This window comes from Uloborus diversus, chromosome 10 (genome assembly GCF_026930045.1).
Source record: "Uloborus diversus isolate 005 chromosome 10, Udiv.v.3.1, whole genome shotgun sequence".
Taxonomy (NCBI): Eukaryota; Metazoa; Arthropoda; class Arachnida; order Araneae; family Uloboridae; genus Uloborus; species Uloborus diversus.
In genome coordinates, this window is record NC_072740.1 from 82,624,904 (window position 1) to 82,696,992 (window position 72,089).

General features: G+C 31.8%; 1 protein-coding gene across 1 annotated transcript; it reads right to left on the bottom strand.

Moving 5' to 3' along the window:
* Positions 1-26,094: 26,094 nt before the first annotated feature.
* LOC129231075 (heparan sulfate glucosamine 3-O-sulfotransferase 1-like) lies at positions 26,095-59,211 on the bottom strand. The gene is made up of 3 exons (XM_054865321.1): positions 58,968-59,211; positions 36,083-36,285; positions 26,095-26,769 (listed from the first exon to the last, which is right to left on the bottom strand). Exons 1-3 carry the CDS (start codon positions 59,209-59,211, stop codon positions 26,095-26,097), a joined length of 1,122 nt encoding a protein of 373 aa, XP_054721296.1.
* Positions 59,212-72,089: the final 12,878 nt, after the last annotated feature.

A 72,089-nucleotide genomic window follows, 5' to 3' on the forward strand; every position in this document is an offset into this window, starting at 1 on the left:
TAGCTTCCATCATTTTGCCATGAATCAGGATCAAATAGGAAAACACCTTTTAGTGTTTGTAACTTATCAAACAGTTTATTGACTTGTAATTGATTCTATAAAGAGGAAGATCTTTACTAAAAAAGTATTCCAAATCATCTACTATTATCTGAATTTTTTTATACAGTCATCAAACACGTCTTCTTATTCAGCAAGCATTTTTTTGAAGTAGTCTTTTAACTATCTTCAAAGTTAATTCCTTCATCCAATACGGACAAAGCTACTAGTACATCCCGTAGGTACCATAAGTGATTTATGAATTTTTCAATCACTGCTTCTGCTGCATGTTTGTCATCATTTTGTACGCTGCAGGTTTTTTAGACACTAGACTTTATATTAATTTAAAAGGCCTAGAATGGGTTGCTGCGAAAAACTATATCTTCATACAACATTTAACTGTGAAATACCATTTACGGGCATTCTCTTCATGTAAGGTCAATTTAAATTGTTTCCTAAATATATAAATATTCAAACAATAAATTCCTTTTGTCAACCATCTGGCTTACAGATAAGCTCCAGGTTGCCGAAAACATATCCCTGTAGGCAGTGGCGTAGCTAGACCCGACTTTCGGGGGGGGGGGGGGTTACTTCTTATATATATATATATATATATATATATATATATATATATATATATATATATATATATATATATATATATATATATATATATACATATATATATATATACATATATATATATACATATATATATATATATACATATATACATATATATATATATATACATATATATATATATACATATATATATACATATATATATACATATATATATATATATACATATATTTATATATAATCGCTTGGAATTTTTCCCTTTTCTTCTTTTTTTTTTCTTTCTCTTCTCTCTTCTTTTTCTCTTTTTTTTTTGAGACTAACTTTTCGGGGGGGGGGGCGTTTGTCCCCAAAACCCCACCCTTAGCTACGCCTCTGCCTGTAGGAGGGAGGACTTCACCAAGAAATATTATTACACGTTATGAGAATTCCCTGTAATATTTCTTAATTCCGCTTTCTACGAACAATAATATGTCATCAAATTCTTCTTTTAGAATTTAAGTGGTATATGTACTTTTTGAATTTTGAAGCGCTTAAATAATGGAATATCGAGTCTAGAACTAAGAAAGGCAAGAATTTCTTTAAAGACACTCTGCAGTACGATTTCAAGTGCATGATAATGCAATACAAATGCAATATATCACCGTTGAACTTTTGCTCTAAAAAATTACATGCACAATTTATACGGCCGGTATTGCAAGCCACTGTATAAAACACTGCAGCTCGAACAGTTAGCAATAAAGAGCAATCATCTAAGATATCATATACAACTGAAGAAATATCTCAGAAAATCTGAGTAGCTGTTTAACATTGGAACCTGAAGCTATTATGGTAAGCCTATCGGCCTTTTTTTTTTCCAGTTACATCTGGATGTAGCTTTGTGTATCCCAGGGAATAACTAAAAAATCTAAATTTAAATTCATGAAATCTGATTTTACCTTTCGAAGATTTTCTCTTGCTGTCTTAAGGGATGTACGATTGGTCATAAGATTATTTGGATTTAAATTTACTGCATCTACATAGGCTGTTAATAAATGAGCAGCATCTTTGTCCCTAATATGGCAGTTGTCTAACATTGATGAAATGCGAGCAGATCTCAATAGTTGTCAAGCTTTTTTGCGTTGTGGTAGACCAGATATAGAAAAAAGGTTCAACAGGTTAGGATAGATACCCATTTCGGTTTCTAAATCTGGTGAATTGCAAGAGAAATTTGATGATAATAAAGGACTATGTACTGAAATAGAAGACAGTTTAAAGTATAGATTTTTACATTATTCCGATCTGGATTTTTTAAAATTTTATGTTTTAGATATGGAAAATAGAGTTTATTTTTATGGTAGGGTAATCGAGGATTTTTCAAAATTTAAATTATAAGAATGCATGAAAATTTAAGTGTATAACTAAAGAACAGCGAAATAAAATATAATTGTCATTACTTATATTTATAGCATGGAAACCTAGTGACTCTATTTGCCACACCTATTACACACACAGAAAATTTTCTAAATCAACACCCTCAAAGCCTGGAGGAGGCAATTTGTTGTTGTCAAAAATCATTCATTAATGGCCTAGGCCATTCATTAATGGCGTTTAGAATCCCTTGTATCCATCTTGGTGGAAAGAAATGTTCCCCTGCCGCTTGATTTGAAACGAGCGCGAATAGCGATATGCCTGTCCCAAGGCCATTGGTGTACATGTACCCTATGTAATACGTAAAATTTTACAGAATGAAAGTGAGAGAATGGTTGATTTGGAAGTAGCAACATCTATTGAGGTTCAAAATTACTTTAAAAATGAAATCTAGGAATATTTTTACATAAAAATGAGAAAATCCGCAATTTTTTCTTCGAAATTCAAAAAAGGGGGCCCTAGGGGCACGTGTTAATATTCATGGATTGACTTAAAATTTTGCATGGATCATTTATTTGTATAATGGAACAAATTGAGGGGGCGTCATGTAAAATATCTACAACTTCAAAAATAAGAACCACCCTAATATATATACATATACATATACATACATATATATATATATATATACATGTATATATATATATATATATATATATATATATATATATATATATATATATATATATATATATATATATATATATATATATATATATATATATATATATATATATATATATATATATATATACATATATATATACATACAAGAGGTCAGTATCAAAATTATGTTGTTATTAGCTAGAAGTTAATAAGTAAAATTTTTGAAAATTCTATTTTAAAACACAGGAGCAATCTGTCTTAAAATACAAAAACATTATAAACTGACCAAAGGATTATTAAAATGTGTATGAAAATAAAATAAAATTGTCGATATTTTGATTCAACAATGTATTGAAAGATAAAAGACTAAATGTGATATTAAAGTAAGAAAACAGGGTGTTAGGGTGTGCCTTAGTGATTCACGATAGAAGTAAAACTTTTGTATTGCAGGAAACCATTTTAATTCTACTTCAATCCCTTTTGAATATAATAGATTTTGTTTATCATTCATTTATTTACCTAAAATTATACACATACATGTATGTGCCACTGTGCATAATCTTTGTTCTTAAGAAGAGAAATTATTATTTTCTTATACATACTAATATTTACAACAAACTTGTATATTTTAATGAAGAAAATAGATAATAAACAACGAGAACACTAAACAATACTCGAAATGAGATGGTTTATCACACGTGCTTCAACGGATGCTCTGTTGATAACCAATAGCTGCACTCATGCAACCATGGACAACGAGAAAGAAAGAAAGCGAGAAGAAAGCACGTGTGTGTTTCCGTCACTCAAAACAAATACGTCACTTCCATCAGACAAAAATTTGCCGCAGAATTTCAAAGCGGTTGTATAAATAGTTTCACTAACCAAAAAAAATAAAAAAAAATCAACCAGTCGTGCGTATCTCTCGGATACAAATATTGTGTGCAGACTGCCACTGAGGCAAAAACATTTCCAATGATGACTATAAGTAGGACTATGTGAAGAAAAAAAATAGCTAAAGGCAGATATTCGTAGCATTAACTTGCGTAAAACTACAAAATCAAATTACCTCATAGTGTATCTCTCAGATACACGCACCCGCTAGAAGGTTAATGACTCTTCGAGTATACCACGCATACTTACTGGTGTTTTTGCTTTCGGAAAATTTCTATGTTCATCTTGCAATGTCTCACATTTGACGCATTTCGCGATCTTGAACACTTGTATGCTGCGCTATTAAATAACAAAGTTCCTTTACGTTTGATACCTGTCTTATATCGTGATGACTTCATAATGCTTCACCAGCTGATTTTCCCCACTCTTCATGAAAGCTTTTATTTTATTTACTTATTTTTCTCATTCTGTCAGTCGATTAGGCTGCTAGCTCGTATAGCAGCCATGCCAATTATGATTTGCAGTTCAGCTTTCAGTATTGTCAATCAGCCAGCAACTTTTAAAACCTGTTTGGAACTTAAACTGAAGGCATTTTCATTTTCGTGCTACTTTGTAGTGATATTTTAATGCTGTTTCGAACCAGATCTCACATTTTTATCTCGCTTATGTTTACAACAGTTTTTACCGCTTCTAGAGCTTCTTACTTCATTTTTTTAAAATATAAATTATAACAATCTGTACAGTGTATCTACATGGCTCAACTTATTAGTGTGCTTCTGATAAGTTGAGCCATGAACTTGACAATGTTAACCCCTGTTGAGGGTAATAGGGAAGGGTAATTGGTGAAGAGGGTTAGTTTTGTCGTAGTTTTGCAAAAACACGCCGCCAAATCCGCTCGAATAACAGATCCCTTTTTTCACTGAACTCATTAAAATGAAGTAAATATTGCCAAGGTCATAGCACAACTTATAAGAACCACACTATATGAATTCACCAAAGTCACCTTGTAAACATTCACCAATTAGGAAAATACACAAGGTGATTTGAAATAATTTGTATTTTTTAGTATTTGTACGATACTCCTACTTTACTCTGCTTTTTAGAGCGCATTTGAAAGTTATATCAATGGTGGTTTATTATAAGAGTAAATCAAGTTTTACCGTATTTGGTATTTTCAACTTTCCTACGGACAAAAAATAGTCTTCTCGCGCATGAAGAATATTTTAAAAAAATTATCTTTTCGCGCAGAAACACCGACGCCATCTGCAGCTGCAATATTCAAATACATTTTTAAAATAAATTTCGTTTAGTTTTCAAATTTCTCTTCTTTACTGGTAGTTCATTATCAGTCAAACCATCTGTAGTAATTAACCTCAAAATTCAGAAATAAGGAACAATACTTTTGACTTAATTCAAATTAGTTTTTCAGTTATAGTCCTGGATCTGACAGCACTTCTGTAGGGAAGTTTGAGGTAGGGAGATGTTTTTGTTTTTAATCAAAAATATTTAGTATGTGTCCTAGAAAGTATTTTGGACTTGAGCGGGCATCCGCCACCTGGTGCATTTTCCTGCTATGACGTCATCAAAGATGGCGGCTGCGCGCTCTCATAAATGCTCATATTCGCATGAAACTTGCATACTTTTATACTATTTTGTGTGGTGCTATTTTTTTTTGTGTATAACTATTGTGTATAGCTATTAGAAATGTCTCTTAAAAATAATTGAAGTCATTTTTTAATTTATTTTTATTTTTATTTTGTGTTCAACCATCAACAGCTGATGGGTACTGTTAAAAAAATGGTAGTCAAGCAGTTGTTTGTGTGAAAAATATTTATTTACCGTTTTCACTTAGAGGGACTAACTAATCAACCAGAACATTTGTTATTCATCCCCTTTTCGGTGACGCCCACAATAGTAATAGAGCGAGTTGCTGTTCTTCCAAGTATACTGTTATATGATGCGTAGTAAATGACACAGAGAGAGGATTTTGAGAAAGTTAAAAATGTAAGCATGTGAGGGTATACTAAGCAAAAAGAGTTTGTAGAAAAATGGGAGAAAACACAATATATATCGTCTGATAAATTGCATTTCGAGGGCTAACAGATTGTTATTTATGTCGAAGGTCTAAACATCGCCACAATTTTTTTTAAGAAGCAAACTCACTTATTAGATGCAAAGGTTTCATCAGGGTTTTAATTTATACTATAAAACGGTGACACATTTTATATGCTTTCTCATCCATTACACAATCTACTAACAAAGTATTAAGCTTATTTAAGACCGATGAAGACATGTATCGCTCACTGCTCAAAACACAACACCAGTAAAAATCTCAAGTATCATTTCATATCCATCATTTCATCGCAATAAAGCACAATACTAGGAAAACTACTAAAAAGGAGGCGAACAGTTAATCTCACTGCATCATACAAATAGCTCAAGCTAGTTCATATGATATGCAAGAATTCTTTCAGTATGAACTATATTTGCGGACTATTCATCGTTTAATGATAAAACCACAAATAAACTGCATTGTGAAAGGGTTAGAAGCATCTTATGTTAGCACCAGAGATGACAATGACACCTTGTTCATATCTGACGAAAAAATCTGTTATATAGTGGACGTCCTGAACTCTTTTCGAAAGGTTATGGAAAATGAAAAGAAAATCTTTGGCTAAGCAGTTTCTGCTTTTTCGTAAGGTGTTGGGAGCATCACAGAAAAAATGTTATCGCAGTTTTCTTCTTAAAATATCTGAGATAGTGTAGAGACAGAGATGTCGCTAAGATCTCTTAAGATGTTCCAATACATGTCCAACTCAGCAGTTTTTTAGGGATCATCAAGAAACAGACTTATTTTACTGGTGTTCATTGCCAATACAAGTACTATGTAAATAAACAACCACATCATAGATACCAAGATCTATGTTATACCAACCACATCTTTAAGGCCTTTTATGGTGATGAAGAAGGTGAAGTATTGTACACCTGTACATTAGTGCTTAGTAGAAAGCAAATAAACCACCCGGAATAAAATTGTTTGACAGTTAAGGAAGCAAACTTAAAAAAGATGATACATTCAAAACATTTATCCCTGTATGAGTATCCTAAGATCGTTCTTGTTAATTCTGATATGGAGAGAATGGTGTTAGTTTATTTTTACTGGACTTCTCTTCAATGATTTGGTATTACTGCGTATTTGAATTGGTTACTTCCAGGTGACTTTTGACTGATCATGATATTCACGAAAAAAAAGTAGTAAAAAGTTATGTTCAATGCTTCTAGCCATTCATGCACTATCTTGATCAGATAACATGGGTTTTTTGGCACAGTAAAAAAGGCTACTCTTCATTATGCATCTGTAAAATATTTGGAAAATTTTGGTATAATGTCTGACTGGAATTACATAGGTCAAGAAAAGTTATTAGTGCAAGTATGCAAAGAAATTTATTCTGTAGATCTTTAGATTATTTTAGATTATGGCTGCATCGTCATGCAAAGAACATCGACATTGAGAATTTGCCGCGTACTAGTAGAAATGCTAAGGATCATTTCTTGAAATCTTATTTTGACACATACCTTCAACGACGTGTTACCGGCAAGTGGTCTGTTGGCTTAAACTCATATAAGTTTCGTTTTTCGGTAGTAAAAAAATGATTTGGTGCCAGAAGAGACCTTACAGACATTTCCATCTGATTTAATTGGGACATATAATTGCATAAAATGGCCGACTCTCCCGAACTTGGACAGAAAATTGAGTAACTTGTTGCTGTTTCTGCAAGCGTAGTAGTAAAGGGTTACAATCAAATCGTAACAATATTTTAAAATATACCTTTCAGATTTTATTAGATATTATATTTCTACTTACCATACACTTTTTATTTTAAATTTGAACCGACGCATTTGGAACATATTTTTAGTCTTCTTTTATTATTTGTAAAGAAATAAATCTTGTATAAATATATATATTAATTTATTTTATAGCAATAGTTAAAACACATTGCCATTCACTTTAAAAACCCTAATTTCAAAATACTGAGCAATTTTCATTCAAATCGGTCAAGTATTAACATAGATATGAGCAATTATGAGAGCGCGCGGCAGCAGTCTTTGATGACGTCATTGTAGGAAAATGCACCAGGTTGCGGATGTCCGCTCAAGTCCAAAATACTTTCTAGGGCACATACTAAACATTTTTGATAAAAAAATCAGCCTAGACGAACTCTCTACAGAAGTGCTGAATATTTATGAGAGCGAGCGGCCGCCATCTTTGATGACGTCTTAGCAAGAGAATGGGCCAGGTGGCCGATGTCCACCCAAGTCCAAAATACTTTGTAGGACACCTACTAAACATTTTTGAAAAAAAAAAATAATTCTCCGTACTCAAACTTTCCAACAGAAGTGCTGTCAGATCCTGGACTATTATATTATTGTTTTCCAACAATTGTTTCATGAATTAATAATACTGTAAGAGTATAGATGTCTTCGTTGGAGTGTAGATTCAATATCGGTTTCTAACGTAATCTATTGGTAAAATTGTTTTGTTGTCACGCTGCTCAATAATCTATTATAACAGGTTTTAAACCTAATTCACAATCTAGTATCAGATTGATATCAAATCCGTTAAAAGCCTTTAAAGAAAGTTTTTAAAATTAATACACAGGTATCACTTTCTTGTCAGTATATGCCATTGTATTTCAGTAATTAGCATTTAAAAGTAATTGATGGTGAGTCAATTTTGCACAACGTGATTTCTGATGAATGGACTATTAGAGGAAAAAACGAATTGCTCTGTGAAGTTAATACAAGTACTATTATAATTCTGCGGAACTACTATTATCTAAAGATTTGGATTTTTTTTAAAAATTACTTTTGGTAATGTTTTGGAAAAGCTTTCAAGAAGTTATTTTTAATATATTTTTTTTATTACTATTTAATATTTATCAAACTATATTAAGGTAGGTCAGCCAAAGATGGACAGTGTTCCTAAGGTAGACCACCTCCAAAAATTACAATTAATGTTGGTTTGTTTTTTTATCACAAAATGGAGATGCTGCATTGTGAAACATGTATCTGCAGTACAAATGGAAGAATTTAAAGATTACCTGATCGGTCGCCAATGTTTGCATTCAATTTTGAGGAAGAGCAGTTCCAATTTTCAGATAAGAATCGATTTTATTTTAAGAAGTTGAAATTCTTAGAATGTTGAGTAAAGATACTTTCTTTGTGTGAAAGGTTATTTCTTTCTCTATAGCTACGTTTATTTTAAGCTGATAAATTTTAACAGATTAATAATTTTACATCATGTAAATTGTGACCATATTCATGGTACCAAGGTGGCCACCTAAATAAAATATGTCAGCTATTGTAGTAAGGTAATTTTAGATGCTCCACTGTATTATAACTATTTTTTAACATTACACATTATTCTGCTATCTCGTTTTGAAAATCTTCTAAAACAGGTGAAGTCATAACAGCGCAGAATCGGAAAAAGTAGTAACAGATTTTTTTTGACTAGTAATTAAATTTTTTCTCGTAATTGAACATTCGATTACTTTTCTAGAGGTAAAAATAGTTTTTTTGAGATTCCACCCCCCCCCCCCCGCCCAACTTAGGGATTTCAACGCATGGGTCACCTTTGAAACACTATGCTCCAAAGGTGGCACATAAACTACAATTTTGAAATTGTATCATAAAATAGTTAATCATGCAAAACATTGCAGTTGATATGTGCTACACATAAGTGTAAAGCTCAACATAAAATTATCTAGCCAAATAACAAAACCAGGAACCTTAAAAAAAAAAAAAGAGAGAGAGAGAGAGAGAGAGACCATCAAAGCTTAAATATGGTCATCTTTGGCTCACTAACCTTATGTAGTGTTTAAAATTGGCCTTTCTTCGTTACATACTTCAACCAAAGTAAAAGAGCCGATTGATAACTTAGAGTGAACTGAATTTTTTAGACAAGTTATTGTTTTAAATTAATGACTCAATTACTCTTCTTATTCTCATGCTTTTGCATTCTAGAGAGTAAATTTTTATTCCGAATAAATAAAAATGAAGAGGTTTTAGAAACAAATATGTTGAAATAGAATTCTGGATATCAGTAAACTTATCAAATTGTCGTTACATAGAAATTGTCCAAATGTTCTAGCGATCTGAATAAAGGGAAATCAGATGGTGCATTTTCGAGCGAGTATGTTCCAGATATTGTTAACAAAGAAGCTCATGCAGCTATAGGCGAATCCTGGAAAAAATAATGATTTGTAGTGTGCTGCCTCACCCACCATACTTGCATGACATTACCTTATTTGAGTTGTTTTTATACCGATTATTATGTAACAAAAACCTGAAAATTGAGCAAAGAACCGAAAATTTTCTCCGAAATCTGTTGATTTTTATCGATCCAGTGTCGACAGTATGCATATTAGGGTAAAAATATATCATTATTAAAAAAAAAAAAAACTGTTAAATGTTTCTTTGTTTGAAAAAACTTCATACTTTATGGTCCACCGAATATTTCTTATTAGTATAGCGGATACGTCTGCAAAAAGTATCTATACTTGTTATAAGGGTTAATGTGTGAAGAAAATGCCAAATAGCTGTAAATGACATATTTGATACTTATTTACAAACATTAGTGATAAGTTCTTCAAAAAATAGTTAGGACTCTTTTACTTTTCTGTGCATTTCCGTAATTAATCAGGTCCAAAAATCAAGATCCTCACCTGTTCTTGCTTGAATTTATATATTTTTTAAAAGGTGTTTTGTATAAACATGCCAACTGCAAGCTACTGTGGATTACTTTTTTATTTTAAGGTTGAATCCAGAAAGATTTAAAGGAATTTTCAAAACGCCCACAAAATTGTTTTATGTATCGATAAAATAAATTATTGAAAGTACCAGAGAAAAAGTTTATACTTAACTGAATAGCATCATATTTTCTTATGGAATAAACTTCGGTATACAAAAATTATCCTTTCATAACTTGACGTGTTTTCAAATTTATTTATCTAGAAATGTTTCTAATCAATACACAAATTTCGAATATATTGCTTTTTAATAACAAGTATATAACTAATGGATATAGAGATTTACAAAATGCAATGATGCAAAAAGAACTTGAGTTCTATGGAAAAATCTCTCTATAGAAAAAAATTCAGGTTCACCGAGCGTATGTATCATAAGTTTGTTGTCTCACAAACAAATACAGCAGTAGTTAGAGAAATTACTCGAAATAGTAATTAATAAGCATTTATAACACTTACTGGGATATGCTATAGATGGCTTTAGGATTTTTTTTTTATCATAAATCAAGTCTTGGAAATTTCCGTACTTTCTTAACAGTACATAAATACTTTACATTTTACAATCATGGCAGTCATATATAAAAATACTTTACCACAACCATTATACAACAGAAATAAATAAATAATGAACAACAAGAACAATTTATACTCAATAAATTTCAAGATCACCAGATACAATGATATGTTTGCAATCGAGATATGTATGCTTGATATGTTTAACACTAAACTTCATAATTTCTGAAGAACCTCTCAGTCATCGCTACAGCAAAATGGAATTCGTAAACATCATGCAAAAAAAGGACGCTTACAACATGTTCCTCGTGAACGAATCTACTCTATGACACAATTGACACTTGACGTTTAAAAGACGAACTAGAAAGAATAGTTCGTTTCTGATATGTATATAATATCACCGGCCAAAGAAAAGATGTAAGAAAAGATGTGAATTTCATATGTATCAACAATAAAAAGTAGCGTAATAGTCAACTTTTAACTCACTAAAATTATGTTTCTAAGACCCATAGATCATGGTGTCACACTCATTTCTCAATCTACTAGCCAACGACAGTTTTCTAAAATCTGATACCCCGACGCACATCGTGATGAAAATTTCACTTATATTATTATAACCATGAATATCCTCAAGGTGCATTTACGGTTTATTTAGATTAGTACAATGAATATTGATGCTCTCAGTTCATAAACATTTTATAAAAGTCTGCCTTTAAGCTTCAATAAAAAGGATAAATATTCGTTTAATTTTTTTTTCATCCCATGAATATAGATTGAAGTGAATTTTAAAGGTAATAAATGCTCTTACACTAAGAGCAGTGAATGTTTAACATCAGTTACTATCGACATTTTTATGAACTCATGAACGTTTTATGGAAATGTATTTTCATGGTATAATGAAAATTGTGTACGGTAGACTCAAGTTATCAACTGATGATCACATTTTAAAATCTTCGTCGTAGTATAAGAATAATGAAATTTATTAATTAAAAAACCCCTTGAGCCTTTTCACAAGCTTAAACTTGTCAGAAACTACATTATTTAGGGAGCTCACTTATATTGCTAGCCTATTACGTATAGTTTACGTTTTCTAGACCATTTACTTCAGGATATGTTAAAGATGTAACAATATGATCCTTTTTGTAGTTCATAAAAGTTTTACAAACGCCTTTAAACAACTTAACTAGATAGTAAAGTTTTAATGATTCTGTTTTATTGTGATTTTCGTTGAGTTGAATTGTCCTTTAAAACCAGAAAATCATTATGTAAAATATTCTCCATCAAAGATGAAATTTTTCTGTAAAAATGATAGTTACAGAATGTTTTCTTTCTCGTTACAAGAATTAGGCATTGAAACTGAAACTGACAGAAAAGAGACTTACTAATTGTTTTTTAACATTTACTATACCGTATATGAATTTTGATGCAAATTTACTTCGGCGTTGTGTAATGTCTCACAGACTTTGTAGATTGTGCTGTAAATATATGAAAATGCAAACAATGTTTTATATTTTTGATTCATGTTTCATTAACTAAAATAAGCAAGTAATACTCTACTAAAAGACTTATTAGATGCCCTTAGCTTTACCGAAGTTAGTATGTATCCGGCTGAAATTACGTTATCTGTTGATATAGCATTCTAGACCGACGGGGAAAAAAACTCATAGACAAACATATGCAGCCTATACATTGTTATACATAAATATGATGATTAACAATTTTTATAACTTCGTAAAAAATGTATAGGGGAAGGTCGTTTAGTATCGGACAGAGGGTAGTATCGGACAAGGGCTGCTTCTTAATTCCGCCGCCAGGGGCAGCGCGTACTGGGTCAACATAGTATGCCGTATTGGGGAAGAAAGCCACAGACGCCATATTGGTCAAATCAACCGTTCGTTCTGGGGTGCAAAGCTAGTTGTTTGTTTGTTGAGAGAATTGCAGTGCACGAACATAACTTCTGGGGCATATATTTACACATAGAGTATGTTATATTGTTTCATTGTAATACCTTTAGACTGATAGTATATTAATCTAAGTATTATGAGCTATAAAAGTGTCTAGCTTAAGTAATAACCTAGTGGTGGTTAAACAACTGTAGCTTTGCAACCCGGTTGTATCGGACAAAGATACTGGCACTAAAATAAAATACTGACAGTGTTTTTTTTTTTGTCTAACAGGTTGAAATGGAAACATCACGACATAAATGGGATGAGAAATATATATAAAAGAAGCCATTGAAAAAGTTGGACTTAATAAAATGACAATAGAAAAGCTAGTGAAAGATATTTAGTCCCAAAAAGTTTGGGTGATAGGATCAAAGCTTTTCATTTTTTGACTGGTATACTATTCTAAGTAACCAACTACTTTGTTCCTTTCATTTTTTTTGCACATTAAAATGTTATTTCTGAACTATTTGTTTTTATTTCAACATTTTAATGTTTTGCCCGATACAATCCTCCAAAATTTAAAATTGGCCAAAAATAGAGTTTGACAAAATTTTGTTTAAAAAATACGACTCCATGTTTTTTTAACCAAAGTTTACAATTTATGTTAGGTAACTTAGTACAGCATAATTTAGTGTAAAAACTAATTCTTTACAAATAAAACAAAAAGTGTTATGATTGAAATGGCTTAGGTGTCCGATACTACCCGACCTTCCACTAATCAATGAAATTTGAATGGAAGAATAGTGAGCATGCCGTACATTTTATTGCAATCTCTACCTGAGGTACACTGTTACAATTTCCTTATTAAAATTAATTCAAAATGTAGTTTTAATGTGACAGGTATTTTTTCGATTCATTTTGTTACTTATTTAAATCATACCGCGAATCAAAGTTTGTTAAACAGTGTAAAAAATTAGAATTATTTTATCGGTCTCATTAGTTTTTTGTCCCCCTAAGTTACTTGATATGAATGCTTCGTAATTAGGAACCCAAAACTATAGTGATGGAAGATGAACTTCATTAACAATAAATAGTTTGCTCTTTAAATTAGTTAAGAAATAAATTAGGATACAAAGTAATTAGTAAATTTTATAATTAAAACTCATGCAGGATAGGACCTTCGATGTAGGGTATTGCGGAATACCTCAGCTCACGGAACACCATTAAAACTAAATGCAAATATTAGGGCACCTGGAAAATTAATTAGTATTACAACTCAATCATGAGCTTAATATCTGCACGTGTTTTAAGCTACTTACTGTAGAATATTTAAAATTGTGTATGATCTTAACAAGTATGACCCATATCTGAAGGATAGAATACACCAAACGATGCATTTTTTAAGCTTCGTGAATGTTGTCTCATTATTGATCAAAGGTGTAAGCAATAATGAAATTTGCCGTTAGGTAAATTTTTTTTCTTCAGCAAGCGAAACCTTAGTAAAAGGTTTCGCATGCCATTTTGCTTTTTTTGCACGTTTTTTGCTTTCGCATCTTAACCTCTTAACGTACTTCCCCGTGTCTGATACGGGTGAACCTTACAGGGAAATTTGCACTTGCCCGTGTCTGAGACGGGTGATCTTGTTTCGCACGTAATTTTGTTTCTAATGTGCATCTGAGTTTTGTTCTAGTAAAAAAAGCAAGGACCTGTTATTATTGAGATTATTTATCTTAAATGGCCCAAATATGCAGCATTTTTCTTATGCAAACCGCGTTTTCTTGTCTAAAGTAATTCTTTGGTGTGGAAATGCTTATATAATATCCATTTTTATTTCCAAACTGAATTTTCAGCCATTCTTATGTTTGTAAGTGTAGAAATTTGATTTAATTTGTTTTAATATTCTTAATTCAAAGTAAGCAATCAATAAAATCATTTACGCTTTGTATAATAAATTTTCTATAACTTTCCTGCCCCCTTCTGTTCCTTAGTTACCACCCTTAAAACTGAAGTAACAAAAAACAACTTACTTTATACCTATATATTCATTCTCTGTCAAAAAAAAAAAAAAAAAAAGCGCGTCATATTTTGCCAATTTTTCAGGAAAAAACATTAAAGGAGGGAGGGGGGAGGTGAAAGAATCTCAAAAGAATTACATTTTCAATTATAGCCAAAACTGTTAATAATAAAAAACTTTAGCATTAAAAAGATACAGTATCACGAAAGAGCTTATTGACTGCATTAATAACTCAAAAATATATCAACAATGTGGGAATATTTTGACAAACAATTATAAGTACACAACGTTCCAACGAATATCCAGTTTCTAGAAGCTGTCAATTAAGTATTTAAATATATTTCGTCAATTAGTGACATTTTGAGCAGTCGCTATTGGTGGGGGTTCTGGCGTCAGTATATGTAAACAATCTTATTAGTTTCTTGGCAGTAAATACACAGTAACTTTTAAGCGAATTTCATATCTTTCAATTTCAAAATAAGTTTTCTTAATCTTCACCCTTCTTTTTACAGAAAAGCATCTACATCTGATTTGTGCTTTTTTGTCATGATGTATAAAAGACCTATTTAAACAGCAGAGGAAGAAATATTTTACACATAAACTGCTACAATAAACTTGAATCCTAACTTTATATCATAGGATATAGTCATCAAAAATATACTCATTTACAACAAAATAAATCGGGTTTCACATCTATTCTCACATCAAGTTTTGACCATTAAACATTTCAAATTTCACCACTTCTTTTGAAAGAGTTAAGCTTTAAAAGTCAACTTTAATGATAATTCATATAGGACTTTCAAGTATCATAGAAAAGTCTAAGTATATGATATGTTTATTGCTTCAGCATTGATAATGCTGCCTTGAACGAGATAATTTGTTCGAGTAGATTGAATTTTAATTACATAAAGCACAGGATTTAGAGCTTGTCTCATCATCTCCTTTTCTTCAACACTAAGTACACAAAAAATATCAAGGATAAACTGCAAGTTAAATAATATACTTTTACAAATCACTGAAATATATAAGCTCACATTGAATAAAACTCTTACAAAATCTGTGTTTTGTTGCGTTAATTGATAACAAATCTTACCGCAACCAAGCTATCTAAAATTTACTTATATTTCTACAAAATCGTTGCAACCTAAACCATTCCTTCCACACTAAAACGCTTAAGCTCAGATTGAGAAAAAGTTTTTAAAAATTTTCTTATGTAGTTGTATTTATGAAAAGTATATGTAGTTTTTTATTACATAAGTCTAGTATTTTATTACATAAGGAAAAGAACAGTTTAAACATTTTTTTTTTAAGTTTCTGCACCTAAAATGCTAATTATGAATATTGCGAATACGTAAGCTCTTCCTAAAAGAAAAAAAAAAGTATGATTGCCTTTTAAAAATGCAATCATGCAATTGCGCTGTATTCGAAAACGTAGTCGCGCAAAAAATGTCCTCCAATGTCAAATTATTAGAATTTTGGGCTCAATACATGCGTTTATTAAAGCTTATAAGCGCTAAAATATTTCTTTCAATTAATTATCATTGCTTGTTATATGAGCAAGATATTTTTAATACCTCAGAGAAATATTTTTTCGAAGGAATTTCAATAAATCTCAAATTATTATGAGCATGGTATGAATAATTTGGAAAAACTTATTACACCAGTAAAACTTATAAAAATTGGCAATTCGATTCTGCTCTTTTTAAAAATTTTGATTGCATTGCTGAAAAGCACATATTTTAACAATAAGGGGAAAATATTGCGAAAAAATATTCATGGTTTTATAAAGATTTATTTTTTAATGCTGAAATTAATGCTATAATGTCATTTATATATATCATATTAGTATTTATGCATCAAAATTAAAATTTATTAAGAAATTAAAAACGGATATTAATAGTTCCTTTTCATATTTTTAATAGAAGAACAAATCACTAAGAATGGTTTAAAACCAAATAAAATAAAAGTTTAAATTATGCATAAGATGTTATGCTATTAGCGTATTAAATAACAGTTAACATTAAGTTAAAAAATATAAAAAAACTTTTTTTTCAAAAGATTTACACATTTGAAAAAAAAAATTAAAAAATACTGATTTAAAATGTTGCTCGTGGATATCAAATTGAAATACATATGTATCGGAAAGCTTTAAAACATCGGTCGCGAGATTCCTTTCTGACGCGAGAATTTAAGTTAAAAAAAAAAAAAACAAACAACGAAACTGCAAAAGGCTTTTAAATTCAGAAGCATTAATGTATAATACTAAAGATGCTGGATGAATTGAGCATTAAAAAATGAAAATATAAGCACAGATTGACTGTCATATTTTCAAACATGTTGAAAGAAATTACAAACTAAAAAATGTTTTTTTCATTATTTACGTGTGCGATGGCAAGCAGTACTTTATTTCACTGAAAAAAAGCTCCTAAATTTGTTGGCAGAGATTTTTTAGCAAGAACTTTTTATTGCAATTTCAAGGAAAGAATTCGAAATGAAAACTCGGTTATTATTCATATAAATCCTCTATTCATACAAAAATTTCATATGAAAATCATTTAAAACGCTCAGTTCAGTCACTATTGGTATGAATTAGAGTCCTCGTAAATCAGATACAAATCATTGCACTTAAAAATGTATTTTGAAGTCTAAGCTATAATTACAGTGGAATAATTATCGTTAAAGGCACATAAAGTATAGAGTAATTAATAACACTGGTCTTTTCTTAGCACCTATTAAAATATGATCAAAATTAGTATTAAATACAAAATTGTAAAAAAAGCACCAAACATTTATATTTTGCTCATTTGTAAGTGATGACGTAGACATTAATTTTCACAACAATGAAAATACTGTACATATCATATTTTTTTACATATTACTTTGCTTAAAGGAAATATTTTTCCGTTTTTATATAAAAACCTGATTTTATTTCCCTTCACGCCAGTTATCCAACTTAGACATCACACTATAACTATATTTGATATGTATAGCTGTACTTTTGATATGTTTGTTTTCAATGCCTTTGATATGTTTCTTTTCAATGCCTTTGATATGTTTCTTTTCAATGTCTTTGATATGCATATTTTACCTGGATTGTTCAGCAGTATTAATTGCATTTAATAACGACATGAACATTTATGATGCGTGTCAATGTCTAAAGTTGTTGCATAAATATTATTTTGTCTTTAAAAAGGTTAGTTGTAAATACTATTTTTATTTACAGTGCATTTAAAAAAAATATGCAATGTTTTCATTCCTTATTCGAAAGTAAAATGTAATACAAAACTGATTATCCAGAATGCTTTTAAATCACTGGGTTCAGTTAGTAATTATCAATTTTTACTGAAATTGTTCTTTTTTGAGAAAAGTAAATCACCTTTCGAACCTTCAAAAGTTTCTTTTTATTGGATGAAAATAAGTAATAAGAGGAAAATTTCATCAATCGAAAACTAACTAACAGGCGGCATTTTAATATCAAAAGATTGTAGGCACTTGAACATGAACAAAATTCATATTGAAGGTCTAGTCACTGTACAACGACTACGTATAAAACAATTTTTATAGGCGTTACAGGGGGTTAGAAATCTGGCAGATATAATAGCAACAAATCTCATTATTAAACCACAAAGTTTTGCGTTTGAATCAGCAAAAAACTCAAAATTGATTTTTAGAATATAAGTTTTGTATCTACATTAACACAAAGAACGTAAATTTTGTACCTTAATAAAAAATAAAAAAAAGAAAAGAAACGGAAATATGAATTAGGTTCTTGGGAAAAAAAATATATTGCACCTCTTTTTGTAGAACGCTTAGATTAAAAGTTCACAACATAAATATTGTTCTTCAATCAATTAAAAAGCGTAAACTAGCGATTAACATAAATATCTTGCCTAAAACAGCAGTCGTACATTAGCATTTTAGAATGAGAACAATTTGCCTCACAGCGTTAATTATAAATTTAAACTATAGGTATTACACTTAACTCAAACACGAATTAAAAATAGGCTACTTCAACCGACAAAAAAGCTTAAACTAGCATTTAGAACATATACATTACGTATCAATCAAACACGGAGAAGTCAGAGTTTTAGGATTAAAATATTAGGCCTTTTAATTAGGGCCAAAGTTGAAACCTGGGTTTCAGAATGCATACAAAAGATGAATCCGCAAGTTAAACTTTTATTAATGAATTTCACCCTTTAAAAACTATTTAATAAAGGTAAAATCAAATAAATTTGTAACATTTCAATTATGTTTCAAGCATTCAGGCAATCAGTTTCATAACTTTTTGCACATTTGTTATACATGTACCTCTGCAGTTGACAGAATCGATATTAATGTTTTCTATAAATATTTGAGACAAAAGTAATTTGTTTTGTAGTTTTCTTATTCACAGGAACTGTAGACGTCAACTATATGAATATCTAGTTGTGTTACATCATCAATATATTTCTAACAAAATTCAGAGAAAGACCGGGGCAGAACGAAAGATTGTCATATTACATAAGTGCTTCGGATATTTTTAGTTCAGTGATTACAAGTTTCAACGTTGTTAGTTTTAAAAATAAGATACTTAAAATAAACACCTTGCAGTTATTCACTTTCACTTACAGAAAATCTATTAACAGCAGCATTGTTACAGTGTTTAAAAATTGGAAGAAAAGGAGACGACTCGCAGCGTGATCCAATGTTAAAAATGTTTGCGTTGCCCTTTGAAAAGCAGTGCATTATTTTACTGAGAGTGAAAATATGAACTATCTGCAAATTTAATTTTCTACAAAAATATCGGATCAATTTGTTTGTTTCAGTTACCATTTGCTTTACAGATTTTTTATTCTTGAAAGAACTGGTTTGAGAGTGATGCTGGTTTTGAGCTAAACACCTTATCGGTAGTTACTGCTACACTGTCAAAAACTGCTTTTTTGGCTGTTGTATTAGCTTCATTGGCAATTTGTTTTACATTTTACTTATTCTTGAATCAACTGATTTGAGAGTGATGCTTGTTTTGAGCTTAGTATCTTATCGGAAGTTTTTCCTACGCAAATACACCAATTTAGTAATATTGTCTTAAGTTTCAAACAGATTGAGTTAAAATAATGGTTTTTATGTTATTGTATTAGCTTCAGTTATCATTTGTTTTGCATATTATTTATCCTTGAAGCAACTGATTTGAGAGTGATGCTAGTTTTGAGCTTAGTATATTATCAGAAGTTTTTTTCTGCGCAAGTACATCAATTTAGCTATATTGTCTTATCAGTTTTACATAGATTGAGTAAAATTATGATATTTCGGTTATTGTATTAGCTTCAGTTGTCATTTGTTTTGCATATTATTTGCTTTTGAAGCAACTGATTTAAGAGTGGTGCTAGTTTTGAGCTTAGTATCTTATCTGGAGTTATTGCTACACAAATACATCAATTTAGCGGCATTGTCTTAGCAGCACCAAGTAGAAAAAAAAAATACGGTTTTCAGGTTATTGTATTAGCTTCCGTTATCATTTTTTTTGCAGCTTATTTTTGAAGCAACAAATTTGAGAGTGATGGTAGTTTCGAGTTAATTATCTCCTCGGGAGTCACTGCTACACAAATGAATGAATTTAGCGACATTGTCATAACAGTTTCACCTAGACTGAATCAAAAACTATGCATTTTAAGTTTTGGAATCAGCTGTAATGTTGGCCGACAGAGCTAAAAAAAAAAAAAAAAAAAAAAGCCTCTAGAGTAAGCTTATAGCCAACTTAATGCTAAAAACCGAGCGACTTTAGGGCGTGTTTCTATCTTTTTTAATATTTCAAACGCGATCTAACCGAAATACTCCTGATATATTTGCTTTTAAAAGTAAAATAGAGTAATTTTTAATGCTAATTTTTATGACAAAAAATTGTATTTTTATTTGGATGGCATTAAGCAGAGAAAATTGTTTTTTTAAAAAAAATAATGAGAATACTTCTAAAAATATTTACTGCTATTGAAAGGTATGTAACGTTAAATTAAAAAAAATAATAATAAAAAAATTAACGAGTTTTCAACGATCACTTTTAATTAAAATTTTAAAAAAAATAGTGAAATGAAAATAGAGTTACGAATATAATTTTATTTTAAATTTAGTGTTGAATTATCAATGTAAAATTCAAAAATCGGCTTCTAATATCGAAAGCAGTTTATCTTTTTCTTAAATGAGATATGAATTATTATGATCTGTATTTTTTTTCTTTGTTTTTGTTCTATTTCAACGAAAAATCATTTAAGAATTCCAAGTCAAGAGATTTAAAAATAATATCTAAACCACCTAAATCTTAAATTTTGGCTCTAATTTTAAATTTAAGTGGAAAACAAATTTTTTGGTTGACTTGTTTACAGCAGAGAAATGTCTAAAGCATGGAAATCAGATAATTTCATGAGTTAAATGAAAATGATTAATTTTCATATCTAAAAATATTATTTATATACCTTGCTCTGATGTCAAAAATGTGCGTAATTAAAAAGTGCGAACAAATGTGTTTTGTAACACACAGCATCAATAAGCACCATGTTTAGGTCTTAATAGTATTTTACGCATGTACTGCAAAGTCAACAGAAATATGACAACACACACATACGAATTAAGCATTTGTTATTCATTGGACCACGCTGATATGAAAACGTTCATAAAAACTCGGGTTTCTTGATGACAGTTAACCGTATCAACAAATATATAACACGATCTTGATTCTGAAAGACATGCAACCGGTGGTCAAACTGAGATTCATAAAAGCTTTTTGCAAGATGATATGTTCAGATCTGTACGTGAATGCAGTAAAAGACTTGAAAAAAAAAAAAAAAAAAACATATTTTCTAAAAATTCAGTTAATTGTTTTGTATAGTACTTTATGTAAGAATTTAATCACGATGCAGGAGTGAATTATAACGCAAAATATAACAGAATAACAAAACTACGGAGTGATATTGAACTAAATTCATTTAACCCCTTTATTGTGGGAGGTATTGTTTTAATAGTTTGAATGTATCTTATGTTTAACGTTAACTATATTATTTAAAAGTTAGAGAATACTTATTTCGTAAAATAAAGATAAACAATACATTTTAAGTGTTTAAACAAGGGTGTCGACCTAGGGGGGGGGGGCATAGCGCAGATTGCGCCATTGAAATTTCAGGGGGGGTATTTTGAGGGATATTTTTCACTTTTTTTTAGGGAGGGGGCTCTTTCTTTTGGGGGTTCTTCGTGATATTCAGGGTGGATGCGCCATTGCTCTTAGGGTTGGGACCCCTGGTTTAAAAATTGTTTTAAAAAGCAAATAAGAAAAAAAAAGAATCAATCACATTCATGTTTTATTGAAAAATTATAATAGCACATTAACTGAAATAGCATGGAAATTTTAAATCAATATGAAGTTTTTTTTTTAACTCCTAATCTAATGCAAATTTTTCTCAGGCTTGAATTTGGTTTGAATACATAATAGCCTGAATTGGGCTCCGTTTACACAAGAAAGGGGTTAAACAGCTCTCAGTAGCTGCCAAATTGTAATATGATTCGTTACTACTAATTTATACTTGTCCTAAATTTTCGGAACCTCGTTATTTGCCGACATATTTGTGGTTCAAGTTTATTAATAATTTGAATGAATAATTTCACTTGATATAGCAAACTAAGCTCTCAAAATGTGAAAGTATACTAAATTATAAATAGTTTAAATCATTTTTCAAAACAAATTAATACATCAATGAATGAATAAAGTGTCCATGGGACATTTTGATATGTTTTCATTCGTTTCATTAGAAAATAGATAAATATTTTACAAATTCTGAAAATAGTTGATTTGTTAATTGAATTTCAGTAAATTTATCTCGACTAATAGCACTTATTTTTGTTAATCAACTTCAAGGCACTATATGGCAGAAATTGTGCAAAAACATTATTTTCGCTATTATCAGATAAATACATAAAACTAGAAAAAAAATTGCGTAGAAATAAATCCTAGAATTGTAACTAGTGATATTTCCTTTAGTTATGGACATTAATTTAACTTCTATTATTTAACTAAAAATCAAAACACAAATTTGGGGGTTGATTTTGTGTGCAAGAGGTATTTTTAGATATTAAATCAGCTATTATATTAATTTTCCTGAAATTATTTCGTCGATTTTCCATATTTACAGAACAAATAAAAAAGAAAAATAAATTGGTTGAAAGAGTAAATATAGTCATTAAATGCACGACACATCATTCTATGTTAAAAAGATTCTCTAGAAAGTCTTCACAGCAAAGAGAAGCATAGTTGGTTCAATTTTAGGTATTAAAGTTAAGTCAAAAGGATATCGTACAGGTAAAAACATACCGCAATCACTGAAAATCTTTTTTTGGAAAACATAACAATTAATAAAACTTACAATCGCAATTGCTTCAAAAAGTACCAAATGGGTAATGCCAAACGGGTTTTAGCTTCAAAATCAAGTCATAGATTACTTCAAAATTGCTCTTTGGTTTCTTTTAACCCTTCGGACGGTACATCCGTTTCTTAGTTGAATCTAGTTTATAATTTCAATTTTTCAACAACTGGTAACACTGCGGGTCATTAGGAAGGTGTAATTTTTAGCAATTGACCTCCACATGAAAATGATCTCTCTATTGTGTTTTACTTGCTTTAAACTAGTGAAAACAAAACTACTTATAAATCAATTAACAAGTGTGCGAAAAAGACAAAAAAATCAAGTTACTAGTCTTATAGGTAAATGTTTTTCAAAATGGAAAAAAATGTTCCGTTTAAAGGGTTGAAATGATGCGTCAATTAACGACGTTGGTGCCTTCCTGGACAAGCGGCCAAAAGTTCTAGCCCCTGCAGCTGCCTGCAAGGAGTAAAGGAGGGCGCATGCTCGATTCTCATCTTTGTAACTGGGTGTAATTTCATTTTGACGTACTATCTTTGGCGTGTAGTACTCGCTGTGAAATATGATAAAATGTCGGTAATAATGATAATAAACAACGATATGAAACTATATATTTTATATTTTATACCCTAGATGAGCATGTCATTTATTGCCAAAAAAAAAAAAAAACAGTCTAGAAACTTCAGATCTTTTACCGATAATATTCGTGATAATTATCTTTTCATGCGTCGCTTGAAATTTCATCTAAATATTTTCGTGTAATTTGCATCGCGGGATTTTTTTTTTTTTTTATAGAAATCGATTGCTTTTAAATATTATTTTGCATCATCAACTCAGACTAGTTTCCAACGAATGGCATGAAAAGCTATGAGTTGATAGCTTCTGGGAAACTGCTTTTATCATTTATTAAGTTTTTTGTTTTAATTTCTATAAACTATATTTTAGGATCGGGATAACTGTTCAGTTAGCGCGTATGGTAGTTATCTCCAACTTTAAGTATAAAACTCATTAAAATAGCCGAGTTAGCACTGACTAATTATTGCGATAATAGAACGAAAAAATATAACGTATACAACAAAATATAATGACCATTCAGGAATAAAATACGTTTGAATATCTTGAAAATATTTTGAAGGGAAAGGTGCTGATTTTTTTACATGTATAAAATTGAATAGTTCTTATACAATCTGTTAACAAAAAATGGGCACATTAAGCTTTTAAATAGCCGTGTTGTCACGTAAAATAACATGTGTCAACACATTTTAGAAATGTATCAGTCATAATTCCGTTTAGTTTTCCTTTAACTTCTGAAATGGGCATTGTTTTTATTCTTGTTGAGGCGCTTCATTTTTAAATGCTTCCATAAAGAAACACATATAACAGGATATATAATTATTCATGATAAACTTTAGGCCCAGATTAGTAAAATCTTTTTTATTTTAAAAATAATTTTTAATTTTTATAATAATATGGCAAAATTAAATTTAACATACACACATAAAAAAATTAAGTTGTCTAAACTACTATAGGCTAAAACAGGATTGAAAAAAAAATAATAAAACAATGTTTGAATGGTTAGTCCAAAATAGACAAAAAAGAAGAAAGGAATGATCTAATATATTATCTTATTGGCTTTGTCACCTTGAGACATTTAACGTTATGGTAGGCGTACTATAAACGATTGTACACAAAGAAATTTCAGCATAGATTACTTTTAGGCTTTGAAATTCAAAAAGCTCTCTCAGGCGGATTATTTTACTCCAGGATATTTCTCGTACATAAAATGTTTATGCAAGCTTTTTTCGTCTGTTTTGACCACCGATTGTAACATTTTAACCAGAATATATCAGCAGCATTTTATATAAGATAATGTAAATATAAACATCTCACAATCACAATCTCATATAAATGCGTTGTCGAAGAATGCTCAAAACCTTGCTACGCTGATAAGAGTATTAAGATCCAAATGCAATGAAATTTTTGATAGTTAGATTTGGTAGAGTGGAAATTTTGGGCAATTTAAACATTAACAATGATATGTATTTGATTAATTTCCACTCAACCATCTAAAAAACTTTCAAAAATATCATTTAATTTATTAATATGATCTATAATAAGCCAACCAAATAAATTAAGCTGGCTACCCACGGATAGTAACAGACAGAAAAAAAAACTCGCTGTTCAAGCTCTGCATTTGTGAACTATTTTCCATGTTTTGCTGTACAAACAGTACACAGGCGCACAACTTAAGTGACGGTATGTTTGCTGCTCTTGCTTCCGGTGTGATGTTAAAAGTAGTATACAGTATTTTCACCATACCAAAAGTTTTAAAAGTATTTATTCTCGTGCTAAAAAAATGAATTTTGTCCTTTTTGCGATAACCAGAATAGTAGCCTGCCAATTTGGCATTATGAGATATTAGTTATCAACCCATTCAATGACTATAAAATTCTTTTTATTACATTTTATTACTCCGCTATTACTTTTCAAGCTAATTGCTTTAAGGTGATAAGCAATATTTGGAGATAAATTTAGCAAATTGTTTCTGACAGCTAAATTTCTAATTGAGTCTACTAAAGATTTATCTAGTCGGATTAAACACAATTATTTTTTAAGGAAAACATAAAGGGAAGTTCAATAGAAATGTTAAGTTATCTAATGTGAAAGACGGACTTACATTAGTCACAAGTTTTTCATGTATGAATTAAAGCTCATTGTTAAAAAAACATGGAGTGATTTTTGTGAATAATCTACAGATGAAATTTCAACGTTTTGTTTTTCGAGATGTTCATTAAACTACACGTAAACTAGAAAAAAAGGAAGTACCTCTTATTCTCTTTCATATCCTGCAGTAACAAGATTAAGAGCATTCGTCTCAATGTTTACACAATACAGAGCAAAAAAGAGATATGTCTTAGTTGAGAGTAGAAGAGGTAACATTGACCTGTACATAAATAGACTAAAAGTCACTCCTCAGGCCAGCCAAAATCTCTGCCAGCTGCCCTGAAAAACATCCTATTGTATGGAGCGTAGAACTGCCGAAGTTTATGAATGACCTCGTCAGATACCACCGGGTGCCTCCGACCTTTGCTTTCATTCAAACACTTCTCAGTCGTTTCATTTCTCACGCAATAGAATCCTTTCGTTTTATTGTAAAAAAAATTATCTTTGGAAATTCTGTGCGCAATGCCGAGGAACTCTTCGATCCTCTGGACTTCAGGAAAAGGATCTCGGATGAGGTCATCCCCATCGACAATATGGATTTGTCGTCTGGGGAACACGCGGTGCCACCTCTCGAAGAAGATCGAGTACATGCTGATGCGGACAGCTTTGTACCCTGTGTTCACCTGACCGTTGGGGTTCAGCACCAGGTCCTCGAACGAAGCCAAGGCTTTGTCTTTCCTAGCCTTGTTGGCTGCCAATTGGGCGTAATCGGATATCAGTCTGGTGACAGGGTCTCGAACAATTAATAGCAATCGTATACTTTCGTTCATTGCTCTTATGCGTGTTGGCGCTGATTCAGTGATAAAATATGCAGGGCTTTTTTCGATAGTGATTTGATCTGGAAAAGAATAAGGCATTCTTCTGCGGTACCATTCTAAGCCTAAGCTGTATTTGTCATCCTCGTCGAAAAAGTGCACCTGCAAAAAAGGAAAAAAAAAAAGAAAAAAACTCAATATTAATCATAGAATAGAAAAGCAAACAAGAATTTTGTGTACCCTAGTTCAGCATCTTTGAAGCAATATCATACATAATTGAACACATATCGCGCAAAAATGCATACACTTTGCAATAGTCTCACTACGGGGGAAGAGCTGGGCCCTCCAACATTAGTCTGGAGTATGATACCCAAAGCGAGTTTAAGAGTTTATAACAAATATAAATACATTTAATTCTGAAAAATAATCCCAATATATCTAAAAATACGTTTAAATTTCAACGAAAATAAAGCACAGTATTGCGAGGAGGGAGCTTTTACACATGCGTCTGGGACTTATTTTACGTAAAATGCATTGGTAATGTATACAGTCGAATCTCGACTAACGCGAGGGAAACGTTACAAGACCACTCGTGTAAGTCGAAATTTCGCGTAACGGAAAAGAGTATCTATAAGCATTTTTTATTACATAAGGCGGAGTGTTGTACCTTGGGACACTTTTCATGTTTTGATAATTAACGTTAATTATTTGAATCAAATTTAAAATCTAAAAGTCACATTAAAATAATCCAACATATTTCTATGCAATACATTTTTTAAAATTCAGACATTTTGAAAATGAGATATTGCCAACCATTTAAAGTAAGAGTTCCAAGCTGTCCCAAGGTACAGCATCCTATTGTACCTTGGGACACATCCTGCAGAACTACGGGAAAGTCTTCATAATTCAGGAAACAACCATATACTTAAACCAATTTTGCACCAAAAGAAAAAAAAAATCATGGTAATGAATTAAATCACGAATAATGAATATTGAATTATGAATAATGGATTATGAATAATTATCTAAAATTAAATGTGTTGAAAAGATTACATAAGATTAGAACATTGCTTCATGTTCCTAAACATACCTTAATTATTAAGAACCATGCATATGTTGTACCTTGGAATGTGTTCTAAGGCACAATATGTTTGGCTGTCCCTATGTACAACCACCACGTGGTTTAAGAAAAACCAAAATGGTGGTTAATCTAGATGCACTACCATTATTTTCTCACAACCAAAATATTTAAAGTACTTCTCTTTTATAACAAAATAAAATTCAGTTGATTAAATTTAAAAATACAAAGACAGAAAATGAAATAAAAAATGAAGAAAATATTTACTTTGAGGTTATGAAATTTTCTTTCTCCCACAAAATTGTCAACTTTACTCATTTGATGCTGATTTTCACTATTCTAGCACCGTTTAGTAATGAAGGTTACAATTAGAGATTACAAAAACATGTTTGCTAAAAATAGATTCTTAGGAATTAGGAGTGTCCAATACCCAATTAATTTAGACATTTTTAAACAGCCCTCAAACTGGTTTTGATCATTTCTTCCCTATAATTATATTACCCTTTCTTCCACAGAGAACTAAATTTTAAACATATTTCCAAAAAGGCTGCATTAATCAACATAAAGTATACTGTTACGACGGACAAAATTCATGATCAACAGGGGTGCTGCACACTACTAGTATAATATTGTACAGTAGATACAATAGTTATATTTATAACTTAAGAATTGAAGATGATGATTTATGCTGCGCAATTGTTATTCTAACATATTTTTAAAGAGTTTCTTCACATTTACTTTTACAACGTTTTCATCTATGGTGGCATCCCCTCTTTCAGAGTCTCTAAAAGTCACAATACAGAGCATCCTCAAATTTCATGCTTTTTGCCTTTTGCTTAGACACTACTCTGCGAGCTTCATGTTGAAACTAAGTTCTAAACCATTACGGTTTACTTTTTCTTGACTTATAGTTGTACGTTTGAAAGATTCACTCCCCATAACTAATTGTCGTGCTACCTTCGATCCACTTTTTAGTTGTTCAAGCGTATCAATCGTCGCCTTTTCATAAATTGTCTCAAACTTTCTCTTTTTCTTTCCATCTTCAAACTTTAGGTGGAACAGCGCACTTAGGTGCCACAATATTTCATCACCTTCCATATTCTGAATTTTTAAAAAAAAATGAACGAAAAATGTGTGTGAAGTGGTTATTTTTATACACACTAACAAATGCAATATTTCGACCAGTGTAGTGTGGGAACTTGCGTCGCCAGTGAAGCTAAAAAGATGGAAGTACATTCACGAAACCAATACTTAGTAGTCAAGCACCACGATTCCCTTCTGATGATTTTCCTGTTGCGGGCGAGGAATTCGCGTTAGCTTTAAAATTCATTACTCATGAAAAACTCGCGTTGTATCCATTTCACGTAAATCGAATCGCGTAGTGGGAGTCGACTGTACTACTGTTTTGTGATTAAAACTTTCGCTAAACTATAAAAATAAAATGAGTTTTCATGTAGAAAATTACGCAACATCCTCAAAAAGTAACACAGCATTTTGAATAATCCAAATCTTTTAGTTCTAATTATATCGCATGATAAAGCAGTCGAATTTCAAGTCCAATTTTTGGCTTGAGCTGCAGTACTGCGTGTGATTACCCTACTCGATTTAACTTCACTTGCATCGGCCTTAATAATCCCATAAAATTATGGAAAGTGGGACATTCAATAAAAAACAAGTCATTAAGGGACACTGGTTAGAGATGTTTTGTAGACTGTTACAGCTATTTGGATGCAATTGACCAAAGCCTTTTTCACGGGGTCTCAGTTTGCAAAACAAAGTTTTGTTTTAAATGGCCAAGAATAAAAAAATATCGCTTTATAAAGGGATTGTGCTATTTGGTAAGTTAAAATTTAAACATAAATTTTCATTTAGGAACCTAATTGCAAAATGTTCCGATAAATCCAACATTACACTTTGATTAATACAAATTTTAAACCTTTTGCAATTTGTTTTAAACAAACAAAATAACTATCACAATAGCCTGGACGAGTTAACATGGAAGCGATCGGGCATCCGGTCGGGTATCAGATCACTTCAGTTGACCTGGTCAATAACACATCTGCTGTTGTAATTGTACTGGGATAAAAAACAGTCATGCGCTGAAGACACTGGTAAATGTGTTGAAACGAATGTACTGGTTTAATAGAGTAAGCACTGCTCGAAGTTACTAGCAGTGGCACGAGTTTACATTATCACAAAACAAAATGATTTTTATCTGTCTAATTTCTCAGCCAAAATGGACGAGAGAACTTCAAAAAGTATAAATGAACAGCCTATTTTAGAGTCCATTCAAGTTCTTTTAGCAACTGAAAAATGACGAAATTAGAAACATAAATATAACTTAACAAGTTGCCGCCGCATAGTTAGGGATAAGGCAGAATTTCAAGCAGATACTGAACAGCTAATTATTTCTTTCATCTTTATACCAATGCTTTAATCTTCATTTTCGAATTTTTGGACTCAGTTTCTTAATGCAGTTTTTTTCCTTGAGCTCTTTTATAGATATTCCAGGCTAAAGAGTTCAAACAAAAGCAAAATTACAATCTCTGAAGGCTGAAAATGAGCTGTTTGGTACTATCAGTATAATTGTTTCACTAGAAACAAGATTTTTTCCTTTTTTTATTTTGATTGAAACTAATTTTATAGTTAATAAAGCTTCACTTCACCTAGCATCTATGCGCAACATATAGTATCTGGTATTTTTCCGTTATTTAACCTTGGTTTAGATATGAGAGATATTATCAAGAGAAGTATTAAAAAATTAAGGCTACCAGAGCGAGTGGCTCAAGCTAGTAATTTAAGTAGAACATCTATTGTCAAACCACTACATGCTCCTAAAATACGCAGTTCATACACATATCTGCATAAGTCAAAGCAACATTTCTTTTATTGATTAATATTTCATAGTTGAAGTTTAAAAGAAGCAATGTCTATAGCAGCTCATTATAAGTGTGAAAAAACCGTAAATATATCAATAAGGTGAGAAGTTTCACGCGAAAAACGTTGTTTATCGATAATATGCTAATTATTAAATGATTCGTTTTGAATTCAGGTTTACGGAATTAATGAGAAACCGTCTAGACAATAGGTTTTCTAGCCTTTGATTTCACAAGTCTCACTACGCAATCGTCTAGACTGAAGCAACGTTTCGCCTAAATTTAACTTGAAACAATGCCGATGAAATAAAAAGACGTTTATTTTGTTGGATATACTATGAATAATTAAACCACGAGAAAATCAAAATCTATTTTGAAAGCATAAAAGTGTGGATAATTTTAGCGTGCTAACTGCATAAATTAAACAAAAACACTCAGACATTTCAAATTTTGAAATAGATCAATTAGGAATTCTTTTTTCATAATGTTTAGTAAGCATTTTTGCATTAAATCACTTTGATTTTTATGCGTTTATCATAATCTGTTGTCTTCCATAATTCATACAATAACTTAGCTTTCTTTTGTTGTGCAGCCTTTGCATTTTAAATAACTAACAAAGAGAATCATTTTATGTGAATGTAGTATGGAGTAGTTTTTAAATATAAATCTTAACACCTGTTTTTGGCTGTTGCAATTTTTCCTTTGTCTCTCTTTGTTTTAACATTCTAAACTTAAACTAGTTACATAAGAAACCACTTACATGCGTTGTTTGAAGCGATTTCAGAAAGAACTGACTGATGGCCACCATTTTGTGAAGTTTGAGTTTTTCATTTTTAACACTCAACTTTTGCATCTGTGTTTTGAAGCGTTATTGCACCTTAAAAGATTTTTCTTGTAATTATGTTATGGATTATACTGGGGAACAAATTTATGTTTGTTTTCTGTCGCATGAAAGTCTTTAACAGACCCTAGAAGTTTCCACTTACTTGATTTCAAATCTGAAATTTGAAGCTACTGTTTTTATGCAATTTATGTAATAATATAGTCTATAGCAATAATTTTGAAAATTCACGCAAGCAAAAAGTTTTACCTTTCGGAATTCTAATCGTTCGGGGGAACAGAGATCATGAAAGGGACTGCTAATTTTGTATGGTTAACTAAAATAATGTTAGCAAGAAAAATTGGAGCTACAACTCCTATCGTAATACTCGATCCGCTTTTTGACTGATATCACAGCCTAAGCTTCTATCATGCATCGCAATGGCGGTTATTATGAATAGCAGCAAGTATATTTCTACTGTGTTATTTTATAAACCTATAAGCTCTTTATCAACTTGTGAATGCAGAAAAAAAAAATACATAAACTAAACTGAAAATGCCATTTAAAAAAATCTGTAGTTTTTGAAGCAAAACAAATTGCAGATTTGAAATCATCATACCCGAATGTCAGATTGAGTTCTTGTATAAATGCAACAAAAAAATTCTCTCCCTTAGGTCTTCGAATGTTAAACGCTGTTTTGAACCGTTATCTCATGATCTAATTTTACTTCCATAAATTAGCAAGAACTTCCGTCCAGAACTAAATGAGCTTAGTTTCCTGCATACCAGCATCGATTTTCTAACATCAGATAAATCTCTGTCAACCGGCTTAGGGGTCAAATTATTCAAATATACCTTTGGAAAGTAGACTTTTCCAAAGGTATACACTTTTGGGATAAATATACTTTTGGGAAATTGTAAACTGATTTCAGAAAGACAAAATAAGTCTCTTTATGCAAAATGAAAACTATTTGCTGATATGAAATTCAAGTCAAATTAATTTTCTCAAAGAACGATGAGTTATGTTGCAATGAATGTCAACTACTGAATGCCTATGTATATAAAAGAAAGTCGTGTTTGTTACACTATTTATAACTCAAGAACGGCAGAACCGATTTAGCTGAAAATTGGTGGGGAGGTAGCTTAGAACCAGGAGACGAACATAAGATATTTTTCATCCCGTTCGAACGCGTTCCCGAAATATTTGTAATTGCAAATTAAATGTTTAATTAATTGTTTAGTTATAGGAATTCCTAATAGATGGCGGAGTAAGTTAACTCGAGAGGGGGCTGGCCAACAGTGTTGTGGTCAGCTAACTGATTTTTAAATGCGTTTTTTTTTTCGATATTCAGGTACATAATTTGATTTTGTAGAATTTTTCTATTGAGTTTTGTTTTCCTTATTTCTACAACGTTTCTTTTTGTTCTTATAGTTGAAGATATTTACTTATCTAAGTAAATAATTCATTTGTCGTATTATTCAATTGAGATTGTTCTTTATAACAACTTTATTATAATATTGTTTATTTAGCGAAACATTTTAAGAAGAAACACAGAAAAAAAAACCACTTCACTCGCTAAAGTGCAGGGTTACGGTAGCGTGGTAGCTTGAGGAGTTAAGCGATGAACTACACAGTTGAAGGATTATTTTGAGTTTTAAAGCTATTGTTAATCTTTTTATGTGTTTTGGAGAATAGTTTTAAATTCCCAAGAGACTCTAATAGGTTTTTGAAAATGTGTGTACGCATTTTAATAGAAGAAACATGATAATTTAACATCAGAAGGGATGTAAGGGATCGCGGATTTTTTTTAAATCAACGGACTTCCTTTAAATACTTAACACGGGCATCGCCTTGCGGGTACTGCTGGTTTTTAATAAAAACAAGCTAAATCCAAGAAATTTGTTCAAAAATTTTCTAATCTTGATTAGTTCAAAATAAATAAACAAATTTCTGACCATTAATGTAAGAACCATTTCAATGCAATACACTTAGAGATTAAGAGATTGAAACAAAGTGAAGTGAGTTAAACGCTAACGATTCTATGAAGAAAAGAAAGTTGAACTTGCGATTGTAAAAACTACCAATGCGAGTAGCAGTAACTTTATTTTTTATAATAAGAAGTAGAAAATTTCTTTAGTTCAATCTAATAAAACAGCACCTGAAAATATTTAAGATAATCAGTTAGCACTTCGTGTTTCAGAGAATTATTTGTTGTCGAATAATCCACCACATTCTTTTGAGCTTAGAAAAAAACATCGGTTGTTTAATAGACGTAAAAGGAAGTAGTGCGGGTTCCACATTAGATTTTCTTTTGAAATATGGTGAAGAATTTCTTCGAAAACAAGCAAAAACCTCAACATTTAAAGAGAAAGAGCAAAAGGAAAAAAAGGAAGCTTCCTGTATTTTCTGCCCTAGAATGCTAGATGAGTAATTATTTTTGTGATTCCTTGTAGCTGCATAGTTGAACGAAAAACTATTTCTTAAGTATAAGCGCAAGTATAAATTTTTCAGTTGACATTTGCTAAATCATAGCTTCATAAATTAACTAATCATTTCATTGAATTAGTTTTAATTGGTTAAATTTTTATAAATTTAGTTTCTTATTTTTCTTTTAATATTAATTAATCTTTTATTAAAATCATTTAGTTAATTAATAATAAACGTCATTATTGATTGAACTATGTAAAATCATCAATGATTATTCAGACAGATTAACTAGCAATAAGACGCCTAAAGAAACCAAGCACTGGAAATTATCCTACCTTGCCTGATATTATTGACAAAATGAGGAGTCAAATGTGTTAAAAAATTCTTAGTGAGCTATCTTTTGACTATGGACAGCAACAAAAAGTTGTAATGTATTTAAATAAAGTCAAGTTCTTTAAAAGAAATATAAAGCATTAAGTATTTTTAATCATTATAGATATTTGTGATGGTTTTATATCTATCTTTTAGCTATGACCATCTTATCCCACCCCCGGTTATAAATATATGTAACCCGGTTATACTTATATGTCTCTTATATAAGAAAATGTGATATATAAAACTATTTAAACCAAATTTTCACTTCCTAAAATTCAGTGTAATGTATTCTTTATTAATTTAATGTAAAATAACAGTAAAAAAGGTTGAAGTTTCCAGAGTTTTTTTTCCTTTTTTATTATTTACCCAAGTTGAAAAACCTTTATTATATAACCACTTCTACCTGATCGTATAGATCAATACCTGATCATAGAAATTCAAAGAAGCTAAGTAGTATGCACTGCTTTTCAACTACACTTTTCAATATTATTGGGATATGAAACATCAGTGAGAAACTTTTTTTGAGCAAATTTTATACAAAGGGAAGATAAGTTACATAGTCATTTAAAGAAAAGATTAAAATGTTCGTCTCCGTTAACATTCTAATATTAAATGGCTATTTTATTTAAATGAAGAAATTTCACGATAAAAATGTTTCACATCTGTTCATAAATAATATTAATTGGTTTAAAAGACGGAGTAACATTACTAAGTGCAATAGATTAAAATGGGGAGTCAAAGCCATTGAACTAACAACAAGACCACTTATAGAAGTGCATATTTTTATGATGAAGGGTACTGAACAGATTTTGAGTACATTAGACTTGACATTAAAATGTACCTCCGCATTGTAATTACCCTGGGTGGAAATAGTCGTTATGTCGTTTGATTATTGTTATTATTATTACTTATTGAAACTGGAAATTCTGTTTTGAATGATTTTTTTTTTGCAATACTGCAATTTGTATAGCATGTTCCTCTTGTTTTTGTCCACTAACATATTGAGAAAAAAGAAGTGCATGAATTCAAAGTATTCAAGATAAAAAGAAAGGTTAGTGGTTGGAAGTTAATAATGAAGTATGATTCTTAACATTTTGTGAGGATATCATTTCTTTACTGACATAAATGTTTTTTTTTGGAATGAATTATATTTTGTTCTCAAAAACTATACTTCAGTTCTTGAATTTCAAATAATGCGGGGCCAGAGACAAGAGAGAGAGAGAGAGAGAGAGAGAGTAGTCTTTAAAAATCGATAGTGACATGCCTGAAAGTAGGCCCCTTTAGTTCTTTTAAAATCAATTTATGTATTGATTTTTCAACGTCTGTTAAATTCGCCCTTTGGTGTTATTGATTCATTTTTTCAACTTAAGTGGACTAATTGGTGAATGGTGACCTTAATAAGTGATTGGGAATTAGTCGCCTCAATAGATATGTGTCGCATGTTTCTTGGAATGTTGAAAAAAAAAAGCAGGCTTTTAAAAATTTTCTATTCCGTGCAGATATAAAAAAAACTTATAATTCTTGGAATGTATAGGTTATTGTATCTCAGTAATAACTATTATTTTTCTTTCACATGTACGTCCCTTAATGGTGGCACGTGGAAGACTGGATATTGTATCGGCGGAATAGCATAATGCAGCCCCATTAGAAAGAAAGACAGATAAAAAGATCCTTTAGCTAATTAATAATAAATTGATTTCCTGAATTGTGTAGACTCAGAGTTCAGTGATGGTTCTGCGTTGACTAGTATAGTAGCCCAGTCAATTTCTTCTACTGACGTTTCTATAAGCTTGGGCCACTGTGACTGGATTAATGCATTTCATGCTTTTGTTTGCAACGTACCTCTAAAAGATTCTTGCTGTCAGTCGAATAGCTTACCATTACTTAAAAGTATCTTACCTCGTCCGATGCTTTTTGAATGGATGGATGCAAATTGAGGAATTCCAAGAGAGCTCGGGTTCCACACTTTCGCACGCCAATGATGATGCACTGAGGAAGACGCCGCTTCGTTCGAGGGAATCGAACCCGGTCTCGCAAACTCTCCACCGCTTCATCTAGACACAAATTAGCATTGTTTAGGGGACAGTGGACATTGCTAACAACTAATAACACAGTAATAAGGCATTAAAAACTGATTTCTAAATTTTCAATGCGGATGAATGAACTTATCATTGTTTTTTTCAAACTGATTCGCAAAATAGAAATTTTTATTTCTAGTTGTTATTATACAAGTTCGATTAATGTGTTTCCCGCTTACTTTGAAGCTTCTGGGTAAGACATAAAAGTAAAACTATACTATCCAATTTTGCACGATTTAAGTTACAGTAATTTCTCATAACTCTATCCCAGAAGTATACGACTGTCTTCCAGAGAATTTTTTATCCTTAATTATTTCAATTTCAAACAGAAAACATATATTCTTAAACAATGTTTCTCGTTTAAAAGTATTTATGGATGCAGTTCGATCATATTAAGCTCAAAAATATTTATTTGTAGTTGCTACTAGTAAAAACGAAGTAAATATTCGAAGCGTGGATGACTTTTTTCAATGTTTTTCAGTGGGATATTCAGTTAATGCTCAGAAAAGGGTTGTCCTTGTTGTAACTTGGTCGGTTTATAAAAGAAATTGAATGTCTTGTTCACCGGCGACGATATTGCCACATCTAAAATAAAATATTATAAGAAATCGGGGTTTTAAGCAACACTACACTTTAAAAAAATTATGTAGCCTTACTCCGTAAATGCGGTAGCAGCATCCTACACTTAGTGTAACCTTATTCCGTAGGCTAGCTTCCTTCATAGCAATGGAGTAACTTAACTGATAAAACTGGTGTAACGTTATGAGCGATGCGTAACGTTACACTAGTTTTATTAACTAAGTTACTCCATTGCTATGGAAACAGCTAACTGCCACCGCTTTTACGGAGTAAGGTTACACATTTTTTTTATATTGTACTTTTAACAGATTTATTCTTAATGACTAAAACATGAGCAAAACACGCATGATGTTATACTTACTGGTTAGTTTTTGAAGTTGAAATTAATAGTGTGTGGTCATAGCTTGAATTTTTCTAAATTTTAAAATCTAAGCGATTATCGGCAATAAGCGGTGTATGTGCACATTTTGATGCAAGAAAACTTGATGTATACTTGATGCAAGAAAACTTAATACAACTTTTGGTATTGAAAATATGCTGTTTTAATTTTAATTTTGAAAATATTTTTGTAATTTATTACCAAAATGAAGCTAAAATTGCACTGCTACTGTAGCCGGTTTCATGATGTAAATGAGAAAAATTAACTTGATTATTAACTGAACACGATACCCTTTCCATAATAGTTGATTGAATTTAATACAATTAGCGGAAATTGGAAACTTTTCAAAATAAAAATTTCGTTTTATGTATTTAAATTTACGGTAAACAATTCTGATCATAGCCGCACAATGTAAAACTAATATGTGAAGCAAAAAAAAAAAAAAAAAAGGAGGAAAAAAAGAGAAACGAAAAGACTCATAAAAAATCTGAAATCTCAAAAATGAAGACAATATTTGGTAGTATGATGCTGAAGTGGATTTAGACGGCAGAAGTTTTGCTGTATGCAGTTTCCTGTTACCCTGATGATAAAACTTCAGAAAAATAATGTGAATTGGATTTTAAATTAACTTTCTAGTTACATAACTTGTTGTTAACATAAAAGCAATTAAAACATTTTTGTCCACTGTCACCTGGTGTTTCTTACTTCGCACCTGGTTTTGGCGAGCACGTTGCCGAGGCTTTCAAAATATCAATTATGGTTATTTTAAGTTATGGAATGGGAAGAAAAAGTACAAAAAGAAACAATGGGGGAGTAATTATTTCATAGCAAAAATATAACTTAACTCACTGTTGCCGAGAAGCAAAATATGTATTTTCCCCCAGAAGTTGTTAGCAGGCTTTTATCACAGTCAAGAGTAATTTGTTCAATACGTTATTGGCTTACCGTTTTCCTTATCCTGGGAAGATCAGTCATCTAAAAGTTTTCTTGGGGGGGGGGGCAAAGAGTTACTACATATTGCAGTAGAAACTCTCGAATTCGGAAATGTGAAATTCGGAAAATTCCTAAATTCGAACATGCTGAAACCCTGAGGATTTCAAACTGTGGACCTAGTACTGTATAGGAAAAAACAAAGGGAGTGGATTCAATTATGTTTCTGATATCGGGGGAGGGGGGGGAGGTCACCGTCAGATCCCTAAAATAAAGTGCCTGTTCTGGGGACTTATACAGTGGTTGAATCACTGTCTTTGTAAGCATAGGTCTATTTTGAGTAGATATATCTCATTAGTAGCAGTTTCAAAACCTTTATAAAGATTGGTTCAAAATGAAAATTAAATATTCAATTCTATACGAGAAAGCAATGAAAATGTTTCTCCCAGTCAAACAAGATTTTTTTTCTTGATGATGTTAATGAAAGATAGAAAATTGCTTTTGGTTGTTTCCTCACTTCAATCCAGCTTGACTAATTTATAAGACACAATTGAAAAGCTTATTAAGGCAGATTAACAGTAATCTTCCAGTTGTCAATATATGCCACGTAAACAAAAATTATAGACTGAACTTTATAATAACTAGAGGACGGATTTTTTTTTTTTTTTGTTACAACACGCAATCATTTTGTTGATTGTTCTTTTCATAAATGAGATTGTTTTCACAGTGCTGTTTACTTGTGCAGGGTAATTACTGTCCGATCTTTTAACGCGAAACCTTACTCGAATTTGCGCATGCGTCAGATCTCTTCTGATTTTATAAAAACAGGGGTGATAGCAAGAAGGAAGAAACGAGCAAGCAAAAACTGAATGCATCGGGAAGTGCGCTTGCTTAAACCTTCACCCCTTTTTCAATTGGAGCCGTTCGCAGCTACTAGTCGCGAAGTTCAAGAACAGACAGTACAAGACCAAGTTATTTCAACAGTTAAATATCAATCTGAGAAAATGATATCAAAGTCCGTTTAATGTAGTAGTTCTTTAATTACGTTTCTTGCAAAATTGATTCGCGATATTTTTTAAAAAAGTTTCCAAAAAAAAAAAGATTTGAAATCCGGCATCAGCATGGTGATGTGGGGGTAGCTAAGTTTTCATGAAACAGTATGCTTAACCCTTTCGGGAGATTTCCTACTTGACTTCTTCGTCCATGTCTCTTTTCCATAAACGTGTTTGAATCAAAACTGCTTTTTAGTTCGAGATATGCTTCAAGTTTTCAGAAAGTTTTTTCCTTTTTGAAGTATTAATAAATTATCCTCAAATAACAAACACACATTTTTTTTTGCTAAATCTATGTCGGAATTCTTTTTTAATAAAGTTAAAGCAGATACGCCCTTTAACTCTGTGTTTATGAATGATTCAAACTTCCCGGAGAAGCTTATGACTTTTTCACTGTTCAAAACATGCCTTTGTAGAAAAAAAAAGGAAAAAGAAATTCTCCACATGTTTCAACACACTACACTGGCGTGGGCAGGTAAAGGTCACCGCCTGCAAATTTTTCCTTTTTTTGAGCAACCACATTGCTCATTGTTCTCAGTTTGATTTTGCGTCCTATGATTTTATTTTCCACCCGCCTCCCTCTGCAGCACCACCGTCGACCGGCTCCTCCCGATGCTGTTCCTCTAGCGAAAACAGTCTCCAGGTTGCGTCCATATCCTACCCACACACGCATACATACACATACCTACAAACTCACACACCTACACGCAAACACACACCTACACACATACACGCACTCCTACACACACATACACGCACTCCTACACACACATACACACACTCCTACACACACACACCTACACACACTCATGCCTGCACACAGACACAAACACACGCCTACATACACACACATTCGTGATTGCGAAAAACATAATTTGAATTCCAGAGGTCAAAATTCAAATTAATTTTTATTTATTTATTTTTGGTTTTTTTGGCATCTATTGTATGTTAGTTTTATCGTACATACTTCTTTATTTGGCTTTCATTACAAATTTTTAAAAAAGCGCGAAAAGACGTTTAATTCCAAAATTTTCCTATTGTAAGTATTGAATCCTAAACGCGTTTCTTCAAATATAAAGATAACTCATTTCTTTAGATACTGCCGTTTACCTGCTCTCGGTACATGTGTCCAGAAAGCAATGGCAATGAGCCGATTGTGGTGCCACATGAAAAGTGGATTTCCTTTAGAATGCACCAGTTCTAAAAAAAAAAGCAACAGCCGATATGCAGCCAAGTTATCAACATAAAATTTTTGCTTTGAGCACAAAGCAAATCCGCCTTTTAATTTTGGATTTCACAGTTGGCACTGCCGGCCACCTTGTCTAGTGGTCAGAGAATTCTGACTGCAATGGGTAGGTCCCGGTTTCGAATCCCGGCTCGGGCATGGATGTACTTTCTCTCTTCTGCCCTTATCCTTTCTTTGTGTGAATGTGTTATTATGCTGTGAATGGTTGCCTACCATATAAACGGATCCTTATGGCATGTGTGTACTGTGGAAGTCAAACTTCATACCAAATTACGGTACAGAGTTGGAAAAGGGAAGCAGCGCACCCCTAATTGCCGGCCTAGCTGGCACACGACAATAACAACAGCCGTTGGCTCTATTGTTGAGTTTGTACTAAATTTTAAATATGAACAAAATTGTTCAAATGAAAAAATGAACTTTGCGAATGAGGTCTCCTTTTCTCCAACAACCTTATACCGACCAATCCCTTTACCAACAGCCCTGCCATAACAACTTTTTACCGTGATGCTTAGGATTGACACGTAGAACAGAGCAGTAATGATAAAATCTTCTTTTGACCCAAGGTGAGATCTTCCGAACGAAAGGGCTCGAAATACATTTCCCTATCTTATTACCCTAATTTCATTTTTATTATTTTTTAAATTTATATTTATTTTATTTATTTTTCACTTTTTATTTGCTTTAAGCAATAGTTTCGCGCTACATAAAGCCCTGTTTCGCACTTATATCTCCTTGCTTTATTTTTTCGGGAAACAAAATTTACTTTAATTGTACAGGAGAGAAAAGAGAAAAAAAAATCATAAAAAACGTAATACTAAAAAAAGGTAGATGGAAAAGAAATAGGAAATTAAGTCAATAAGCAAAATCAGAATAACGTTCTGGGTATATTTAAATATGAAATTATGCCACATTTTTTATGCAAGAGAACTGTAACACATTTAATCAAAACCACATCCCGAATGCAAAAGAAAAAATGTAATACGAAATTCATGTTTATTTTAACTGATTAAATTGGAGAGTGTGCATACTTCTTCGTTTTGAAAATAAATTTCAATTTTCGAAACTAAAAGAAACCAATTACATAGTCGAAACAAAGGTTTAAAAATATTTGCACATAACATTTTTTTTTTCAGTTTGCATGTTGTAAGATTAAACAAAACAAAAGGAAAGAATAAGACAAGTGTTTTTATCTTAATTGTAAATTATTACCATTTTTGCAATAAAATAAATCCTACTTATCAATGAAAGTTGTATGCATTATTCTTAGAGTTTCTGAGAATTTTTTTTTTTTTTTTTTTTTTTTTTACAGCATAAGAAAACGGAACAAAGTGACGAAAATCATGTTTATTTTTTCCACAGCCTTAGCGTAGATATATCTTTATTCTTGTTAGTTATACTGCAGCGCAAAGTTGAACTCTTCTGTTTATAGTACATTATAAATTTCAGTCATTTTAGTTTTACGTGTAGTTTTAGTTTACGTATCATTTTAGTTTAAGGGAAAAATTCGCTGAAATATGTGCCAAGTAGGCAGAAAATATCGCTACTGAACGAAAAATAATTGACTTAGTATGAATAAACTATGTCTCAAGCTATAATATACAAATGCACTGATTATATACAATACAAATATACTGATTTACCATACAAGTTTATGCAAAATATTTCTATTAATCAATATTTAAACGCACGTGTTAAGTATTTAAAAAAAATTTCGTTTACCTTTAAGAAAGATTTTAAGCAAGTCATCTACTAGGCGTTATCTTGAAACTAGTTTATAAAAAAAATGCACTCGATTTTGATACATCGAATTGAATCCGCTCAATTGGACTACCGGTTAATCGGACCAGCCACTTATTCGAACCAAATCTTAAAGAACCAAAACAAATCCCATTACATAAGCTTATTCACTAAATGGGCCCAACAATCCGTTTTATCGGATGAAGGAACAGGAGAAAAAAAAATTGGAAAAAAAAATTAAATTAAAAAAAAAAAATTGAATTTTGTCTTGAATTCAAATTATGTTTTTCGCAATCACGAGTGTCTATGTAGTCATGTGTGTTTGTGTCTGTGTGCAGGTATGAATGTGTGTATGTGTAGGTGTCTATGTATGCGCGTGTTTGTGTGTGTATGTGTTTGTGTGTGTGTATTTGTTTGTGTGTGTATTTGTTTGTGTGTGTATGTGTTTGTGTGTGTATTTGTTTGTGTGTGCATGTGTTTGTGTGTAGGTGTCTGTATGTATACGTGCGTGTGTATGTGTTGGTGTGTGTGTAGTTGTGTATGTATGCGCGTGTGTGTAGAATATGGATGCAACCTGGAGACTGTTTTCGCTATAGGAGCAGCATCGTCAGGAGCCGGCCGACGGTGATGCTGCAGATAGTGCTGGCGGGAAAATAAAATGATAGCACATCAAAACAGTCAAATGAAAGCAATAAGCAATCGTGATTGCTCAAAAAAAAAAAAAAATAAATAAATAAATAAATAAAAATCGCCCGCTTGAGCGAATTTCAAAGTGGATCAACGGACTTAATAGCTGTGCAATAAAAATTAATAATAGCTCCTTGTAACTTTCAATTAAACTCAAAACTATTTACCGGAAAAAATGGTCAACGAAACTGCACGGCGGCATTGCTCCAGCGAAAAGCAAAAATTTTTGTGAAATTTCACATTCCTTCCGTGTAGTAAGCACGTTCAATAATATGTAAAAAATAAAAAATATATTTCTATTTACATTTAATTGGAATTTTTGATGACCCATTAGTACTTTTTAGCACTTATTTTTTTTCATTCTCTCATTTTTAGATACTTCTGGTTATTGAATTGATTCACTTCTGACTCGAAGGAATAACTAAAACCGTATCGTTGTATAACGAGTGTAAAAAGATTATTCGCTTTATTTTAATTCATTTTTCAATGGAAAATTTTCGTAAATAGCAATTTTTCTTCTTTGTATGCCCACCATAAATATGGGGCTCACAATAATAAGAGAATTTAAATGTTGTGTACAGCATGTTCATTCAAGCCGCACACGTCTTGTTCGCTTATTCGGACCAACCGGTTAATAGGACCAAAATGGTACCATCCCAATGTGGTCCTATTAACCGGAATCGACTGTATATATTTCTACGAATGTGGAAATTTCTATTGTTCTCAAATTCAGTTGCGTTCCATATCTCTCAAAGGATGGCATGAAATTTTTTCCGTAACCATTCTTCATAAGAGAAGATGCAAGCCCAATTTGGCTTCAAAACCCCAACTAATGTCCTTCAAATTCACAAATTCATGACTCCCTCTGTCTCAAAGCTCGACGTAATTTATGGGCGACCCTTCATATAAATATTATAATCACCTGCAACTTTTAAATTGATTTTTTTAAACTTTGAAATTAAAGAATAACTCAATGTTCTATTATGTTACTTTAATTTTTATGGTATGTGCAAACCTTACAATGTAATAAGTCAAATGCATAAGACATCGTTATTGCACTCCAGTAATAAAATGACTTATTAGCGCAATTATGATCCCATAGTTAAAAGATAATAGTGCAGTCAGTATCAAGTTATTGTGCATGCAATGAATATGTCTTTTATCCAAAACTAGTTACAGAAAATGAATCCGATGAAGCAGAAAATTATATTTTCTCATTTGCAGTTTATGTATTGTGCTCGCAGCAAACGTTATTACCATAACAATGAATAGATATTGCAAGTAAATCCTTAGATTTCAAGCAGCGTCAAGATGTGGTACGGTGCCTTCCTAATACGTGTTCGGTTGGAAATGAAGCCACTTGTGCACCGCATCCCAAACGTCCATGTCTGATGCAAGTCGACGACCTTTTAAAAAGATTAAAGTCAGAGGGAGCGAGATCTAGGCTGTAGGGGGGTGTTCCAGGCTCTCAAAGCCCAGCCTACTGATTGTTTCTATGGCGTAATGGGCCTTGTGCGTTGTCATACAACAACAAAACTTTTTTTTGGGATTAGACCACGGCGTTTGTTTTGAATCACTGGTTTCAGGTTATTGGTCATCAAAAATTTGACCTCTCCTCGCTGATACACTTTTGTGCAATTTGATAGCGGAGCTGTCATGCTTATGCTGTTATAGCTAGACGACAACAGACGTGATCGCGATTGAATTCCGCTCACGTGGCCACACACGCGCCAACTCAACGGCATGCCTCTTATCTTAGTTTAGAATGAAAAGTGTAAGTTATTTTAGGCTTACGCTCGTAATAAGATGTGTGCTACCTGGGATTTAAAGGATAAATGTTGCACTAACAACGAGTTAAAATATTATCAAAAGACGAAATAAGCGGAATGGTAAATCAAACTGAAGTATTAATACAATATTGATGTAGCTCCATTCGCATCATTTCAGTTGGTTTTATAATTTTAAACTAATCAAATGAAAAACCGTTCAGTTAAAATTTATAAAAGATGAAAGGTTTGTTTGAGGTTCTTAAATGAAAGGATTATTTTATTATTAAAATAATTTTCTTTCAGTTTTAGTTATATTAAAAACATTGTAATATGGAATGAAATAAGTTATAATTAAATTTACATTTTAAAACAGAGCTACATAGGAATTCATAAACAATACAAGGTGTCCTAAAACGACAGCCACTAACTCTGCGCAGCTAGATTCCTCGTCGGGAGTACATAAAAACTCTAAAAAAGCGTTCCTGTACGATCCATAGTTTGCCGAGAAAAATACAAGAAACAACGTATGACTTTTACTGCCGGTGCAAGAAAAAACCACTTGATTGGACACATCAACTACAGTATTTTCATATCTTTCCAGACGATAACGTTTAAAACGTCATTGCACTTATTTGTTAATATACGTAATGTACGTTAAGGCTGCTGATGTGTTCAATAAAGTGCTTTATCTTGCACGGGCAGTGACGTCATACTTTGTTTTTCGTATTTTTTCTCAAAAACTATGGATCGTACAGAAACGCTTCGTTGGATAGTTTTTATGTATTCCCAACGAGGAATCTAGCTGTGCAGAGTTTATGCGGTCGTTTTGGGTCACCCTGTATAAAAAAGACGTGTATGAAATCAAATTTCGAAAAGAAGAATATATTAGTAAAACAAGTGATAACCAAATAAATCTGTGTCCCAAACCTTTCCAGAAAAATATTGCCTAATAAGAAATTTAATAAATTTTCCTGTGCTTCAAAATTTCATTTCAGATAAACAAACCATTAAAGATCTCTCCGCATTATAAAAGCTTTTGGGGAAAAAACTTTTGAAACTCTGTTGTCAAAATGTAGAGATATTTTTAGCAAGACATTTTTATAATCCGGCTCAAAGGTTAAACTCCTTTAGCAAAATATAATCCTGCTTAAAGGTCAAAATCCATTTGTTCTACAAAATATTTGAAAATTTTCTGTGTAAACTATTCTAGCTCTTATTCTAACTCTGTTTCTCTTACTAGCAACTACTTTCTCCTTTAGTGAGAAGTAAATGTTAAGGGGGGAAAAAGGAGAAAACTTCATTCTTTTAAGTTTACTTAACGATCGTACACTTATTAAAGCTTGGAAAAAAGTTTTTGTCAGAAAAAGAATATAAAATGTAAGATTCTCCGTAAGAAGGTATATAGTAACTTCTCATTTTTAATCAGAAGATTTTTTTTATGTTGCCCTGCAATATAAAAACTGTAATAGTCTGAGTACTAACAGGATTGAAAACATTTTTAGTTTTGCTAATTTGGCATATGCTGCTTAGTGAACGTGAGTTTATATAAATACCCTGCTTCCATTTTCGAAAATTATCCGTGCTTTTGAGCATGATATAGCAGGCGGGTTTTCTAACTACAAATAAGAGTAAAGTTACCACACAAATCGCATCTCATATTGATCCGCTTCAAGAATATTACTAGGAGACTGTGGAACCTAATACTGTATTGAGTAAAAAGATTCATATTTAAAAATGAGGAAAAAAACCAGATTGGTATAATTGCAAGATTTTATTCATCTAAAGAAATTCCAATCATAAAATATGCTTCTTTTTCCTTACCTACACTGAAAGTATAATTTCACGCTAGCAGGTTCAGAGGTAAGGAACTTTTAGGTTGGATATTTATATAAAGGACTTTATATAAGGGACATATGATTTTTCTAAAAATTCTCTACCAGGTTTCCTTAAAAGAAAAAAAAGTATGAATAAAGCACGAGTAAAATTTAAAATGGGGAGTTATTTAAAATAATTATTATTTTTATTGAATCATACTTTTTGTTTGATGGGCAGTTTATTTTACAAATATATTTTAAAGAAAAATCACACTAAATTTCCTTTAAAAAAATTTCGATCGTTTTTACTTTTTTTTTCAATACATTGCCTGATCACATAACTGCTATACTTGAGTATTAGGTAAAAAAAAAAAGTACAGTCGACTCCCGCTACAACGCGATTCAACTTACGCGAAATGACTATAACGCGAATTTTCCACGAGTAACGAATTTTAGAGCTGACGCGAGCGAATTCCTCGTCCACAACACGAATTTCTTTAGAAGGAAGTATCGGCTTCGTTACTGACAACTAAATATATATTTTGTGAATGTTATTACATCCCATTAACATCACACTGACCATCGAAAGTTCCCACCTCAAACTCTTCTAGGCATCACGTTTAGTGCATAAAAAAAACCGCTCAGCATTTTTCTTTTTTTTCATTCTAAACATTAAAGTTGATGAAATATAATGGCACCTTAGTAAGCTGTTTTATCTAAATTTTATGAAGGTGGGGGAAAAATCAAGTTTCTGACAATAAAAAAAGGATTAAGATTCTCGATACGCTTGGACAACTACCAAACGTTGACGTAGCAACTCAATAAGTATGAATAAATCATCCATACGTACAGTTAAAAGTCAAAACAAAATGATATCTGTATAAGTTCAGAACTTAGTTTCAATGTTAAAGCTTGCAGAGTCTGAGTAAAGTATATAAAAATGGAAGCTGCTCTCTTGCATTGCGGATTAAGAGATTGGGAAGAGGGGCTTGTTGCCATAAATGGAAACGTTATAAAAGAAAAGGTGAAGCAACCGTATTTTAAAATGTATTTAATAATAAATACCGATCTGATCATGCAGCATAACTCTTCATCTTCATTTTTTAACTCATAAATATTATTACTGTATCTACTGTACAGCACTATTATAGTGCAGCATTTTATTGCTATATACTGTACGTACCGTGTTCTTTTATTTTATCAATCATTCTTTTTGTGCATTTTAACTATTTTATGTTGAACTAGTGGCACCCGCACGGCTTCGCCCGTAATAGAAAAATTAAGGGTCTTTTGGTTCGCCTGTATATTTACAAATAATGTATGGTGAAATTTCTCGCCAATTGACTTGTGCCCATGTTACGGTTCCACGTTATGATAATTTCGTAATTTATGATAGTTTTTTTCTTAAAAGTAGAATAAAAAAAGAACCACATCGAATTTTCAAAAAATCGCTTCGAGGTGCACACCCCCATGCTACATACTAACTTTGTGCCAAATTTCATGAAAATCGGCCGAACGGATTAGGCGCTATGCGCGTCACAGACATCCTACAGATATCCTACAGACATCCTACAGACATCCAGACATCTAGACATCCTCCGGACAGAGAGACTTTCTGCTTTATTATTAGTAAAGAAGATGAAACAGATTTTTTATTTTTTAAATACAGTAAAAGTTGAGTTCTTTATGTAAGAAACTGTAATGTATAGTTGAGGAATGCTTCAAAGCAGTTTGAGGGGTGCTTACAAATGTCTAAAAAATTTGGTATGTTTCTAAAAAAATGTTTATGCATACTTTTTCCACAACGCGAAATTTCGACTTATGCGAGGAGTCTTAGAACGCATCCCTCGCGGGACTCGATTGTATTAGGTAAAAGAAGACCACATTAATCCTCAAAGGGAAAAAATTATGAATAAAGCACGAGTAAAATTCAAAGTGGGGAGTTTTTTTTAAATAATAATTTTTTTTTTATTGAAACAAATTTTTTATTTCATACGTAATTTTTTCAAAAAAAAAAATATTTTAAAGAAAAATCACACTAAATTACCTTTTAGAAACTGTCGATTTTTTTTTTTTTTTACTTTTTTAAAAATACATTGAGCACATAACTGCTGTATTTGAGTATTAGGTTTAAAAAAAATATTAGGTAAAAGAACAACACATTTGTGCAGATTTAACGCTTAAACTACGAACAATTTTATCACTCTTAGAGAAGTTGTACATTTCTCTTTATTTATGTCAATTAATAGAAGAAAGAAAATACGCTTTTGTTAGATATTGAATTATTTGTTGCAAAACGTCTCATTTTCTTACTGTTACTCTTTTCGTTCGAAACTGAGGAGCCACTTAAGTCGTTACGTTGTTTGTCTTCATTAAGCACTGTGCAATCAAAATTACCAACGCCCAATTAATTTTTCTTTAGCTCTCCGAAAAAGAATAAGCATCAAACCTTAATCAAAATTAATTAATATCGGTAATATAGTTAAAATAATAAACGAAGAAATCATTTTGTGTAGGAGAAAGGAATCGTATCAATAACGGTCGTTTTTTACCAATTGAATATTATGTCCTTGATTGCATCTAATTGAAGAGTACTTTTTTGAATAAAAATTTTCCAATTTAAGTTATCAAACTACTGCAATTACTTTTTACATGTACCCCAATTTTGTAGAAAAAACATTGCAGCATCATACACTTTATCTTAATTATCTGCTATTTGATTTTCTTTTCAGGACTGAACATAATGCCTGTTGCTGATAATAGCACTTACGTAAAGAAATCGAAAAAAAGAAAAGAAAAGAAAAAGCATATTTTTTATCCGTCTAGAAATTATTTTTAAGTAAAATAATTTCATGAAACTCATACGTTCATTTTCTTTAAAAACTAACGGCAAGAAATTGAAAAGTTTTGTGTTATGATCAAATTTGAAAATTTAGCTTTCCATTATCTTTTTTTATTAATTTGTGACTTAAAAAGAGTTATTAGTTTTACGTGTGCACTGTAAAAATATATATATATGTCACCTTACTCCATAAAATAGGTGGCAGCTTAGCTGTATCCACTGCTCTGGAGAAACTTACCTGATATAACTGGTGTATAGTTACACCATGGGGACCTTCCACCATTGTGGAAGGTTACACCATGGTAACGTAACTATAGCGTAACGTCTTACGCATTTCTACGTAAGGGTTACACCAGAATTTTCTGTATGCTTACTGAGAAATTGCTTGCAAGGTTACGCATTAGCAAAAATTAAGCTTACATCTGACTTTCTTGAACGGGTACTCATTTTTAATTGTGAGTAGACTTAAATATCAAGTTAACTTTTCAATGGTTAAACTTATCCATATAGATTAAATGATCAAATAATAAATTATTTCTTTGCGTTTTAAATTGAAGGTATAAAAATAAATTAGTAGGTTACAATACTTGAAATTTCGTCATAACACTCTTAAAAAGCATTCTGGAAACCCCTTGATTACAACTCTTGCTTTTAATTATTCGTTAATGAAATATTTATCAAGTTCATGCTTTTTCACAACAAATATAGAACAATTATTTATCTATTTTAATATAGGGAAGATATTTTTATTGCACTAAGATAAGAAATACCCTGAGTGGTGTCCGAACCTACAACATGAATCTCACAGATGAGTCGCACAACAAGAGTTTTTGACGCTCGACCACAAAGGCCGGTTTTCGTTTCGCTAATAAGAGTTTACGGGTCATTCTTCAAAAAGTGTAACTTTTCTGTCACACGGAATTTACAGTAAAAACTTCTAGGAACAATTCATTTAACAATGCTTTTTAATTTCATCAAAAATATATCTATTTAAACCTGGCAACCATTTTTTAATAAAATTTTTTATTTTAGTATATTTTTGGTTCACAACATGTGAATACCTCCGTGGCATGTCACACACCTGGTGTGACTATTTATGTTGCTTAATAACTACAGTCGAGCCCACTTAATGTAATATCGGATAATAGAATATCCCGCTTAATGTAATAAAATTCCAATGTACTACACCGCTGATGTGTGTTATTTTTATCCCGGATAATGGAATATCCCGCTTATTAGAATAATTTTTCCTGTCAAATTGCCTATTCTATTAAGCGGGCTTGACTGTAGTTTAATTAAAAGTATACACTTATTAATTTGTTATTCCTATCACAAGTGTTTCAAATACTAATTGTTTAAGCATATTTATTTTTTTAATATTGTGTTTTCGTTCGTTTTAATAGGACAAGGAGTCATGTTACACGATAATTTTTTATCTCCGTTACCTAAACACAAAATGCCATTCCTCCTTACCACATGGCAAGAATGACATCAAATTTTATTTTTCATGATACAAGGGAGCCCCCTTGTTTATTTTCAGCCATAGTTGAAGTTATGAGATTTTTGTCGAAGAACAAGAAGATTGGTTTTTTCTTTAAAAACTTAGTGTGGTTATTCTGACTTCTCACCTCCGTGAACTTGCATTTCAGGGATGTAAATTAATGTAAAAAAAGAAGTGAACATGTTTTCATACGCTTAACATGTGCAGATTCTAGCAACGAAGAAAAAAAACCCTGAAAATTGTTTTTATTAGGCCTATATTAATGGCGAATTCCTCACCTCCGTGACAGACCTTATCAATGTCATTATTTCTAAGGTGAACATAAATGATGGAGGGGAAATACATCCGTAATAGGCATTCTACCAAAATTATAAATTGGCAGTATATCCTCAAATCTACTAAATACTATTTTTTAACGTACATTTGAAACTACTAATTAAGCCGTTCTTTAACTAAGGGAGCTTAATATTATGTTCCCACTCATCATTAAAATAGCTGGTTGTTTGCACAATTAACAAAATTACTTCTTTGATATAAAATTGACCTCGATTTTTTAAGACTAAAAGATTTTCTTTTTTTTTTTAAATTTTGAACAAGGCATTTTTTAATTTTTTTTAATTTATGAGTAAAATAATTGGAACTTAGCTGGGCCTTTGTTTATGGTTACTTCTAGTAGGTAACACTTTTATGTAAGAGTTTAAAAAAAAGAAAACAAAAGGTTTCGAAATTGAAAAACATTTGCGTTCAAACGTTACGTTTTCTGAATGACCCTTACCTGCTTTGCGCCGATACTAATCTTTATGCATACGCTACACCCATTAATACTGGCAACCTTACACATTTTTTACACTGTGTCTCTGTGTGTGTCAGTAATATCGTAGCTTTTAAACGGATTAAATGATTTTAAATTAGTTTTTTGTTAGTCTGATTGTTTAAAATGACTTAATCGACAGTTCCCTTATTAATGATTCATTTGATTTCTTATTTTTTTTTCTTCCAATTTTTATCATTTCGAAAAAGTTCTTTGTATTAACGATTTTTAAGAATAATTTTCAGATTAACGATTGCAGGTACGCAGTAATAATACGAAAAAGATTTTTTTTTTTAAATTATACGAAAATTAAAATTAATGCTAAAGTATAAGCTAGGTTCAGAAAAAAAAATTGTCATTTACTTTCATAAATGGAATTTAATGTACGGTAAAATACAGTAAATTGACTATCCATCAATTATATTCAATAATTTCGAGTTCCGCTTATTAAAAGGTTACTGTAGTTAATCAGAATAATGTAGAATTAGTGATACTCAACGAGGTATAAGTTACGTCACGTATAAGTTTTTAATGTATTGTAATGCGTAAAATTTCCAAGCATTTTTTGCAATAATAGCGAGAAATTTCGATGATAAAATGTAGGGGAAGATCGCCGTCAATGAACCGGTTCCATGACTAGACCGCGAAGATATTTCCCGTACCAGAGTTTGGGCAGACGCGTAATCAGTTTTAGTACCTTCCTTTGTCTGAAAACAATCTACTTCAGAGTCATCAAATAGCTAAAATCATTTAATCATATTGTCAATCGGTCAGAAAAGCTTTCTACCATTGTCTTACTAATTATTGAGATTTTCCTTTAGTTGTAACATGCTTTGAAAATCACTGATCAATTAAACGTGAACTTCGACTTAAAATAGTGCCTTTTCAAGGATTCCCCATACTTCATGTTTCATCATGATTCATCACAGCAGTAACACCAATAAGAATATTCAAAATGACGCAGTTGCTATCATTGAACCACTAGGTGTTTCCACGAATGAACCACCTGACAAAGTGGTTCATTCATGGAAAATCCCAAATATTGTTGTAACTTCAGCTGAATTACTTTTGAAAATTGCTCAATTGTTTTAAAATAAATATGACAATGAAAAAAATAATCTCAGTAATTCATGAAAATTCTTATACTTAATTATGATATCAAGGCAATTTTTTTCATAAAATTAATTAAAAATTTAAATAATAGTAAAACAGTTTCAAATACTTTTGCTGTTCAAAAAAAAAAATCCAAAGTTAGTAAAATATGGCCAGTGGACAAGTAAGAGTACGTAACGTGCTACAATAACTTATAGAAATGGTGGTATGGGCCTTAGCGAAGTCTGCCTACGCTATCGAGTCCTGAAACCAACTTTAAACAGTTGCATGGAAAATAAAACCGGTTTGTTGTTACTTTAGTCACGTATTAAAATTTAGGAGATAAGTCTTCCGAAATAGGAATATAATTAGTGAATCATATTTTGAAACTAGAGCAGAAGTGTTTGGAATTACTTCCAAAAAATTGGCGGAATTGGCCTTTCAAGAGGCTGAGAAAAATAACATGTCCCACAGATTTAATTAAGACAAAAAGTCGTTTAGTACTATATTCTCTGGTAGTTTGAGACTTAAGTTTCTGGTTTCAGTAATAAAATGCTCTAAAATGTTCTCTGACATTTTAGAGAGCAAGCTCAAACTTTCTTTGAACGAAAAATTTCAAAATCTATTCAACAAAATTCTCAACAGTTCAAAATAGGTTGAAAAGGTTTTAGCTAAGAACAGTGTTGCACAGGTTGTGAAAATATAAGGGGTGAACCAGATGTGATGACAACAGCTTTGTGTTGTGTGAGTGCTGGGGGTTTTCTTTTCATGTTCCTCTCATCCAAAAATAAAACATTTTAGAAAATAAATCTATTTTTCTACCACTTATTGTTATTTGCAGTGTTTATTGATCACTTGTTAAAAATATTTGTAAATTACCGTTGATTTTTTAATTTGAGAATGTGGTCCATCGATGGAAACTCGATGGTCCATCCATAGCAACCGGTAGCCATGAATGGACCACTAGCTAAAATATTTATTTTTAATTTCCATTCTTTATTGTGTATATTTATCATGAAAGTGAACATTATTTTCAAAACAGAAATATACTGCGAAATTGTTCCTATAATTAACGTGGAATTAGTTGAATTTCCTTTCTAAAAAAACTGAAAACTGTTATGTGGTTCATAGACGGAAACCTTCCCCTATATGTTATACATAAGTAGTAGCACATAACGTCGGCTGAGTACTATAACTAGGTAACAGCAAATTTTGAAAGAAAGTGTATTTCACTTTTGTTGAAAATTTTGTTTGAAAAAAGACATGAATACTTCTAATTAAATACAATTTAAAAATGATTTTCTTACAGCTAAATCAAGTCTTCCGATTCCCCAAAAATCATTAAAAAAATATTAACTTTCTGAGATTTCCCTCGAAGCAAGGAGAAAACGAGCTGATGTGTGCCTCACATGACTTCCTTTTACTCCATTTTAATGTCATTTTCCCATTATTGGCAATTTTAATGTGATTCAATAGTTTAATCTCTAAATATTAAAAACGATGGCCAAATTAAAACCAGATAAAAAAAAATCGCCAAATTTTCCGCCAAGTTGGCGACAAAACTTGGCGACCAAAAGACTGGCGATATATCGCCAAGTGTCCGCCAAATTGTAACACCACTTAAGTTTGCATTGATATTAACAATGATTTCCCCCCAAAAAGGTGCAAAAGACCCCCTTAGAAACATCCGAAAGCAACCAAAAGGGGAGGTGCACAACTAGACCCCACTACGAGTCTATGTACCAAATTTCAACTTTCTAGGATATACCATTTTTGAGTTATGCGAGATACATACGCACATACGCACATACGCACATACACACATACGCACATACATACAGACGTCACGAGAAAAGTCGTTGTAATTACCTCGGTGATGGTCAAAATGGATATTTCGCGTGTCTATACATTCTTAGGCACTTTTCCGCATGTGGTCGAATCGAAAAAAAAACTCAACATTCATTTGGGGGTGAGCAAAATGGAAATTAAGGGCGATTTTTGAGTGAAAATTTTTTCGCGAATACAATACTTCCTTTTTTGTAAAAGGAAGTAAAAAAATGAATTGCTGGTTTCCTACTTGCAGTAGTCAACTCACAATATAACGACTGATTCCGTAATGTGTATGTTTAATAACAGTTAAATCAAGTCTTCACATTCTCCAAAAATCGTAAAAATATTAATTTGCTGGGTTTTCCTCAAAGCAGGATGACAAAAAACAGAATTGTTGTTACCCTATTTGCAGTAGTAATTTTGCAGTAGTAATAATGACTGATTCTGTAATCTGTGTAGCTAGAAGATCCCATATGGTTCTTATAAATATTATTCGCATTCCTTTAGCAAATCAGTATCGTAATTCAGAAAATCATTGTAATTAGTCGAAACAAATGATATTTAACATCATAAATACACTTACTGATTGAGCCCGAAGTCATGTTTAATAGTTAGGGATTTCAATGCTCTGAAGCATAATTCCTCGTCATTAGTCTAATATTGGTTTAGTGATACGAAACTGGGGTTGAATTTACACGAGTTGTACGATATCGCATTTTGCCAAACTTCAATCTATTGTATTTTGCAATATTGTAGAGCTTTCATTGTACTGATTGATGTACATATTTCTCATAAAAGAAACAAAAGGGTAGTGCTTTAAATACTGCATCAGGTTCTGCGATGATTTGCGATTGGATCCAATGTCATATCTTATCCAGTATTTCTTTAGTAACTCAGCATCTTAAGTTAGCAAATATTTATTATTATTCTTAAAAAATAACACTTGTCATATATATTTTGCGGTTATGATTCGTAACTCTGTCCAAACAATAGATCAGCAAAAACTTATTATCATTCTTATTAAATGGCATCTGTAATGCATATTTCACCGTTATGAACCGTAACTCCATCCAAAGAGTAGAGTATTAATTTAAAAGCCATGCAACAGAACTGTAATTTACAGCAGTAGTAAGCTATTTCATGTTGCGAATCATCAATATGAATTGCTTTTTGCAAAATTTTCAATCTATTGTATTTTGTAATATTGTAGAGCATTTACTGTGCTGATTGTTTTACATTTTTCTGATAAAAAAACAAAGGGGTATGCTTTAAATATTGTATCAGATTGCAAAAGTTTCTGTGATGATTTGCTAGATGATACTATATAATACCTAATACAGTATTTTTTCATTAACTCAGCATCTTAAGTCAGCAAACATTTACTACCCTTCTTAATAAATGACATTTGTCATAAATATGAACCGTAGCTCTATCCAGTCACCACCAGATCTGTAATTTACAGGATTAGTAAGTTATCGCATGTTGTAAATCTTCAATATATGCGAGAAGTAGTGAACAAGTTAGAAGCATTAATGCTAATGATAGCTGTGACATTTCGCTAGTAAAAACTAAAAGGATATTGCTTTAAATATTACACACAATGACGACAAATTCAGGAACAAGTATCTAGAGGATCCTACATAATGTCGATTAATCCAGTAATAAATACGCTCATTCAAATTATGCTCATCGCTGAGGAAAATTTAATGAACCCGCTTGTCACCACTAATGCAAGACACATAACCGCTCCCATTCATTGCAATCATAAGTTCAGCAGCAGCCATTTGTAAAATCAATATGGAGAATCGGGAAGAGGAAGCTGCTTAGTATGCTAGAGGAGCGTTGGGCTGCAGCCGTATCCATCTAAAATTTAAACATCGCCCACTATTCAAATTATCACCTTCATTAAAATTATTATGTATGACGAAGAGACGGATCAATCAACGTGGCTGGGTATTAAGTGGGGAAAAATTGAAATAGAAGATTAAATATTTCTTCGGAAGCATTATTTTTAAGTAAAAGTGATTTCACAAAAGTTGTTTAGATTTGATTACAACTTTGATATTAAAAAAAAATATCGTGCTTTATTTTGAATAAATGTTTTCTCTTTATTTGAAAGTGCATTTTCCTACAGGTTTAGAAATTTTATAGCACTTTATTAATCTTACGTGTTGTGTGTGTGTGTGTTCTTAATAGTGGGTTGTAGATCATCTAAGTATAAAGGACACAGTGCCATCGCCTATAACATTTTTAAAGGAAGACATATTCTTGGCCGATTGCCGAATTTCGTGAAGAACAAGGTAATATTTAAAACACAAGATGGAATAAAAACTACGCACTTTCATCAGTGGTTAGAATCCTAATCAGCGCAAAGGAATGGATATTTTAAGAAGCTTTTTTACTTACATTTAACTGACTGAACAAAAGTTCATGGCAATGCAGAAATATGTTTCTGTGAACTCACTGAACTTAGGCGTCTATGCATTTTTCTTCGTAATTTTACGACGTTAAATGCTAAAATCTCTGTGGAAGACTAAGCTGCAACATTTGGGATGCGCATTGGTGAGGATGAATGTACGCAACACAAAATTCTACAGATCTTTCCAGTGGCGTAGCGAAGGAGAATAGAAAGGTGCAATCACAGAACCAGCAAAATTCAGGATTTGAGTTGAATTTTTGGAGTTTCAGTTCTACAGTGGGGGGGGGGGAGTCCCCGACTCCTATCTTTTCCCCTAACGTTATGTCATCAAACTACTATTGCGTATTTAGAAAATAATTTTACTAAGTGATAATAATTTTGAGACTTTCCCCCAGACATTCTTCGAAAGCCATCAAAACTAACCTACAACTGAGGCAGTGAGAAGCAAAGGGATGTAAGGGGCAAATAAATTAAAAATTTGGAGATAATCAGAACAAATGATATTTGAACCTCTCCTCTGTCTTGGAGCAAGAGATAGTACTAGTAACGCTGGCTGGTTCTCTTATACAGAATGATCTAGAAAAACTTTTCAATGAATGCCTACCTAGGACCGTATCTTTAAACACATTTTACTCAAAACTTGTTCACTTTCATCCCTTTGCTTCTCACTGCCTCAATTATGTTTTTAGGGCTTGAATTCCAATATGCTTTCCCAGAAGCCTCTTCTCCATCAAAACGTCAATAAATCCAGTCTAAAATCGTGTTTTTAAATCTTGAATGTTGAAAAAAAAAAAAAACTAACAGAGTCCCCACATCTCCTCATCGTCTAAAATGATCTAAATTTGCATTAGGTTAAAACTCCATACCCAAAATTTTCGAGCGGATTGACTTATCAACGCGCAACACCATTTCGAAAAACAAATTCTAAGCAACAATAAAAAATGTTTACTTTATCCCGAATTCACTTAGTTATATAAACAATAACGAAATAAGTACCAAAAATATTCTCGGACGATTTTAATATCTGACAGTCAAGTATAGTAAGAGCGACTGTATGAGAAGTGCGGGAAATACTAAATTCTCGGTTTGCGAATCTTTTGTATAGTTAAGTACATGAAAATTAAATCCCGTTGAAAAAATATGTAATTAGGATCCAAGAAATTTAAAAGAATATTTTCTTTGTACAAACCGAATAGAAGTAAAAAATCATTCAAATTCGCAATGGTGAATATGAACCCTTTTCAAAAATCACAATAACAAAACCAGAATCTTTTAGAACACGTGTACGAAATTTGTACATTTTGGTCATATTTTAAACGTTTTATATACATCCTTCTTCTTCGTTTAAGATCATTTATTTTTCTTTAAATACTATTAAACCTTTGACTGCAGCCGCCAATTAATTCGTTTTTTCTCTTTTTTGTGTGTGAGTGAATTTTATGGATATTGTCTTTGAGACGACAACACATTTGTTAGTTTTTTATAAAAAAAAAAAACTCTTAAGAAGAAAGTAAAACACATCACTTTATATTTCTTTCATTACAACCTAAAAAGTCAAATCGTAAGTTTATAACAAGCACCAGTAGTGACCAGTGCTTAATAGTTGGAGGACGTTAAATATGCTCGTGGTCACAAAGTTCACCGTATGAAACGATACATTTGGGGATGCTGGACCAGGGATTTCTCGACTTCTGGTCTGGATCAAAAAATCAGAGTTATCTTCAGGGCCCCATCCAACTGGTTAAACAACAAGTAGTGGTAGATACGGGGGACCCTGGAGTGAAAATTGAAACGTGCTTAATAGTGCTTTAGTAGTGGCCACTTCAAGATTTAGAATTGAAAAAATAGGATTCCTAGTTTGATGCACTTTTGAATCCACTGGGAGACTTAGAATCCTATTTTCTCAAATGTAAGCCTTGAAGTGGCTACTACTGAAGCACTGGCTGTTACTGGTTTGTATACCTTACTCTTTCTTTGACGTGTCGCGAAGAATTTCTTCAAGTAAAAAGTTTCCTCACCTTCTCCAGAGAAAGAATTGCCCCGATAGGAATCGAGGCAGACAAGTGGTGTTCTGGGGTATCCGAGAAACACAATGTGCAGCGCTAGGAAGAATGAAGTCAGGAAGGCAAGAAGGCAAATGCTGTACAAGCGGCCCTTGGAGAGGTGGCACCCGCGCTTCAGAGGCGATTCTTTGTGGATGAGACCCCAAGTGTGCACTGCCAAACAGTACGGTGGACAAGGCACCTCTTTCTTTAAGGTCATGCTTTTCTCTACCCACCTGCAAAGAACAAAGAAGGAATAAATGTTTGGAATTCTCATGTTTCCCCAAGATACAAGATATAGCTACTACTAAAACTTTGTAGAATGCCAGTGCAAAAATTGAAAAATGTATCGGACACACCAGTTTTGGAGTAACCAGAAACAAATACAAATGCAAATGTGACGACCAGAAACAGGCCCTTGACCCAGCTAGGCTGGTTCTAGTCAAGTTATTAGTCGCCAATGAAGATCAATGGCCCTCTTAAAGCTATCCACACCCTTGCTCATTACCACCTCTTCCGGTAAGCTGTTCCAAGTGCCCATAACCCTACTAAAGTAGTAGTTTTTCCTTAGTTCCAGGTTAGCCTGAGATTTGAATAGCTTAAAACAATGACCCCTCGTCCTGCTTTCAGTGCAAAAATTTAATCCATTAACATCATTCAAACCTTTTCGTCAAAGCGGTATTTTTTGGGAGGGGGGAGGGGCAGCAGTCACAGGAATGGAGTTTATGCCCCTGAAGTACACACTGTCAAAAATGAAACGCTCAATTTTGACGATTCGGCAATCCTCGAGCACTATTTCGGTATTTTCGACGATCCTTTCGTCACCAAATCACGTGGTATTTGACGAAACCAGAAATCTCAAATTTTTCACGGAATTATTTCGTCCCGATTTCGTCACATTGCAGTGCATTCTGATAGTTTTTGTTTAAATCTTGTACTTGCTCGTTAAATTATCTTACCTCAATTATTCTAAAGGATTCATAAAAAAGGTTAGTATTTATTGAAATTTGTATGTGCAATGTGCCTTCTTTTATGTATTGTTACATTTTTGCTTAGTGTTGTGTTTACAGTTGTATTTAAAACACATTAAAATTGAAAACGAACGGTTCGATTAGGTTTAGAATTCTGTGTGTGTTAACTTTGAGTCACCTCCACGTTAGGCTTAGCTAGCGTTATTTTTTTCATTTGTAAAAGAAAATGTTGGTTCGTTGACATTTGTTTCCAAAAGCGTACTTCCTTTATTTCGTTAAAAAAATTACAAACATGACTAAAGAGTTTGTACGAATTTAAACTTACAAAAAAAAAAAAAAAACCTCCACCGTTGCTTAACTAACACAGATGATAAATACAGCGCTTTTATAAAAGGCATAGAACTTTGAAGCTTTTAATTTCAACATGGAATATATTACATGGTTATATGTTTTCATTCTTCTTCATGAATTTTACAAAAATAATTCTGTTAAACGAAGTGTATTTTTTAGTTTAATAGTTCAAATTTGTTTCATTCTGCATTTTTATTTTCTTAAACAAATATTATATACTAATCCCCAATATGCTTACCAGCTTACCCCACGTTGTTTATATAATCTCTTTCCCTGCGGCAGATGTTTCTAGCAATAAGTGCTTATGTTCATTATTTGTGCAGCCTTTTTTTTTTTTACTTGCATAAAACATGGAAGTAAAGTAAATATCAATTTGATAAAATCATTTTAAGATAGAGAAAATATTAATTTCCATAAATAACTCTATCTTTGTGCTTGATATTTCAGCAGAATATTTTCAATATTTTTCAATTTTTCCGCAAATTAAAATAAGTTATTGAAGTGAAGTTTTAATGTTTAACCTCGATTTAAAAAGAAAAAAAGAAAAGATAGTATAGCATGTTTGAAAATTGTAATAACAATAATAAGCATTTTTTGTTGTTTATTTTCCCACTTCATGCACTAAATTCATAAGTTTTTCTATGTCAATTTGTGTTACATGATTTGTCATAATTATGAATTTTTCCATTATACATAGTTTTTACAGCTAAAAAAATGCAGCATTAATTTTATTGCCATATTTGCCGCCTCAAGATATTGTCAACAAAAAGTGAGAAATCCCGGTCTACATTAAATCAGACTAAAAAGCATTTTATAGATGAACTTCCAATAAATCCAAATCTTTTAGTTGGAGTTGTGATTTTGCTGGATATAAAGTAAAATGTCTGAAAATTTAACCGAACTTCAATTCAAAAATAGAAAGGATAATGAAAATATATGAAAAATTAAAAGGATAATGAAAATATATGATAAGCTTTATATATGTAACAAGCTTTGCTCACCACACTAGTCCCTATTTTCATTATATAATTTTGAAAAAAAATCCATTGATATCAGTCAATTAGTTCTCAAGACACAAACAAACAAGAAAATGCACTTTGTTATTGGGTTTCCCCTATCATTGGCAGCTCTTCTCCCTTGGCGTTTTTTATTTACTGCGTGAAAAACTGCATAATATTTTAAAAATCAAATATGCTTAGTTAAAAGGTGATACTCCCTTCGTCTCCGTCCCAAACTAGTAAGTAGAGCTACGTTTGAATACTTTTGTACTAGTGATTAATTCTGATGATTTTATGATTTTGTTCGAATTTTTTTTAAAGATTTCAAGGTACTATACTATCAATTAACAACCTTACTTGGCAAGCATTCCCTCTTAAAATCATTACCAGCTGAGTTAAAAAAATCCGAAGTACACACGCCCTTAAGCTACGCCCCATTTTGTAAGTACTCTACCCCCAGTACAGCAGAAAAATCAGTTTTTTTTCTACTAAATCCCTATCCATCAGCTAGAAGGTAGCTTTATGTAATTACTAGTTAACTTATGAAATGGAGCGTGGCTTCGAGTGTTGGAGCCCTGGGTTTTTGACTCTAATATGATAGTGGTTTAAGGAGGTAAAGCTCGGTAAGTAAATGTTTATTGATAACATAGTACAATAAAATCTCTGAAAAAAGTGCAAATAAAATCATAATCACTAGTTTCAGTACTACTTAATCCATAAGTACTTTATTGGAACTAATTTGGGTAGGGGGGAGAGTACTTCAGAAAACATTCGTGAAGAAAGCGGAACACGAAAATAGGAAAAAAAAAACGGTGTATTTTGGCTATCGGTTAAAATAAAAAATAAATTTAAAAAAAATCACAGATCAACAATTTTCGCACTTTTGATTTTTTATAGCTCAAAAAAATGAAAATTCACGACTTGATGTGCTAAAGAATTAACTCATTTAATGGCTAAATAATGCTGATTCTCGATAAATTGAAGAAACTCTAATTCTAGAATGTTATTCAAAAATTAATTTCAGAAACTAACTGAGAGTCTAGTTGCCTAAATAAAAATTTTGTTCATCCGCTGTAAAAATAACTCATTCTTGCAATCTGCTTGAAAAAAAGCTGTCAGCATTGAAATCATCATATATTTTGAAAAATATGAAAATTAAATCAGATGCTTTTCAAAGTCACAAGCGAATCGTAGCTTTTTAACTTAAGAAAAAAAAAACTCAGATTTTGAAAGAAATCGTGAAAACATGTTTTATTTCAAACTGCTGAATTTAATCGTAAAACTTTCCTCGAAATAGAAAAAAGATCCATGTGCATGAGGGCATACACCCATGGACTTAAACCTTTACTTATTATGTATATATTCTCTTTTTAAAACTTTTTTAGGATGGATCGGAGATAATCGGAACAAGGACAGACGAAGACTTTCATAATTATAACAATATTCTAAATGTTCGTATATTATGCATTGATTTCATGTTACACATGTTTGGAAATAAAAATAAAAACTTAGGGGTAAAAAGCAAAGGTATAATTTTATAATTATTTAACAAACATAACACTAAATTAATTTTACCAAAAGATTTATTTCACATCTGCATTTTTTAAAGATTTATGTTTTCAAATACCTTTTGCAATTTTGGCAGAGAATTGTTTTCAAAGTATGAAGTATGAAACGCATGCAATAATAAAGTTCCTGTATTAAACATAAATTTGGCCAAATAAACATTCTACATACAAGCAAAATTAATAAAACAAATAATTAATTGGAAAAAGAAAAAGGTAAGCCTTTTCTTAAGATTATCTAATTTTATTTTCTGTATCTAATTTTAGAACAAATATGTACTAACTTAAAGTTGTCCATTTTATTGTACTTTTTCTTTGAAATTTATGGTATTAGTTTGATAAAAATCTTTTTTTTTTCTCTCTGGAATTTTTTCATGCGATGCAATGAAGAAGAAACTTCTCAGCAATTTTCTCCCGAGCATATATCGATCTAACTGTGCATAAAAGTGGCACATGATTTATTTTTCCAGAACCCAATGTCTGCTGAGGAAGTAGCACTTTTATATTCCCAGTAGGGGCAGGGCGATGTAGGAATTTCTACATCGTGATACATCGCCATCCTTACATTGCGATGTAGCGATGTAGTTCAAACAGTTTGAAATATTCTTTTCGCTTTAGGGGCACCCCCCTCCCCAATAAGGGGAGTTTTCCTTACAAAAATCTAGGCTTTTGTCAGATCTTTTTCTAATTTGGCACATAGGTTCTTTAATCACATGGGGTAGTACCCCATATGAATACTACCCCATGGGAAACTATCCTATGTGGATTTCCAGCATCATAGGATATCTGGGCCGAATCTTTAAAAGATCCGACGAAAACTGGATTTTTCTAAGGAAAACTCCTATGGGGTTTGCCACACATAGCGGGACGAAAACTACACTATGAGAATTCCGAAACATCAAAAGACAAATGTACCAAATTTGGAACAGATCAGACAAAAACTGGGTTCTTTTAAGACCCCCCCCCCACACACACACGTGGTTTCCCACTCCATAGTGGGACGAAAACGGGAATTCCCGAGCGTAAAAGGACATCTGTGACAATTTTGGAAAAGGCATGATAAAACTGGTTTTTTGTAAGAAAACCCCTCATTTGGTGGTTGTCCTCCATAGCGGAGCGAAAACTACCCTATGAGAATTCCTGAGCATCAATGAACGAACCTCTATGCCAAATTTTGGAAAGATCCGACAAAAAATGAATTTTTTTCAAGGAAAACCCCCATCGGGGCTACCCCCCCCCCACCCATACATTGACGAAAGCAAACCTCCGTGAATTCCTGAGCATCAAAGAACCTTTATAGCAAATTTAGAAAGATCGGACAAAAACTTTTTTTTATATAAGGAGAACCCCCAATGCGGGGTTGCTCCCCCCCCATCATGGAGGGTTGAAAACTACCATGTGTGAATTTCCGAGCATCAGAGGACCTCTGTTCCAAATTTGGAAAAGATATGATAAAAACTGTTTTTTTATAAGAACCCCTCCCGTATGGGGGTTGCCCCCCAATAGCGGAAAGAAAACCACCCTATGAGAATTCCTGAGCATCAAATAACGAAACTCTGCCAAATTCGGAAAGATCCAACAAAAACTGGATTTTTTGTAGGAAAACTACCATAGGGGTTGCCCCCCCCCCATAGAAGGCCGAAAACTACCCTGCGTGAATCCCCGTGCATCAAAGAGCCTATGTGTCAAATTTTGGAAAGATCCGGCAAAAATTGGATTTTTTCAAGGACCCCCCCCCCTCCCCTTATAATGTGATGAAAACTGCCCTGCGTGATTCTTGAGCATCTAAGAACCGCTGTGGGAAATTTAAAAAAGATCGGACAAAAACTTTTTTTTAATACGGAGAACCTCTAATGCGGGGTTGTCTGTCCCACCCCCCACCCCCCCACATAGAAGGACATAAACGACCTTGTGTGAATTCCCGAGCCTCCAATAACGAACCTCTGTGCCAAATTTGGAAAATATCCGACAAAAATTAGAATTTTTGAAGGAAAACCCCCATTATGGGGGGTTTAATTAGATACCATGGGAAGTTTAATCTGCAATGATCTGTTTTACCTTTTTTAAGAAGTTGTTTGTTTGCATTTTTACATAAATAAAAATTTGCTTGACATATTTTATGTGCCTCTTTTTTTAACAATTACTTGTCTTTTTTTTTTTTTTTTTTTTTTGATGGGGGAGGGGGGCTGCAGGCCCGTTGTTTCAATTTTTCCCCAAATATGACAAATAGTCTGTACTCAATAAAAATTTTACAGAAAACGAACTAAAACAACGGCCAGTCATGTGTAAAAACATGAATGTTCAAAAATCAAGACGGGAGGGGGGGGGGGTCAATTGACTCCCGCTCGTAAATGACGGGCCTGTGAAATAGACTATACGCAATAAAGTGGGAAACTACGGTGGTAAGCTTCTGAAGTTAGGATTGATCACACGCACACAAATCTTATAAAATACAGTCGAACCTCGTTATAACGAACTTCAAGGGTCCATTAAAATCGATTATTATAAAACGTGGTTCTCTTTATCCAAAAAACAATAAGACAAGGATTGCAAAAAAGTTCATTTCATCAGTTATTTGTTTTAAGCGTGTTCGAATTAACGAGGTTCGACTGTATTCTCAGAAATAAAAAAAAAAAAACTAATGTGCTCAAAGAAAAAAAAAGGAAATAAATTTTCTTAAAACCTTACTAAATTAACGTCCTCATATATGACGAAATTAATTTGACGAAACTAATGCTCTCAAAACTACGAAAATGATTGTTAATTTGACGAAACTAGAATGAAGAAATATTTCGTTACATTTGACGAAATTCGCATCCTCAAACCACTAACAAAAGCAGTTTCTTCAATTTGACGAAATGTCCGCTCGGAGCATATCCCTGGAAGTGGTTTCGTCAAAAACGAAGAAAATTTCGTCAAATTTGAAAGTCCATTTCTGAGAGTGCATTCAACATTGTTTTCTCCGTTTTTTTCCAAGCAAATCCAAACGCTTACGTCATATGCCAAAGGACGGACTGCCAAAACACAGAAAACAAAGGCTTACACATACTCTTCAATGCCCATTTTGCAACAGCAGTTGCCTAACCATTTCTTAATTTCTTTAAGAGAACATGTTAGTACAAGCCTAGTATTATTTAACTATGATTTTAAAGTTATTGCAGACGAATGGTGACATAAAAAATAACCTTAATATGTTAGCTGTCACAAACATTTATAAAGAAATTCCAATCAAGCCACGCTCGCAGTGCAAACGTATTAAGGCGCAACCGTTTTTTTTTGTGTGTCAACTATACACAAATTATTCATAATAGCTTTTGATAAGCAATATTGACATACATTAATGATGCGATTATGAAATTATTAGTAATGCATTTTTTAAAAATTCAATGCTGCACTTAATACTGTTAGTCACCGATGACTGATGCGGTAGCTAACGTGTTAACGATTACGTGGACTTGGGAAATTTAACTCGAATATAACTTCGGAATTTTAATAATTTAGAAATTTTAGTAGCTTATAATCTATTGCGTGGACTCTTGTGTAAATTTCGTGAGGTGATTCGGTTTCATAGACTCCAGTGTGAAATGAAACTTTCAATGCTCTCAAATAACAAACTTTTTAAAGATCGATCAATTTATAACTCAGGAATCCAGTAGTAAAGAGCGTACTTTGATTTAAAGGACGAAAGAACTTTCTATGTGCGTCGTCGGCAAAAGTCACAAAGCCCATTAAGTTTGATATTATTAAGGATTTTAACTTAGAATCGTTATGCAAAATAGTAAAAATTATTATACATACCACCCCTAACTCCAACGTCAGATTTATTGATCGAAACTTATCAAATATATTCAGTTAATATTATAAAATGGCAGTTGTAGTAGTGCGTCAAATTCGATATCTGTAGTGTTTCTTGGCAGCTTAAGTTACTATTATATCAATGTACAGAGTAAGGTTTGCGGTATAGTACGATATTATGGAAATAATTATAGTTAAGATTTATAAAATAATGATAAAAGTTGACTCATTAGTCTTTTCATTAGCAAACTAATGGGAGATATCCTATAGAAGTAATAACTGTTATAAGTAATAATTTTCATTAGTATTTTATTTATCATACATTTTGTCAATGAGTTTAACGCAAAATAAAGCAAACTTTTCAAATAAGAATTTGATGGAATTATTTCTTTACGGTAAAAACTCATCACCTAAATATAAAAACACTTATTAGCGTTGGGGATGAAAATGATTTGAACAATTGCAAAACGTCAATAACAGGTTAAAATCCAAAATTCAAATTCATGACCATGAAATTTCTAATCATAGTAGTTTACTAGTAAATAACTCTGTTATTTCATTATCCTGCTCCTACGATATCAGCAATAATCTACTTTGAAAGGAAAAGAAGAGCGTTTAGTTACGTGAATTACGTTTACTTTTCAACGTATTAAAACAGTGCTTTGTTTGCTTGACAAAATAAAATTAAATATGATGTCAGAGCATAAACAGAATACATATTAAAATTTCGCAGAGTAAAACCCGTGACTTAAATTTTTGTTTTGGAATTAATCGTGAAAGTGATGAAAAAATAACGGATAAAGATTTACTATTTATAAGGTTTTTTTCGTTTAAGACATAAACTCAAGCATTTCTGTTAAGAATATTTAAAATTCTTTTAACGCAATCCAGACTAATACTGTTCAATAAACTGAGACAAAACATACATAAAAGTAGTTGAACTATATTTTCAGTCATATAGCTACAGTTCATCATAAATAGCTATTTAAAAACTTAACGAGTGTCATAAAAACTTTACGCAACAGAAACTGCTGAAATGTTGGAATAAATTTAAAAATACAATAAAGCGTCAATCATTTTTATACAACATAAAATATTAAGCAAAACTATATCCATTAAAAAAAATACCTACCGTTTCACTGAAACGATTTATAAAGTTATTTTGTTAACTTATGCCATTAAGTTTTAAAATAAAAATTCGCGTTATCAGATATGTCAAAATTGAAAAATCAACACTATTTCAGTTTTATTAACTAGCATCTATTGATGCAAAAATTTTACAGAGTCATTGTTAAAAACTAACAATATTTATATTATTTAATCCAAATTTTATTCAGTAACTCTGCTGCTTAATTTAAGTAAAGTTTGCATACAAATAGCTGAAAAAATCCTCAATCGAAAACTGCTGTTGAAGTTAGTTTAACTGTTTATTTTGATATTTAGCATCGGATAAGTAATTTTTCGCCATTAAAACTTTTTGAAATGTTATTGTGACAAAATTTGATGATGTTTCAAAAAGGAGAAAGAAAAGCGAGGTGCAAGTTAACAAATTAATGGTATGCTACTGTGGTACAAATTACTCGCACTATAAGATTCATGTCTATATTTATTAAGGTTTGGCATTTTATAAAAAGGAAAACAAACCACATAAAAACAAGCTAATGACATTCAACTGAAAATTTAAATTTACCATTAATTTCACGTCTATATTTATTAAAGTTTAGCATCATTTTTTAATTTCATTTTTTGATGAGAAGGTGAACATGGTATGTTTTTATTAGGATAACTTCAAGCAAAAAATCTTGAAAAATTATCAAGTAATGGCCGTACCAGTACTACTTCTTGGCCAAACTTTTAGAGCAATGAGCCAGTTTATGTTCCTGTGGTGACAGCTTCTTTGTTTTAGCAGATGCTGATGAAATTTTATCACTCTCTTCTTCACGTAAAAATCCACTTTAAACTAACTACTAAGCTAAAATTAATTATTGCAAACCATTATATGAACATTCAAGTAAATTTATGACAAAGTTTAATTTTTTAATTAAATTAAGAATTCAATATTTTTGAAAATAAGTTCTAAGGTAGATGACGGTGCACTTGTGAACACAACATGTAGGGGCACATGTGAACAGTTCTCATATCCTCTCCGCAATATAATATTAGTGTAGGGTTATTATAAGCGTTGAAAAAAGGTGTAAAGATTTATAATTATCATTTTTGTACAATCAGCATGTAAATTAAATGTTCATTATTGTTACATTATTATTAATTGCTTATTTGTTTGCTTTATTATTTTTCATTTTTTTAAATTCTTTTGTTACTAAATAGTTGGTCAACAATTTAGTGTTACATAATATTTACAAAAAAAAAAATCCTTTAACTAAAAACTGAAGCTTTAAAATAATTTTAAATTCATCATTATATTCCGTTTGAAGCTTAAACGCACCATAAATTTTTCATAATAAAATATTCTTTGAATTGTTTTGTCTCATAAGTTTTTCTTGTTAATCCAGTGATTAGAACATGCTACGAAAGTTTAAAATTTGACAGTTATCAGAGTTGTATAATTCGGAAAAAATATTTTCTTATTGACAGTTGCTGTATAATTTAAACTTGCTAAGTAAAAGTTTCAAACCCGTCAATGTAATTGGTATACACGTATATGTTTTATATTAAAGAGTTTTTCGTTGAAATGTGACGCTTGTCCTGAATTTTTCAATCATGTTTGTATATGCCCCAGTCTTGTTCACATGTGCTCCCTCCCCTCACATTTTTTTAAAAATTCCATAAAGTAAGAAAAGATTTTTTTAAAAATCTGAAAAAACACCTGGGCACAAAGTAAAGACAATTCGATCGTGGGGACACTTTTGCTCTGATAAATTGATAATATTTTTTGGGAAATTAAGAAATGAAAAAAAAAAAATGTTCACATGTTCCCTTTTTTCTCCTATATCTCGAAACCTGCTACGCTCAATGCTTTCCGAAATCTCTTACAAATACAGGATAGGTTTTACGGCATTTAAAAATGCCAACGTTTGCACGTATAATAGGAAAAGTTACTTATGATTAAATAAGCACATGTTAAATATAGGCAGATAGCAAAAAATTCAAATGCTTTGTAGGATTTTACGCTTGGAAATCATACAAGTAAAATGAATTGAAAACCTTATTTAATAAGGGTTTAAGAAGCAACTTTTTTGATTCATGAGGTCGGAATTCATCCTCTTTTGCTCTATTTTAAATTCGTTTTCGTAATTCTAAGACTGGCGAAAAGTGTCTTTGCACTCTGAAAATAGGATTCGGTACAGCAGGAGATTTAAGGATATAGCTTTCAGAGCATGTTTGTGAGTTTTGCTTGCACAAAAGATTGTCTAAATTGACCTTCACAGTGCATGCATTAGCGGCATTCAAAATGTGCAGGTATAAGAGGTTTTACGTGATTAAAACATAATAAAGAAATTCGAAGTTTATTTTGATACAGCGATATACTATAAAGCAAATCATTTGTAATACAGTCGAACTTGCTTATGATGAACCCTGGTGCAGCGAGAACTCAAATTTAACGAGGAAATTAGAAATATTTGGTTGAAACAAATACTGCACGTTGTAATAAATTTCATAAGTTTTATCGTGATTAGCTTAGCGGTGAAGCACTTAGCATTTCCTGAAAAACTGGAACTGTAGTTTATGGAATTATAACTCGCTTTTAAACAGCAAACCTCGCTTAAAGCGAGCAATGCTTTTGTAATTTATTCAAATACTTATTTACTTCCAGCTCAACGCACCATTTCTTGGCAAAATTCTTTTGACATTCCGAAGTCAACCGATATTTAGTGATGGATCATTAGTCCTGAGCACAAATGTGACTTTCCTGTATTTTTTGAATTTGTAGAATAGCAGTCAACAATTATACATTTGTTAACGACCAATGTTATTACTTCCGAGGATCTTGTAACTCAAATTCAAGCTGATTCAGATGAAAAATGATGAAAACAACGAGAAACGATAACGATAAACGGGAAGAAATTTGATGCAGAACTATCCTCAACATAGTCGATTGATCGTTTTCGAAGCAAGAGGCACACATGAAAATGTTTTGCAAGTCCTCATAAATAGTAATACTATAGACAGTAAGACATTCAAAGCAAATTAGCCATTACAGAAATTATAAACAAACGGCTCAAGTATGTATGAATTTTTATGATTTTTTCGCGAACCCGTTTATTACGAGAGCTGTTATAATGATCAAATATTGCGGTCCCTTCACACTCGTTACAAGCGTGTTCAACTGTATACGTAAATGTTTTAACTGATAAGCTAAATTGACTTTTAATTTTTGAACTGAGAGGACTCGGTGAATAAATGATTCAAAAAGTTTCAAAAAACAACAAAACTACAACAAAAACTTTGTAAATTTCATAAGTTTTATCGTGCTTAGCTTAGCCATGAAGCACCCAGCATTTTCTAAAAAACTGACTCGATATTTTCCAAAATTTTTCAATTGTGTGTAATGATAGGTCATTTGTTATGGTCTCTTAAAACAAACTGGTATGCTGTCCACGTTATAGATGTTAACAAGAATATATTATGTATACATTAGCGCACGTAAAATTTACTTTATTGAAAAGGCGTTACCTAAGATCATTTTTCAATTCGCTTGCAAAAACCGATAAACATGAGAGTAAAAATTAAGCGTTATTGAATGCTTCATTGCTGTAATATACATCAGTTTTGAAGAATTCAAGGTCAGAAATTTATTTTGCTCATTATTTGGAAGTTTAGAATTCGAGGTATGTTTCCATAGTAAAAATATGTACATAATGAAACAGCACGGAGGTTTTTTCCCCTTAAAAGCCTTTCAGATGTTTATAACAAAATTACACTTTTTTAATGAGAGTAAAAACAGATGCATTAAAAGAATTATTCTGGGAAAAAAGTTTTAAAATTTTCATGCAGAAAAGTAATTATCGTATCCTTATCATCAAAAAAGTTTTATGTATAAATTACGCACAATAATTTTCAAACTCTTATCATTCTCAACCTATTTAAAATGTTTTAGAATGAGTAATATTTTACCGCCAAGACGGATAGTGAAAACGAGACGAGTTTCTACGAAATTTGCTTCGGACTTTATAGAACGTGATAAATAAGCAATATGGTGATGGTTATTTGAAGCGGTTCCTTCGGAATAAGATATCACTTGCAAAATCATTGTTCCAAATGTATGTTGTAAAATTTTATAAATCTGAGAATTTAAGGAGGGTCTGGTTCTGCTTTCAGCAATCAGTTGATGACAATGATATCACTTTTTTTCTTTTTTTGGCTGTTAGATCCACAGTATTCCAAGGGTGAATCCAGCTTCTGGTTTTGGAGGGGGTCATTATCGGAAAGGGGGCCCAAAGTGCAGTTTTTGGCTCA

Bases quoted from the DNA above. Each gene is read 5' to 3' on its own strand.
- LOC129231075 (XM_054865321.1), bottom strand. From the start codon at position 59,211: ATGACCTTAAAGAAAGAGGTGCCTTGTCCACCGTACTGTTTGGCAGTG. The intron at 36,286-58,967 runs GTGAGGAAACTT...CTGTGTTATTAG, and splicing joins CAATTCTTTCTCTGGAGAAG to TTGTTAGCAATGTCCACTGT. The intron at 26,770-36,082 runs GTAAGATACTTT...CCTTTTTTGCAG, and splicing joins TTCAAAAAGCATCGGACGAG to GTGCACTTTTTCGACGAGGA.